The sequence below is a fragment of the Hemitrygon akajei genome, unplaced genomic scaffold, assembly GCF_048418815.1.
Source record: "Hemitrygon akajei unplaced genomic scaffold, sHemAka1.3 Scf000135, whole genome shotgun sequence".
In the NCBI taxonomy this organism is placed as follows: Eukaryota; Metazoa; Chordata; class Chondrichthyes; order Myliobatiformes; family Dasyatidae; genus Hemitrygon; species Hemitrygon akajei.
The window spans coordinates 137,027-209,115 of NW_027332021.1; the positions used below are offsets into that span (position 1 = coordinate 137,027).

The window sequence follows — 72,089 nt, forward strand, 5'->3', positions numbered from 1 at the left end:
TTATCTAAAATTGTGACAGATTACCGGGTTCACATTGGGGAGAATGTTTCAATAAGCTGCATGCTGGATATTTGTCCATCACCGTTGCTGAATGCAATTTCGACAGAGACTGTCGGTGCTGAACTCTGCAATTATTGTTGTGATTCACCACACCCAGTTCTTCACCCTGGTCACTGGCATGGGAGGAGTTCCTTCTGCTGCATATTCACCTTTCCTGGGACTGGTGTTTAATATTCTGGATCTGAGACAAATACATCAGTTCTACTTTGCACTTTGTCTCCAGTACTTAGTGAATTTATAACACAGCTAGTGTACGGTAGAGAGTCAACTCGGGCCAGCTGGACCCTGCCAGCGATTCAGTTCCATGACAGTACTTTTAAATCCTCCCCTGTACCCCTCTCGATCTCTCTGTGGTGATGGGTTCCAAACAGTCATGACTCTGTGGGTGCAGAGGTTTCCCCCGAATTTTCTGCAGATTGAAGAAGTCGAGCTTCTTGCAGTTCTGCCTGAGATGTTCTTCACCCTGCTAATCTCTGGGCTGTGTTTATCCTGTAATATTATATCCATTTAGTTATTGTGGGTTGTCCTATCTGATATAATGTATTGATTATCATATAATTTGTAAGATTTTGACTCTAAAACTGGATCAGGCTTGAATTTATGGTGCCTTTATGAAGTGAGGGAGTGCATGAGTTTGTATTTTAAAGCAAAATTTTGATGAATGATATTTGTCACTTGATTGTACTTTTGTAAGTAATCAGATTGAGTTAAACTGCTGCAGGATCCTGGAATGTGATGGATTGTGTCGGGTTTCTCTTGGCATTTTCTGCACTTACTGCCTTGTTTGTTTGTATTTCATGTATTTTCGATGTTTTTCCCTTCTGTTAACCACCTTGTCCTGCATTTCTGCAAGGAACCCCTCTGCTTCTGGGAAGAGGTCTCCAACTCTCAGTCAGGTGCTCGATGTTTCCTTGTCACCATCTCGTCTGCTCAGATCATTGGGATGTCTTCCATTGAGGGTCATACTCATTCAACTGGTTAATGTTTTCTTCCAGAGTGATGATTTATTTTTCTGAGTTGGCCTCTCATTTAAGTTTTCTAGTCTGTATTGCTTATCACGATTGCAAATACACACATGGATTGCTGAATCCTGTTCATTTTTGGTGAAAATGTATCCTAAGAACTTTTACCTGACTGTTGTGTGGTTGTTTTTCATGTGTGTTAATCCACTTCCTCCTCCTGTCCAAGGTAGTGTTAATCAAAGTGGGTCTGAGTTTAAATAGACTTTCTAAAGTTGTCATTTCAGTTCTTATTTATCTTTGTAAATTTTACTGATTGAAATGGTACCAAGGTATTTTTATATAACAAAAGTCAGTGTCGGTATTGATGAAAGTGTTTATTGCCTTTGTCATATTTGTTAATTATTCAGCTCTGTTTGGCAGGTTGTTTTAAGCCTTGAACTAAATTCTGTCAAGGGCTTTCCCTATTTCGCACTACTTGCTTGTTGATATTCCACATATGTGGGTATCAAGAGTCTCGATAAAGGGTCTTGGTCCGAAATGTCAATTCCTATCCATAGATGCTACCTGACATGCTGAGCCCCACCAACACTTTGTGTGTAGTTCTCTAGATTTCTAGCATCTGCAGGTCCTCTTGTTTCCCAGATACATATATATTTCCTGAAAGATCAAACTGGTAGTGCGGTTGTGTGGCTCTGTTGGTAAAATATTAACTAAAATCATTAGAATGAGGTGGCATAGGGTTGGAAGGTGCAGAATCTGTGGGTAGAATTACAGAACTGCAAATGTAAAAAAAAATCCCTGATGGGAATTGTATAGAGACCTCCGAACAGTAGTAAGTATGTGGTCCACAAATTACAATGGGAGATAGAAAATGCGTGCCAAAAGGGCAATGTTACAATAGTCATGGGGGGTTGTCATGCAGGTGATTAGGAAAATTAGGATGGTGTTGGTTTCAAGAGGAGGAATTCCTAGAATGCCTACAAGATGCTTTTTTGGAGCAGCTCATTGTTGAGCCCTCTTGGGGATCAGCTATTCTGGATTGGGTGTTGTCATGAACCGGAATTAATTAGGTCACTTAAGTTCAAAGAACCCTTCGGGACAAGTGACCTAAATATGATCAAATTCACCCCGACATTAGAGAAGGAGAAGCTAAAGTCAGATGTGGAATACAGAGAATTAGAGAGGCATGAGAGAAACATTGGTCAAAATTGATTTAAAAAGAACACGGGCAGGGTTGAAAACAGAGCAGCAATGGCTGGAATTTCTGGAAGTAATTTGGAAGGCACAGGATATATACAGTTGCATGCAAAAGTTTGGGCACCCCTGGTCAAAATTTCTGTTACTGTGAATAGCTAAGCGAGTAAAAGATGACCTGATTTACAAAAGGCATCAAGTTAAAGATGGCACATTTCGTTAATCGATTAAGCAAGATTTATTTATTTCCATCTTTTACAGTTTCAAAACAACAAAAAAGGAAAAGGTCCTGAAGCAAAGGTTTGGGTGCCCTGCATGGTCAGTACTTAGTAACACCCCCTTTGGCAAGTATCACTGCTTGTAAATGCTTTTTGTAACCAGCTGAGAGTCTTTCAATTCTTGTTTGAGTAAATTGCTGTGTTCAGTCATTAGTAGCAAAGCACAGACTGGAAATTACAGATCAGAATATTATTGGAGTCACAGAGCCCAGTAGCCGTTCCAGTCAATGCCGACCTGTTTTTGTTGTTACTGCCTATTTCCAACTGTTAATGATTGCTGAACAGATTTGATGGAAATGGGGTGAAGAGGTAACCATTCCCCCTCTCTTGAGAACTATGAACTATGCTGCTACTGAGAGAGAGAGATGAAGCACATAGGCAGGAACATCTGCTACAGATAAGAGAGAGAGACGACCGATTTATGTATTATGGCTTCTTCACTGATGGAAAGGTAAAAAATCTTTCACTGCAAGGATGTTACTTCGCTCGTTAACATTCTTAAGGAGACAGCAGGAGCGGCCTGATTTGATGGACATGGTCATTTTGAGTTGATGGATGGTTGATACCCCGTCAATAGCGATAAAAGACAGGTGTGGGGAGACACCCCTCAGATACACCAATGGACACTCTCCGAGTGTTGTGCACCCACAGGAAGGTGGACCGAATCAGGAGATCGGTCAATAAAGCTCACAATGTGACGGCAGGGCTGGTGGGAACTTGTGTGTGTTTCCACTCATGCTAGAGTGACGAGTCCACCACAGAAGAACGGTCTAGCTGAGGACGGAAGGGTCATAACCGAATGACCACAACGGTACGATGAGATCAGAAAGCAACAGAAGGTTTGCTGGCTGCAGCTGCTCAATCTCTTGCTCGCTCTCTCTCTCTCTCTCTCTCTCTCTCCCTCTCCCTCTCCCTCTCCCCTCTCCCTCTCCCTCTCCCTCCCCCTCCCCCTCCCCCTCTCCCTCTCTCTCCCTCTCCAACAACTTACAATACAACAACTGCAACTACCCCAGCACACGTGAACTGAACTCTATATTCCCTTATGACAATTCATTTACCCCTAGACATTGATAGAGTTTGTTTATTATTGTTGATTATTATTCCTACACTTCTATGTTTGTAATTGCTAATCTGTTTTATATGTATATTTGCATTTTTGATATTGTACTGCGTAGTTTACTAATAAACACCTTTAGTTTTCGGTACCACCAGTCTCCAACGGATTCTTCTATTTCTGCTGGTCTGTAAACCCAGTTACGGGGTATGTAACACAGCTACCTGCTCCAGAGCCTCCATACACCTCCCTTCCATATCCTCACCCAAATTCCTCTTCAGTGTCTAAATCAAACCCACATCCTCCACTTCTGCTGGCAGCTCATTCAACACTTTCATCAGCCTCTGAGTGAACAATTCCCCTTCAGATTCCCCGAAAATAACTAACTTTCACCCTGAACTTGTGTCCAATGTCAGGGTGAGAGGGAGGCCGGGGCAGAGAGGGAAGACATTATGGGGAGGGTGTGTTCGAATGTGGAGAGGGAAACAGAGCGGAGAATTTATACTTAATATCTTTCAAAAAAAGTAATTGTTTGAACTTACTGGCTGTAAACCTACTATCCATGCCCCGTACATTCTCAACCAAATTATTGATCTAGATGACAAGTAGCAATGTTCAAAGTTTGAAGTAAATTTTATTATCAGAGTACATATCTGTCACCACATGCACGCCTAAGATTCTTTTTCCTACAGGAACACTTAGCAAATCTATAGAATAGTAACAAGATCAATGACAGATCAAGTGGAGCATAGAATTCAGCAAACTGTGCAAATGCAAATATAATTAAATATCAATGAATAATGAAAGCAATAGCTGTAACCCTGGGGAACCTCACTAGGCCCGGGCCTCGAGTCCAATAAACAGCCTCCCACCATCACTCTCTGCTTCCTACCATCAAGACAACTGTGCATCCAGTTAGCCAGCTCTCCCTGGATCTCGTGTGATCTAACTTTCCACAGCAACTTACCATGCCGAACCTTATCAAAGGCCTCACTGATGCCCATATCGGCCCCGATCCTGGGACAGAGGTGTCACCGATCAGAGGGCATAGATTTAAGCAGAGGATGAAGAGGTTTGGACGGATCTGAGGAAGAGACTTTTCACTCAGAGAGTAGCTGAAATCTGGAACACACTGCCCGAGGTGGTGGTGGAGGCAGGTCCCTTCACAACATTTACGAAGTGGATGAGCATTGAAAATGCCGAGATACAGTCGGCTATGAACTAAGTGCTGATAATTGGGAGCAGTGCAGACAGTGAGTGGACGGTCAGAACAGGTATGGCCGGCCAAAGGCCTGTTTCCGTGCTGTGTGATCCACCACTCCGGACATGCTAAATTAACAAATGGTGGCACTGTAAGACATTGATTTCAAAACTCCACACACCTCTCAAACCTGAAATAAACCAGACTGATCCCCTTTGTCATCACTGGGAATATCTGTTTCTGTCAACATACAAATTGGTCACTTCTGCTAAACAACTGGCAATTGATGAAGTTCCTGTGCCTTCTTCCATTAATTAATACGGGAACTAACCCTCTCACTGTGACAGAATCAGTGACTAAATCTGGCACCAAACACTGTGCTTTCATTCCTGCACATTGTAACTTGACCCATCTTACTGAGGGTATTATGGAGACACAACTCCTGCCCTCTGCACACGTGATCACATCTCCCCTGCTTCTGACATTTCAAATACCCTCAGAATGGTTTTCTGATTCACTCTGAAGGTTATGGTACATTCAGCCCATCGTCAGACCTGACAAACCATGTCTTCCCACAGCTGGTCCCACCTGTTGGTGTGTCCTCTTACCTTCACCTCCGGAGAAGCTGCATCTCCACACAAACTCCTCACTGGAGGAGACTGCTCATCACCCTGAGACAGGAAACCACATCAGTGTCGCTCTCCTGATACCAGGTCTGACCTGCTCACTTCCAGGATCCTCCAGGCCCAGTCTCCTCCTCAGTCACTGGTCTATTAGACAGCCCCTGTACCCTTCACCCCTGACCATGCTTCCCCAGTTATATCGCTCTCTTTCTTCAGCCCTTTCTGAACATGTTCCTTTGCACAGAGAGTGCTGGAGCCTGGAATGTGTGCTTGGCTGGCGGCTGAGGCAGATAGGTACTAGACTCTTCAGAGACCCTTAGACAGGCACATGAATGTGAAGAGAATGGAGGGATATGGACATTATGTAGACGGAAGAGATTCATTTGGTTGACCACTTGGTTACTGATTTAATTAGTACAGCACAATATTGTGGGCTGAAAGGCCATTACCTGGACTGTTCTATAACATTGTTCAGTCTACAATGTTTCAATGTGATTTTCAGTGTGTTGCTTTACCGTAACAAAATCTCAGTCATTACCAGCAAAGCTCTGTCCCTTTCGAACCCACACCCACCACTTCCTCAGGCAGCTCATTCCGCATTCTCAACGGTTTTTCTGCAGGTTCCTGTAAAATATTTCACCTTTAAGCTATGACATCTAGGGTATGAGGGAGAAGATGGGGTGGAGAATGAAGGTGGGTGGGAAGAGGGGAAGGTGCCGGACAATAGCTGTGGGGAGGAGACAGAGGGGATAGTTTATACTTACTATCTTTCAAAAAAAGTAACTGTTTGAACTTGCTGGAAACTTACTAACCATACCCTGTACATTCTCAACCAAATTATTGACATAAATGACAAGTAGTGTTACCTTGGGGAACGTCACTGGGTTCAGGCCTCAAGTCGAATAAAGAGCCTCCCACCATCTGCTTCCTGCCATCAGGACAACTGGAACCCACATCACTGTCGCTCTCCTGTTACCGTGACTGACCTGCTCACCTCCGGGTGTCCTCCTGGCTCACTCTCCTCCTCAACAAGCCTCTTTTTTTCAGTCACGGTCTGTGAGATAACAAAAAAAAACAACTAAAATGATCTATTAGACAACTCCTGTACCTCTTCATCCCCGACCATGCTTCTCCAGTAAAAACTCCTCTCCTCAGTACCTTCTCTGTTCCCTTTGTCAACTGCAGATATGCCACCAGATCTGAACCCACTGTCAAGATATTTATATTTCACAAGAGTCTGTACAAACTCATGTCCTTCTCTGAGGCAGAGGTCGCTGACTCCCTCTCCGCATCCCCAATCAACACTCACAGCCCTTGACGGTGACAGCTGTTCCCAGACTCTGGGGCTCTGTAACAAACAGCAAGATTAGTCAGTAATTGATATGAAGAGAGACATTTTGATTCCTGAAAGGACATGCAAAGTATCTGATCCAATGGACCAGATCCTCCCTGGCTTACAACAATTTGCCGCGAGACCCATCTTACTCGAGTCACGCTGTGTTTGATCCCCCCCCCCCCACCTCCCAATGATCCCCAGCCTCCCTCAGAATTCCCCCCTCCAGTCTTCAGCCCCACACCCACATGTCCACATAACCTCGCTCTGCTCACAGACAGATCCCCTTCATCCCAAACCCCCTCCCAGCCTGGGAACTACAACTAACTGGTCCATAGACAAGAGAAAATCTGCATGTGCTAGAAATCCAAGCAACACACACAAAATGCCAGAGGAATGCAGCAGGCCGGGCAATCTATTGAAAAGAGTACTGTCAATGTTTACAGAGCAACTTCCACCCTGCCTCAAATTTACCTGGTCCATTTCTGACACCTCCCTCCCCTTTCTTGATCACACTGTCTCTGTCTCCGGAGACAGCTTATCTACCGCTGCCTATAACAAACTCACAGACTCTCACATCTACCTAGACTATAGCGCTTCCAGCCCTGTTACTTATACAAACACCAAACCCTTCTCTCAATTCCACATTTCTGCTGCATTTGCTCTCAGGATGATGTTTTTCATTCTAGTATGAAAGAGATGTCCTCCTTTTTCAAAGAAAGGGGTCCAGTGGAAAGGTTCCATTTCACGCATGTCTGCTCTCACCCTGCCTCCTGCCACGCTACCAGGAACACTTGTCCTCACCTACTACCCCAGCAGCCTCTGTGTCCAGCACATAAATCTCAGAAACTCCCGCCACCTCCAATGGGATCCCACCACCAAGCACCTTTCCCTCCCCCCTACCTTCTGCTTTCCACAGGTATCGCTGCCTAAGTAACTCCCTTGTTCATTCGTCCCTTCCCCACTGATCTCCCTCCTGACATTTATCCTTGCATGACGAACAAGTGCTACACCTGCCCCTAAACATCTCCCTCAGTACAATTCAGGGCCTCAAACCGTCCTTCCAGGTGAGGCAACACTTCACCTGTGAATCTGTTGGGGTCATATACTGTGTCTGGTGGTCCCAGTGTGTCCTCCTGTATATCAGTGAGACATGATGTAGATTGGAAGACTGCTTTGCTGAGCCCCTACGCTTCGTCCGCCAGAATGAGCGGGATCTCCCAGTGGCCACCCATTTTAATTCCACTTCCTATTCCGATATGTCCATCCATGGCCTCCTCCACTGTCATGATGAGGCCACACTTCGGTTGGAGGAACAACATCTTATATTGCGTTAGAGTAGCCTCCAACCTAATGGCATGAACATTGATTTCTCAAAGTTAACGTAATGCCCCCCACCCCACCCCCGTCACCATCTCCCATCCCCTTTTCCCTCTCTCACCTTGCCCATCGCCTCCCTCTGGTGCTCCTTCCCCCTTTCTTCCATGGCCTTCTGTCTCTTTCACAAATCAACTTCCCGGCTCTTTAATTCATCCCTCCGCCTTCAGGTTTAACCTGTCGTCTTTTGTTTCTCTCTCCCCCCACACACACCTTCTAAATCTACTCCTTTTTTCCCCCCCAAGTCCTGCCGAAGGGTTTCGGCCGGAAATGTCGACAGTACTATTTTCCAGAGATGCTACCTGGTCCGCTGAGTTCCTCCAGCATTTTGAGTGTGCAACTAATCACACAGCCCGGACTCCGGTATAAAGCTAAAACCGTGCTGTCAAAGGCTCCAGCCATCCGACAGATCTCGGTCCCGGCCCTTTTCCACTGCACCAACCCGAAATTAATCCCTTCCTCACAGCCTTCCGAACAGAAGAATCGGCGTCAGTACTGCGCCTGTGGGTCACCAACACTGCAGCACCACCACTGGAGGTCTGAGTGCCCCAGAGCGCCACCAATGCTGGGAGGATCCCGCGGCGCCACCAGCGGTCGGAGGCCTATGGATCAACGCAAGGGTGCGGCCGTCTGCCTTTTTAACTGGGACACCCTCGACCTCCATATCAATAGACAATAGACAGTAGGTGCAGGAGTAGGCCATTCGGCCCTTCTAGCCAGTACCGCCATTCACTGTGATTATTGCTGATCATACACAATCAGTACCCCATTCCTGCCCTCTCCCCATATCCCTCGACCCCGCTATCTATAAGAGCTCTATCTAACTCTCTCTTAAATTCATCCAGAGACCTGGCCTCCACTGCCTTCTGGGCCAGAGCATTCCACATATCCACCACTCGCTGGGTGAAAAAGTTTTTCCGCATCTCTGTTCTAAATGGCCTACACCTTATTCTTAAACTGTGGCCTCTAGTTCTGGACTCACCCATCAGCGGGATCTTGCTTCCTGCCTCTAGCGTGTCCAATCCCTTAATAATCTTATATGTGTCAATCAGATCCCCTCTCATCCTTCTAAATTCCAGTGTATACAAGCCCAGTCGCTCCAATCTTTCAACATATGACAGTCCCGCCATTCCGGGAATTAACCTTGTGAACCTACGCTGCACTCCCTCAATAGCAAGAATGTCCTTCCTCAAATTTGGAGACCAAAACTGCACACCATACTCCAGGTGGGGTCTCTCCAGGGCCCTTTACAGCTGCAGAAGGACCTATTTACTCCTATACTCAATTCCTCTTGTTATAAAGGCCAGCATGCCATTAGCTTTATCAAGCTAATATCAAGATGAGCCGATTGCATGTGCGAACTTTGATGGCCCACAAACATAATTCCTCTGATCAATCAGCTGTCTGAATGATTCACTGACTTTTAGAGTAACAGGTGCCAATAGTAGTACATATGTCAGGGCATTTAGTTTACCAGGAGACAAAGACTCCAGGGACTAGAGGTCTTCTGTGCACCCCGCGGCAATTCTGGTTTATATTATTAAAACCGTTGTTTATCAAACTACAACTCAACAAGAAAGTTCACTGACAGAATCCACCCCAAATCAGATCACACTTCGAAAGTCCTCTCCGAGAACATCTGTGGTTCTGTGACCACTCGAGGTAAACACCACACCACCCACAACACGGCAGAAACGAGCACACAGCAGGGGACTTTACATCACACAATGGATTCAGCGATGAAACACGGGTTTAATTTCTGGCCCGACTGAAATCAGAGGAAGCTTCCACGAAGGTGTTTCAAATACAAGAGCTCCCACACTCATGACATCACACTGTCGCTCCCACGCGCCTGACATCACTAAAGGCATACCTGAATCTGACGTCGGGTGACACGTCTCACGCACGCGCTACTCAGCTCAGTCGGTTTACCGACTGAACCGCCCTCAATGTCAATAATCGACGCTATTCTCTAGTTGCGTAGGGATGTCAATCACTAGTTACAGCCAATAGCGGAGGCCGACCAGCCGAGAGGGCATTACCCCCGCTGACCCCCTATCCTTCTCCTGCTCCGAACTCGCTTCAAAATCGAACAAATCCCAAAGTAAATGTCCCGCCGTCTGATTTATTTCCTCCGAGGTATATTGGGGGCGTTTGTGAGGCGTCTCCTGCGGCCGGAGTCTGATGTATCGCTGAGAGTTAGGAGGAAACCTCTCGGCCCATCGGCTTGATGCCGGCTCGGCAGCGAGGGATGCCGACAGCTGAAGGAGGGAGGGGGAGATTTCATTGAAAGGATAAAGATGGTGTGAGAAATACTGACCTGCAAGTAGGGCCAATGTTCTAGGGAAAGTGGGGATACGAGGTTGTTGGGTGGTATGAATGGACCGGCCGAATATTGCTAATGACGCAGAATTGTATTATTTATGTTCTGTCTGTTATCTCAAATCTCAATGTACTTGCCCGTGTTCCCGCTGCAAGTCACTGATTCTTTGTACCTGTACATAATTGTGCACTTGCAATAAATTTAACAGGACCTGAAAAAACTCAGTTATCTGAGATGATCTAAAATTTGCACAATTCAGTTCAGCTTCCCTTCAGAAGGTACAAACCAGCAACCAGACTGTCTAATATTTCCATACGATTAAACTGCCTCATCGGTTTATCAGTCTTTTAATTTTTCACTGCTTACTTAAGTTAATTAAATTCAGTTTTTCATCTATGTATTACGTTGTACTGCTGCAGTAAAGACGACACATTTCTTGACATTTGCCGGTGATATTTACACTGATTCTGATGATGTCATGGTAGACCTGCCCACTGGTCACGTGATCTTTAGCGCAACTGCGTTTGCTTCCGAAGCCCCGCCCCCAACAGAAGCAGCAACAATCACTTTGCGCATGCTCAGTCTTGGGATGATCTGGCTTTCTTTTTCGCTCTGTGTTGAAGCAGGTCCGCTGGGTCGCGACTGCGAGACGGCCCTCGCCCCTGTGGGGCGGGGAGCCGGGAAAGAATGACTGTCTGCGGGACAAGACATCAATTTCCAATCGGCGAGTATTGACATCAACACGAATGCTGCGAGCAAGCAGAAACTGATTCGAAAGGCTGGCGCTGTTAAAGGAGTCAGACTGGACACGATTCGGCTCTAGAATGAATCAAACTATAGCCGGGGAAGTGATAACTGCTAATTGTTAGACAGCTTGAGGTAACTTAATTTTATTCGGTTTTACTTCTCTTTCCATCTTTGTAAATCTGTAATGCCCCTGCGACACGCTAATGTCCTTTCGGATCAATGAAGTATACAATCTTTCTAACTTGAGGCCGATCCCGGGCGGAGAGGTCTGATGTCGGGCAGTATAACCCGTTAACATCCTCGAACTGCGGCTGCGCCCGACTTCCTGGACAGAACCTGCCCGGGTCGATCCGGGTTGTCAGACGTTCACACCGAACCGCCTGAGATGAGCCGCCGTTCAGTCACTGCTGCGCTGCTCCCAGGAGCGGGATACCGGGACTACACCCATCCGCTGAGTTATACCTGGGGAACATTACCTCCCTCACCCGGCCCGGTAGCGGATCCAAACTTCGCCTGGCTGCATCATATTTAGAGGCAATTAAAATGAGGCATCGGTTTATTAATCTTCTATTTAAATTTTGCACTGCTTATTTAACTTCTTAAAATTCAGTTGTGCATCTATTATTAAGTGTTACGTTCTGTTGCGCAGTAAAGACAACAGATATCATGACATTTGCCGTTGAGATTAAACCTGAATCTGATGATGCCAGCCTCCTGTCACGTGATCTAGTTTATCGCAGTGCTGCAGCAGCTGCGGGTTTGTTTCCGCGGACCCACCCTTCACTCCCGCAAGTCATTTTGCGCATGCTCATTTCTGAGATGGGCGGTGTTTCCGTTCTGCGTTGAACTGAGCCGATGTTGGCGGATTTACCTGTGCATTTTAAAAAAGTGTACACTTCAGTTAAGCCTCCCTCCAGAACTTCCAAAGCAGCAATCAGGCTGGATAATATTTCCACACAGTTAAAATGGACAATCGGTTTATTATTGTCATGTACAGAGGTCCATCCATACAGACGGATGACGTACAATCCATACAGATCAGCACAGTACATTGAGGTGATATAAGGTAAAATATTTGTACTTGGGCTATAATCCTGGGTTCGGGAATCTGGGATGATGGAACTGGCAGTATTTTGGGTTCGGCCCAGGTTGGTGCTTCTCCAGAAAAAAACTGAGTGTTTCTCCTTTCTCAGTTAAGCAGAAATATTGGGTGGCTGGAAGCTGGTGGTGGCAGCTCACTCACTGTCCAGAGGGAAACACAGGGAGGATGTGCTTGGATTTCAGGGTCAGTAAGTGGCAGGATCCGCTGTGTGACCCTGAGACATTTGGTCCTGGCATATCAGGCAGATTTTCAGGTAAAGTGGACCGGGAATCAAGCTGTCCAAGTTTGTGGTGTTCAGCAAGTACTTCTATTCTGAGCTCAGATTCTTGTTTGTGGTGTTCCTTTGGAAGCAATCACTGCCAATCTGAGGTGAAAATGAGTTCCCATTCCATCCCTCAGAGTGAGAGGCTCTGATTAAATGGACTGTTCCGTGTTTGTAACAGTAGAAATGGATCCAGGGGTTCAGTGTTCAATCTGTATTTGGAAATTCCCCCTCACTGTCACTTGTCCATCAGTCAGTGGAAATCGAATAGAAACTCAAGGTGCAGGAGATCTGCACTAAAAATGGAAAACGTTTTATGTCATTCTGATGAAAGTTTGTGAACTGAATAGTTAACTTTGTTCCTGTCCCACAGCTGCTCCTTCCCTCTGAATGATTCTCGTAATCCCAGTTTCTTTTTTATTAGATTCAGCCTGGAATGGTTTGTCTCCTGGAAATGGACCTGTGCACAGGCACTCGTTTTGTGATAGGTAGTGGAACAGTAATTTAAAGTAAAACTGGATAGGTATATAGACAGGAAAAAGAATGGAGGGTTATGGGCTGAGTGCGGGCCAGTGGGACTAGGTGAGTGTAAGCGATGGCACGGACTAGAAGGGCTGAGATGGCCTGTTTCTGTGCTGTAATTGTTATATGATTATATAGTAAAGGAACCACAGCTTTTCTTGGTAAATTATGCTGATGCCTATTTGCCTGTTATTCTTTTCCTCCTGACTTTGAAACTTATTAATAACACAGTACTCCAATGGATTTCATAATTTCAGGATCCCCAAACCCATTTGTACATGGTAATAACATATCTCACTGAGGATAGATGCAACACTGACTCCCCGGTGCATCATATGTCCATGTAGTGGAGAGCTGCTATCAATATTCACAAAAATAATCGGTGCTCTACTAACAGCCACGATACTCAGCAATGAGGCTGCCTTCCATTGGGTTCAACAAGCAGGAACATCAAGATGTTCTGATTAAAGAAATTTTGATTTGAGTGAATGCTGTGTATGCCTCAGTCAGTCCTGATCGGCATCTCCAACACCATCACACTGAGCATGGGGGCTCCCCAGGGATGTGTGCTGACCCATGACTGTGCTGCAACACACAGCTCGAACCAGATCGTCAAGTTCGCCGATGACACGATTGTGGTGGGTCTCATCAGCAAGAATGACGAGTCAGCTTACAGAGAGGAGCAGCAGTGGCTAACGGATTGGTGCAGAGCCAACAACCTGTCTCTGAATGTGGATAAAAGAGATGGTTGTTGACTTCAGGAGGGCACGGAGCGACCACTCCCCACTGAACATCAACGGCTCCTTGGTAGAGATCATAAAGAGCACCAAATTTTTTGGTATTCACCTGATGGAGAATCTCTCCTGGTCCCTCAACACCAGCTCCATAGCAAAGAAAGCCCAGCAGTTGGGCAAGGGCCTATGCTCAGTGGAGTTCAGAGGGATGGTGGTGGGGTGCAAACCTACCGAATTCTGAAAACCTGGACACAATGAACATGGAGATGATATTTCAATTAGTTAGAGGGTCTGGGATCTGAGAGAACAGCCTCAGGTTAAATAAACTTCCCTTTATAACTGAGATGAGGAGAATATATTCAGCTAACGGGTGGTTAATCTGTGGAATTTGTTGCCACTGAGGGTGGTGGAGGCTGTTGTTGAGTGTTTTTATGCAGAGGTTAATTTCTTACTGCTCAGTACCATCAAGATTACAGGAGGAAGGCAGGGATATGGCTTTGGGGGTTGGGGGAATCAGCATGATTGAATGGGGGATCAGACTCAATGGACTGAATTACATAATTCTGATTTTGAGTTTTCTGTCCCACCATGTCTGATCGATGACTATTTCATATCCCATGTCACTTTGTGAAGTGCAAGGGACAATTAAAGATTTGTTCACTGAGATCATTACATTTTTCTTCAATGTTTAAATTCCAGTGAGTTTTGTTTTTCTGAACATTGAACAGAGATATTTTGTTCTCCTTTGCGCTGTTAACATGCTTCATTATCTCTGGTTAAAGTTAGATCTGTGGTACCGAGATTTGTTAGAAGAAAAGCCCTCAACTGAAAGCAAACCATGACTGAAGACGAGGGAACAGCAACACGTGAACCAGCCCGAGGACTGAGAGAACCAACTGGAGAGAGCCCTCCTGAATCAGAGTTGCCATTGATTCAGTCAGCAGGAAGTTCGGTGAGTCTCATTCACTCAAACACTAATCCGTTAGACATTACATATCTGTACAAAGGAAAGTAGGAAACAGTTTGAGTGAGGCTGAATGTGCCCTCAGCCCAGTTGTGCTTCTACCAGACCCAGTGCAATCACGCCAGGTCTGGTAATGTGTTGTTGACAGTCCAGCTCAGCTCTTTAAAGCCACTTACATTCCCTCAGAGTTTTTGATCATTTTAAGACCTTGCATCTTCTGCAGTAGCTTTTATTCATTTCTGCTGTATCCTTGCTTGGCCAGGTTATGTTGTGATCATCTCAAAGAGTGTAGATAATTTTTAAATGCTTCCTGCTGTAGTGATTGCGGAAATGTGGAATTACCATGAACCACAGCAACACGTCATTGATTCCTTTGGCTATTGCAAGCTGCAATGATACACTTGTGTGCAGGTATATCAGCGTGCAAGCCTCTGCTGAGAACAAACCTGTTTGAAACAAAATGTCCCAGCAATGCATTTCCTTCAGCCCTAACTAGCAACTGGCAACTAATAATTTATATTTACATATGCCAGGTATCTTCACGTACTTTTTCTACTAATTAAATTGTCAGAACCTCTGAAACAGCAATTAACAGAAATTGGAATTTGGAGGAAGTTATGATCCCTTTTGACCCTGTACCAAAGTGATAAGTTCTACCTGTACTTGAGATGAACAAGTGTCCTTGCAAGCCAGTCCTCTGGAGCTGCCAGTGTCACTTTACACACTGTTGGTAGGGAATGCGAACCAGAGTGTTTGGTCAGATGATGGAGCAGTTGATATAAAGGCAGATGCAATGTTCAGTGGAAGTGTGGATGGATAGGCTGTTGACAGGGCATCTTGTGGTCAGTTGGATGGGTTGGAATATGTTTACATCAACACAATAAGTATTCAGAATAAGAGTAACTTAGAACATGGTTCAGTACATGGATGGTACATGTTATCACCATTAGACAGACTTGACTGATACAAGGACAGGGTTGCCTCTTTGATGTTCCAGGGTTTAGTTGTTTCAAAATGCATATGAAGGGATGGCATCACAGCTACAGAAACAGAGGGACCATCTACAGATTTAGTGTATGTGAAAGTTCAGAGACAGGAAGGGACCAATCACTCTGGGAGTATTCCCAAATGCCACGGGGACATTGGGGAGCAGAAATGTTCCCAGGTTTTGGAAAACTACAGGTATAACAGGGTTGGTATCATTGGTGATTTCAACATCTCTGAAGTTGATTCCCACTTCCTCAATCCAAAATGATTCAATGGTGCAGAAGGTGTTACATACATCCAGTTAGTATTCTTGACATAGTATATGGATGAGCCAAATGGAGGGGATGCCATACTGCATCTAGTTTTAGGCATGAAGCTGGTTAGGCATCAGGCCTCTTGTTGGAGACCTTTCTAGAGACAGTAACCACAACACCTTCTGGTTTTTTTTTTAAAATCTTGGTCATGGACAAGGACAGAAGCAGATAATATGGGAAACTAATTAATGAGTGAATGGATAATTTCAGTGATATTAGTCAGGAACTTGAGAGCACAGATTGGGAAACGGATTTTCTCAGGGAAATGTACAACAGAAATGGGGAGGTTGTTTCAGGACCTCTTGTAAGGGGCTCTAGATTGAATTGTCCCACTGGTAGGGAAAGACTGGTTGGTTAAACCAGCCATGGTTCACAAAATATGTGGAACATTTAGACAAGAGGAACAAAGAAGGATTATTTAGGTTTAGGAAGCAACATTCAGATTTGAGAATTGAAGGTAGCTGGGAAGGAGATCAACAAACAACTCTGAGATAGAAGAAAAGTTGGGAGAGGAACAGCAGGATGAATAGAGTAGGGGTAGGACTACTCAGGAACAAGGAAGACAATATGCCTAATAATTTACAAGAGAGAGGAACTTTGAAAGTGAGGTTAAGATAGGAGCATGTCAATGCAAAGGAAGAGATGTTGTTGGAACTTCTGACAAACTTTGTAGATTTCCAAGGATGCTGTTTGGATTGGAGAGCTCATCTTGTAAGAAAAAGTTGAATGACTGAGGATGAGGTGAATTGACAGGAATAGATAGACTTGACAGACAGCATCTTTTCACAGAGCACCAGTGGCTAATACCAGAGAACATCAGTTTAAGATGAGTGGAGAAAAGTGTAGAAGAGATGCCTAAGGTAATTTTTTTATTCCACTGTATGTGTCAGGAACTCGCACAGTGTGTGCCACGATGCCACTACTGGGAGCTGTGGAGGTGTATACAACAGGGATATTTAAAAGACTTTTGAATTGGCAAAGTGGCATTAGCAAAATGGACAGTTGTGTGTTGTGCGGGAGAGAAGATTTAGACTGATTGCACAGTCAGTTCGTACAGGTGAGCACAACTTCTGGTTCTGTGCTGTAATGTTCTCTGTTCTTTGGTTAAAACTTTCCTGTACATGAAAGCTACCATATATTCTTCAAATATTAACCATTGCTTGCAGTCTCCCAATGTTTGAAATTCATTTCATGATTCAAATTGTTTTGTTTATTTGTGAGATGCAATTCACAATTTCAATTAGCATCTGTCCTACACAAAAGATAATGTTTAAAATTAAGCACTAGGAGAACAGGGTGTTTTAGTGCACTGTCAGTCACCAGTCAGGATATTGAGTACAGAGGTTGGGATATCAAGGAAAGTTGCATTTTGGTGAGGTAGTACTAGGAGACCTACATGCAGATTTCATTGTTCTGTTATAGAGAAGTTGTGGTGGGTTCAAGAGGCCTTTTACAAGTATAATTCTGGGAATGAAAGGATTATCATATGAGGAATATGTCACAGAGTTTAAAGAAGATCTGTGATGATGTTGTCAAGACTAAGTGCCTGATTTACAAGGTGAAGGGAGCCATGCTGGGTATTTACTCCTTGGAATGTAGGAAAATAAGACCATAAGACATAGAAGCACAGTTAGGCCATTTGGCCCATTGAGCCTGCTCCACCATTCAATCATCATTCAATCTCTTTTTCCTCTCTGTAACCCCATTTCCCTGTCTTCTCCCTGTAACATTTGATGCCATGTCCAATCAAGAACCTATGAAGCTCTGTCTTAAATCCACCACATGACCTGGCCTCCACAGCTGCCGATAGTAACAAATTCCATAAATTCACCACCCTCTAGCTAATGAGATTTCTCCACATCTCTGTTTTGAATGGACGTCCCTCTATCCTCAAGCTGTGCCCTCTTTTCCTAGACTCTCTCACCATGGGAAACTTCCTTTCCACGTCTACTGTGTCCAGGCCTTTCAACATTTGAAAGGTTTCAATAAAAATCCCCCTGTCCCTTACTATTCTGAATTCCAATGAGTACAGACACAGAGCCATTAAGATTTCCTCGTATGATAACCCTTTCATTCCCAGAATCATTCTTGTGAACCACCTCTCACCCTCTCCAATGCTAGCACATCATTTCTTAGATAACAAAGCCAAACTTGTTCACAATGCTCAAGGTGAGACCTCACCAGTGCCTTATAAAGCCTCAGCATCACATCCAGTCACTGCCTCCTACCAACCTTCCAATGCTCTAACCATGTTAGAATCATTCCTGTAACAACACGGGCTCTTAACTTGGTAAGCAGCCTCATGTATGGCACCTTGTCAAAGGCCTTCTGAAAGTCCAAATATGTATCATCCCTTTATTTATGCTACATGTAATCTCCTCAAAGAATTCCGACAGTTTGTCAGGCAGGATTTACCCTGAAGGAAACCATGCTAACTTCATGCTCACCTGTCCTGTGTCACCAAATGTTGCATCACCTTGTCCTTAATTGACTCCAACATTTTACCAGAGACATCAGTCTAAATGGTCTATAATTTCTTTTCTGCTGCTTTTGTCGTTTCCTAAAGAGTCGAGTGACATTTGCAATTTTCCTGTCCTCTGCCACCATGCCAGAGTCCAATGTTTTCTGAAAGATCATTACTAATGCCTCCACAATCTCTACTGCCACCTCTTCAGAACCCTAGGATGCAGTTCATCTGGTGCAGGTGCCTTATGTAAACTTGGGGCTTTCATCTTTTCTGCACTGCTTCTCCCTTGTAATAGTAACTGCACTGACTTCTTTTCCTTCACATGCTGCAGAATCTGGCACACTACTGGTGTCTTCTATGGTGAAGACTGAATCAAAACACTCACTTAGTTCATCTGCTATCAACTTGTTCCTCATTTATTATTTCTCCAGCTTCATTTTCTTATATCCACACTCATCTCTTTTTTTTTACATACCTGGAAAAAGCATTTAGTATCCCCTTTGATATTGTTTGCAACCTTGCTTTCGTATTTCATCTTTCCCCCTCTCATTATTCCTTTAGTCGCTTTCTGTAGGGTTTAAAAAATTTTCCCAGTCCTCTGTCTTCCCGCTAATCTTTGCTTTGCTCTGTGCCCTCTCTTTTGCTTCATCTTAGTTTTGACTTCCCTTGTCAGCCACAATTGCACTATTTTCCCATTTGAGTCATTATATATATCCTGCAGCTTCCTTATTTTTACCAGAAGCCCACACCATTGCTGCTCTGTTGTCATCCTCGCCAGCAACTGCTCCCAATTTGTTTTGGCCAGCTTCTCTCTCATACCACTGTAATTTCCTTTACTCCACTGAAATACTGCTATATCAGACTTTTCTTATTCCCTATCAAGTTTCAAGTTGACCTCTATCATATTTTGATCACCAGCTCCAACGGGCTCTTTTACCTTAAGCTCCCTAATCACCTCCGGTTCATTACATAACACCAAAAATGAACAACAACTTTACAGAAATGTTTAAATGTATGAGAGGCAGATGTCAACAGACTTTTCATGAAGTCAGGACAGAACAAAACCAGGAAAATAGATGAGATGTGAAGGAAAGTTTTGAAAGGTGCATGGGCAACTACATTTTCATGCAGAGGTTGGAGTTTATGTGGAATGTGCTGCTGGAGGAAGTGAATGAGGCGTATTTAACAGTATAGTTTAAGAAATAGTTGGAATACGTAGGTGGAACTGAAGTGGCCTGGAGGGGTATGGGAGCATCACAGAAATTTGGATGATCTTGGTGGGCACAGTGGACAGCCTGGTCTTGTTGAGCTGAAGGGTTTCGCTCTCCATGCACTATTGCTCTGTGACTCTATCAGCAGGATCTGCCGGATGTTGCTGGACAGGTGTACAGACAGGGAGTGGAAGTTTGGAAGTTGATGCTAACAGGGAATGCTTGGTTCCCCAAGCTAACTGCTGCTCAGATACAGGGAATGGAGATACTGTCATATTTGCAGATTAATCAAACTCTCTGACTCATTGTCTGCTTGTTTTGTGTAACTCAGAGCAGCACCAGCAGGTGGGCCTTTCCTGCACCGGGATCAGAAGATGACAATGAACCATCATCAGTCAAAATCAGTATGGATACAGGTATGATCACTGAGATCTTTATAATTCAACTTCTGTCCTGTTGGTGCACAATAGTTCTGATGTAGAAACGTACATAGTTGTGAACTGGGCACAGAAAAGTTTCATCAGATCCCACTGGTACAGTGCCCTTGAGTAATGGGTCAATCCAACAATTCCAGCACAGGGACTTGACACCAATAATAGTCGAATCGCAAAGGTCGCGTGCAAAGCTTCTGCTGAGTGAAAGGAGCAGGAGCTCCTGAATCACTGAAACAGACAGGAATGTGACAGTGCTCTTGTGACTGATGTAACAGTCCAGGGAATAGTCAGGGTCTGGTTCTAAACAAGCCTCGATGTGTAAGATACCAACTACTTTCATCTGTAAATGTAAGTGCCAGTTGATTTGGAGCATTTCTAGTGTTTCTGAGATTGAGAGAAAACAAAACATTTCAGCTTTTTGGAAGGTCAGCTGTCAATTTCCAACTAGTCTTCTGGGCTTCTGTTCAATGGAGATGTGGGGAGAAGCCCAGAAACCTGGATGAAAATCGAGAGCTGACCTTCCAAAACCAGAACTGGGCTTCTGTTCAATGGAGATGTTCCTGTCGCTGATCGGAGAACATTGCCAGTGGTGCGAATGGCCTGGGAGCAGGGGACAGCTTATTGTAGAAGACATTGCATGTTTTAATGCACCATAGCTGGATCCTGGACTTCCTGTTAGATTGTTGACAGGTGGTAAGTGTTGGCTCCCTCACCACTGTCTGACTGATGCTCAACACAGGAGCCCTTCAAGCTGTGTACTGTCCCCTCCTTTATACCCATGACTGTCTCCACCCACCGTTCTAATTTGCTAATTAAATTTGCCAATGATACCACATCGATTGGTCTAATCTCAAACAATAACAAAGTGGCCTACACGGTGGTGTCAGGAAGACAACTTCTCTCTCAATGTCGCAAAAACAATGGAGCTGGATGTGAATTACAGGAGGAATGGAGACAGGCTAATCCCCAATGACATCAGTGGATCTGGGATTCAGAGGGGAAATATTTTCAAATTCCTCTGCATCCACATCACCGAGGACCTCATGTGCTTTGTACACACACGCTGTGTGGAGAAAAAGGCACAACAGCACCTCTTTCACCTTAGACAGTTCAAGAAGTTTGGTATAGCTCCCCCCCCCAATCCTAAAATCTTTCTACAAGGGCATAATTGAGAGCATCCTGACAACCTGTATCACTGCCTGGTTTGGGAACTGTACCTCACTTAATCGTAGGATCCTGCAGAGAGTGGGACAGCCCAGCACATCAGTAGTTGTGAACTTCCCGTGTTTCAGGACATTTACAATAAAAGATTTGAAAAAAGGACCCGAAGGATCATTGGGGACCCAGTCACCCAACCACAATCTGCTCCAGGTACTACTATCCAGGAAACGGTTCCACAGCGTAAGAGTCAGGACCAACAGGCTCCGGGACAGCTTCTTCCACCAGGCCATCAGACTGATTAACTCACGCTGATTTGAGTGTATTTCTATGTTACATTGTCTGTTCTATTTATTATAAATTACTATGATTGCACATTTAGACAGAGACATAACTTATTTTCACTCCTCATATATTTGAATCTAGTCCAAAAACATCCTTCCTGCAGCACTGTTACCAGAACTGAACACACTATTCCAGCTGGCCCCACCCACAGTTTATAAAATTGTCACAAGACCTCTCTGCACATGTATGCACAATTAATGACCGCACACATGTTAACTGTTGTCTCCAAGACAGATATGGCATGGGAACGATGTCATTATGATGGAAACAGTACATATTCCTGATGATATTACCAGGAGAAGAGGGCTTGAGCTGGAAGGAGAGGCTGGGACTTTCTCCCTGCAGCCTGGAATCTTTTTTCGTTGATTCTATTGTACATATTTGTTCTCCTATGAAAATATATACCAATAAATGGGCATTGATGGTAAATTTACTTTGAACTTTGACAATAGTGGTGGAATAACATTCGCAGGTCCATTGTGAACCTTTGTGGTCCTTTGTGAGGAGGATGAAATAGATTTATGTATGTTTTGCCATCATTCTGGCCACTGCAGCTACTGGATTTTCCCCCGGGTTTCCCTATTGAGCTGATCTGCTAGCAGTATTTAAATTGTCTGGAACTCTGAAAGGAAACCCAGTACAATCAGTGACCAAATGTCTCTGTCTTCTGTAGGCGTTGCGATTGTGTTCAACCGTGTGATTCCATGTGGAAACTAATTCATGCTGACCCATTCTGGGCTTGTCCCATTTTCCTTCAATTTTCTCCACATTTCCCTCCTGAACTAGTTCAATCCATTTCCCAACATTGTGATTTTATTTGTGTTTACACCCTCCTCTGGCTGCATGTAATTTGTACTCACTACCATCCATGTGGAAAAATGCTCCTTCAGTCAATTTTATATCTCAGCGGTAAAGTCTTACTTTCCCCTTCTCTGGGAAAAAGACTGTGACTGTCAACCTTCTCTATGCCCCTGATTATTTTACAAACAGGTGTAAGGTCACACTTCAACCTTCCATGCTCCAGTCATTGTGTTCTACACACTTTCCTAGAACTGCACACAAAACTCTGAGTGAGGCTTTGTCAAAGACCTGTACATGACGAATGTGATCCAGGGGTCCAGGCAGCATAGGTCACAAAGTTATAGGTCTCACTTGGTCATGATGTAATGGTCAGTCTGTGACCCAGGAGACTGGACAGTGTATGACTCTGCCGAAGGGGAGTGTGTGATCGTGGACCAGACAGTATGTAATCTGATGGCTGGTCCGTGTGCGACACAGGGAGATTTTCCTTGTGGAAGATGATCCCAGTGAATTTTCCTGGTATCACCTGCAGTTGGTCCATTAAGTTCCCCTAGTCATCAGTATGTTTAACTGCTGCGTAGCCCAGGGGTAGGTAACCTTAAGCACAAATGATTTTCTAGCATGCGTTATTCATTAATTTGATGCCAAACATAACAAGATGTATTTAAATGGATGATTCCCATACTTCAAGTTTTTTATGGCATTTATCTGGCCCACCGTCCGCTCATTAGTACACGATCTGGCCCACAGAGGCAAAAAGGTTGCCAACCCCTGCCGTAGCCAGTGATCAACTAGTACGTCTATCCTGTTCTTTTTCTGGGGGTCGATATGTCCGGCTTATCAGTATTGTCACTGGCAATAAGTATGGTTTACACTCACAGCACAGTCCCGCTCCAAATCTGGTCAGTCAGAGTCTCGGCTCCATTGTGAATCCTTGTTCTGCTCAGCTCCAAATCACTCCAGTATAATTCATCATTTATTTCAGGTTGGAGATTAAATTGGGCAGGGAGAGCACTCAGGAGATTTTTTCCATGCTGCAGATGGAGGGAAGATGTTCGGAACACGGGAAACAAGCTACCAAAGCGGGGACAGATTTCTCTCGATGTCCCAGTGGAATACAGTCCAGCCACAGAGGAAGTGGAGCAAAGTCAGCCCAGAGACAGTGGCATCAGAGACTCTGATCCAGACCCTGGAACCAGCACATGTGAGGTGACTGCCTGTCTGCTCGGAAGCTCAATAAACAAGGAATTGTCAAGTCCTCAAACAGGAACAGGTGAATGAAATATGAGGGTGATGCGTTTGCAGAATGAGGCAGGTAGGATGGAGAATGTGAGGCCTTGTTGGGGTGTGGCCAGAGAGGAGAGGGGAATTGTGTGGGTGTTGTACATGTGAGGTAGAGGGGCACCCGTTAACCCAATAGTTCCTGCTATGAGGATTTCCAGGATGTGTGTTAGAGGAATTGCAGCTGTTCAGATGAAAATAATATTTTCAGGGTATGAAATCAGGGAAATACAGTCACCTGTATAGAGAGAGTATCTCTGGGAAGTGAGTATCATTGACTGCCCCAGCATTACATTGCCCATCCTAAATTGAACTGGGTGAGTGGGTCATGTTGGAGATTGGGACAAAATCCGAGTTTGTGACTGAAGGCAGATGAACACTGAAGTTGGAGACATGATGAGTTTGCTGCGTGCTGTGAGATTGATGGAGATGAGGGATATTTGAGCTGGTGTCTGCTTTATCCTTTTTATATCTGCAGCTACAGAATCTACAATCTCTGATCTCTTGGATCAGTGGGATGAATATCAACTGTACCAAGTGACAAAGTTCTACAGGGATAGACTGAAACAAGCGATTGAAGAGAGGGTTGAAAGACTCGGTTGGATGTTGACAAAGGAGGGACATTTCAGTAGGGAAGAAAATGAGGTGAGTGTATTTGGTGTTTTTTTTCACAGAAATGCTGATATCAGAGGGAATAGTGATCAGATTTAATCTCCATGGTCTAGGAGATCTACATGGAAATGGAGATTTGATCTTTGACTTGTCTCTGGCAGATCTGGTTTCAGCTGTCAAATTCAGTTAAGGCAGGGAGCACTGGGAACTGCATGTTCAGTGTCACCTTTTCCTCTCACACCTGCTGTGTTTATAGGTGTGGTATAAGAGCAGCGGCTGCATATCTCGACTGCTGAACAGGCATTCCGTCTAAAACTAATTTTGCATTCTATCAGGACCATCAGCCAAATTCATGTGAGTTCATTAATCCAGGATGAATATTAAACTTGTGGATTGTAAATCGGCCCACAGGCTTCACTGCAGTCACTGTGGGAGTGAAAACCTCGGAACCACACCCGTTCTGGTCTCCATCTGAATTCTTAAAGAAATGAGTGGCTGATCTTTCATCGAGTCACAGAAAAGTAAATCATCAAAAGAGGCCCTTAACCTGTGCCACACCATCTAAACTGCCTACTCCCATCACCCTGCACCTGGACCATAGCCCTCCGCACCCCATCATCCATGCATCTCTCCAAACTTCTGTTAGCTGTTGAAATCGAGCTTGCTTCCACCACTTGCTCTAGTAACTCCTAATGCTCTCACAACGATCCAAGACCCCTCATGTTCCCCATAAACCTTTCACCTTTCACACTTAATTGATTGTTACCACCTGGCCTCAGTGGAAAAAGCCTGCTTGCATTTACCCTATTTATACCCCTTATAATTTTGTATACTTCTGTTCAATCTCCTATTAATCTTCTATGTGCCAGGAATGAATTCCTAACCGATTCAATCTTTCCTTATCACTCAGGTGCTCCAGTCCCAGCAACATCTTGTTAAATTTTCACTATACTTGCTCAACCTTATTTACATCTTTCCGGAAGGCAGGTGACCAGAATTGCAGACAATATTCTAAATTTGCCCTCAGCAATATCTCATTCAAGTTCAACATCTCATGTCCTGTACACAGTATTTACATTTCTGCAAGTTAATATGCCAAAAACGTTCTTTTGATCCTGTCTACCTGTGCTGCCACTTGCAATGAATTATGGAGATACATTCCCAACTCCCTTTATCTACTGTGCTCCTCACTGCCCCACCATTGACCAACCCTTGACCTGCAGTTGATGGTCCTACTGAAGTGCAACATCTCACATATGTCTGCATTAAATTCCATCTGCCATTTTTCCAGTTGCTCCAGATCCTGTTGCAAGCCATGATGACCTTCCTCACTGCCCACTACACTCCCAATCTTGGTGTTATGCACATGCTTGCTGATCTAGTTAACCACAATATCATCCAGGTCATTGAATCAACAACAATGGACCCAACACCGATCCCTGTTGCACCCCACTAGTCACAGGTCTTCAGTCAGAAAGACAATCATCTCAACCACTCTCTCACTTATCCTACAAATCTAATGTCCAATCGAGTTTACTTTAATGCTGAGCGACTGAAATTCTTGTGCAACCTTTTATGCGGGACCTCGGACAACATCCATTTCCAAGCCATCATCAACTTTCCTGGTAACTTCCTCGACAAACTCTATAAGTTTGGTTAAACAAGAGCAGAGAAAAGGGCAAAATGAAAAAGAAAAATCTGTTGAATTGCTGAATATCTAATGATAGAGACACAGGAACACATTAAATCATGTTGCTATCTACGGTCCTCATAAACTGTGATGATCATGCCCTAGATGTGACCTGTTCAGCCATGACTGACATTAGAAAATTATTGTTACACTCAGAGTGAGTCCGTTCTCCCTGGGACTCATTGGTGCTGTCTGCAACATGTCAGACAGGCATTATCCGAAGGCCTCTGCTCAGGCAAGAGGAATAAACTGTAAACACATATGTACGTTCATCTATAAATTCTTCATCTGAAGACGATAGTGTTACTAGTATGGAACTTAAACCTTTAAATCCGATTCTCTACTGTAACTCCTCAGACCTGGTTGTAGTGAACCTTGGATTCTTTTGCAGTGTAGTAGACCATCAGGAAATTATGCTGATTTGTTCCATAACTATTGTCCACGATTCGCACTGGGAACTTTTCATGGCAACCAATCATTCTAACCCCAGGACATCACTGAGATATTTCTCACAGCAATGTCCAAAGCCCATCCACCTTCAGTTGCATCCTTGTTGGACCTTCATTACAAGACTGTTCAATGTTTAATTCACAACTTTATACTTGGTTGTGTGGAGGAGCAGAGGGATCTGGGTGAACATGTCCACAGATCCCTGAAGTTGCCTCACAGGTAGATAGGGTAGTTAAGAAAACCTACGGAGTGTTAGCTTTTCATAAGTCGAGGGATAGAGTTTAAGAGACATGGCGTAATGATGCAGCTCTATAAAACTCTGGTCACACTTGGAGTACTGTGTCCAGTTCTGGTCGCCTCACTATAGGAAGGATGTGGAAGCATTGGAAAGGGTACAGAGGAGATTTACCAGGATGCTGCCTGGTTTAGAGAGTGTGCATTATGATTAGAGATTAAGGGAGCTAGTGCTTTACTCTCTGGAGAGAAGGAGGATGAGAGGAGACATGATAGAGGTATACAAGATACTAAGACCACTGCTCAATACAAGAGGACATGGCTTTAAGGTAAGGGGAGGGAAGTTCAAATGGGACATTAGCGGAAGCTTTTTTTATCGGAGTGTGGTTGGTGCATAGAATTCACTGCCTGAGTCAGTGGTGGAGGCAGATACACTAGTGAAATTTAAGAGACTACTAGACAGATATATGGAGGAATTTAAGGTGGAGGGTTATATGGGAGGCAGGGTTTAAGGATTGGCACAACATTGTGGGCCAAATGGCCTGTACTATGCTGTATTGTTCTTTGTTCTTTGTATAATACCTCTGCTGATCAGGAAGTCCATTCCTGCATTCAGGAAGTGAACAGCATTTTACAGCAGTAACTACCTGAATCATTAGACAGCCGCACTGACATTTCTGAACATTCTGTTGTCTGTACACATCAATTATAAAACCGTAACACACAGGAGCTGAAATGGGCTCATCAGTTCTGATCTGCCATTCCATAATGGCTGATTTAATATCTCTCTGAACCCCATTCTCCTTCCATCTCCCCATAAACTTTGCCGACCTGCCTATGCAAGAACCTACCAACCTCTGCTTTAAATATCGCCAACGTCTTGCTCTCCACAGCTGTCTGTGTTGATGAAATCTATAGAATCACTACCCTCCAGCTACAAAAAATCCTCATCATCTGTTCTAAATGGATGTCCCATTATTCTGAGGCTGAACCCTCTGGATCTAGACTCCCTACAAAAGTTTACATCCTCTCCACATCCAGTTGATCTTTGCCATTCAACATCCATCGGTTTCAGTGAGATCCCCCCTCATCCAAACTCCAGCAAATACAAGTGCAGAGTTACCCACCACTCTTCACGAATTCAACTTTTCAATCCAGGAATCATTCTCTTGATCCTCCTCTAGACTTTCTCCAATGGTGTCACATGTTTTTTCAGAAAAGGGGACTAAAACTGCTCACAATATGCAAGTGTGGTCTGGCTAATGGCTCAGTATTACATCCTTGTTCTTCAATGCTTCCAGTCCCTTTGCACATCTTTGTACCATCTGCAATCTTGACCATAAAACCATAAATTTCATTGTCAGAATTATTAACATGTAATGCAAAAAAATAAACTGTCCCTAAACCCACCCTGCAGTCACCGGCATCCAACAAGAAAATGCCCTCTTTGTTCCCACACTTTGCCTCCTACCAGTCAACCAAAAGTCTATATGGAGCAGTGGTTCCCAACGTGGGGCGTACGCCCCACAGGGGGATAATTTGATTTTTAAGGGGGGCAATTCGAGAATGAGTTATTAACAGTGAATTTTTTCTAGTAAGTCTGTGTGAGTATGAGTGTGTGTGCGAGTTAATACATATGTGTATGTACAGTATGCATACATAAAAATTGAAATCCCCCCTGGTTATTTTAACATTGTCCTTTTACATGTTTTTTCCTATCTCTAAATCCTAGATACTATTTGGAGGCCAGTATATTATTTTCTTCAGGACCATTTTACCTTTCAATTTTCTTAACTTTACCCACAAGGCTTCTACATGGTACAATCCAATGTCACCATTTTGCAAATATTCTCTTTCACCTACTTCCGGCCTATCCTTTGATACAATATGTATCCTTGCATGCAAGCACCCAACTATGATCCTCTTTTGTCACAATTCAGTGATGTCCGCCATCTCTCCTGCCTTCCGTTCTGGTTGTTACACCTTGTTGATCTAATGTTGCACATTGATGGATCAAGGAAATTAATTACGTTGCAGCTACTGCAGACTGTTACTAAAGCCTTATTCTTGCACAATATTGAATTAGAATTTCCTTCATTTGCTGTTTCTCTGTTAATGATAGAAGCCTGAGGTTTACTGAGAGGATGAGGCGGCAGCCCAGTGACTGCACCTGTTCTGAAGTTACCAGGACAATGAACACATTTTGCTCCACAGTCGCCATGTCTTTCAGTCTGTTACACAATAAACTCCTTGTTTCCCTTTTATAGAAAATCACTGAGCTGACAGAGAAGGGAAACCGGACAGAGAGTTCCACACTCTTCCTCAGGTTGGTGAACGGGAAAGGCTCGCGGACCCGGAAGGCGATGTGGGAATCCTTTGTGATATGGAGGACTGAGTTACCGAAGTTGGACAGAATACTGAGGGAAATACAGGAGCAAGGTACGTTAAAGCCACACACTGGACACAGTCACATTGAAATAAATTTTTAGTTACATTAGCTCTGTTTTCATGAAAGTTTTTTTTGATTTAAGCAGGCCCTGATCTGCATGAATGCATAAATATTCCCCAAGGGTTATTGGAGTTACCCACTCAACTGACAGGTGAGTGATGAAATTTACGGTTCAAACCACATCTCAAATGTTAGACTCTGGCTTAGCAGAACCTGGGAATCAAAATTAATCAGAATCAGGTTGAATATCACCGGGAACTGGAACAGCAGCTCGGTGACCTTTGGTTTGTTTGGGAAAGTGAAGAGGAGATATGAGCTTGGACCCCAAGATCTCTCTGCTCGTTAACACTGTTAATGCTCTTGCCTATAAAGGTACACTATCAATTTACATTTGAAGTTGCAATTCTTTACATTTGGCCAGGTTAAATAACAGATGATTTTTCTGCACCCATGCCTGCATCCAATATATATTCTACTATTTCTTTTGCTAGTCTTCTGCTCTCTCAGCAATACTACTAATTGTTGTATCAGCTGCAAACTTACTGACTTTCCCATCAACCTTTTTATTTCGGGTAATTTATAAATAAAAATATGTATATACATGGTAAATCCCTGTGTGGATCACTGTAGAACATCATTGTTCAAAGTATTCCTGTCAGAATATGTCTCATTACCACCTGTCTTCTATGAGGAAGGCAATAATGAATCCAAAAGGCCAATTCAACACAGTTCATGAGCATGTGAACTTCTGTGTGAGATTCCCATGTGGTACCTTATCGAATTCCCTACTAAAAGTTAGCAAGATGCTACTTCCCCTACACAAATCCTTGCTGCTTAATCCTCTCCCACCTCAAACATTCTCTCTCCTCCAACTCCCATTGGGCAGAAGATGCAAAAGCCTGAATGTACGTCCCGCCAGGATCAAGGACAGATTTAAGTCTGTATATATGACTATTGAATGGTCTCCCACATGGTTAAGATGGGATCTTAATTTAAAAAAAATACAATATTAAGGCAAAACACATCTCTTACCCAAAAGGAGAAATCACAAATGGCCCATCAAAATATCATCCTGTTACTTGTTTACAAACTACATATAAATTGTAACATTATGTATCTCCGACTAATCATCACTCACTTAGATAGTCACAATATACTTACAGAGGAGCTGAAAGGATATGTAAGTGTATACAAAGATGGAAGGAGCAACTGATAATAGATTCTGTTATTCTAAATCAATGCCGGAGGAAAAGCAGAAATCTTTCTTGTTATATTGATGACCACACTCATGGTTATGTCTATTTACAAACAAAAACAAATGGCATTATCAAAATTAACAGAGGAATTTCTCAGATTGACAGTCTAAGCCGACTGTAGTCGTGTCTAACTATAAACCCACTCTCTAGTTTACTCAAACAGATGAAAATATGGTATCAAATCAGCAAAACTCCAAAAAAATTATACTTTGGCACACCGTCTATACATAGAATATTTCAATTTATATACTCCCTCAGTAAATTTAAAGCAAATATTTCAAATAGTGAACTAATTTCAAAAGAATTAAACATCAACATTGGACAAGAAAAGTGCAGAACATTCAACAGATCTTGGGGCGCTATTAAGAAGGGAACTTGTGCACGCAGCTTCGATAGAAATGGTTAAATATTCCCATTTGAGCCTGCTACAGCTGCAATTCTCTGCTACAGTTCAGGACAGCACAGTAACTAACATCGCTTTAAAGCAATTAAAAAATCTATCACTACTCAAAGCCAATGAATCTAGTCCAGCAGAGTCCAGTCAGACATGTGCTTTTAAGACAGTGGAAGAGAGGATGCCATGCTGGATTAAAAGGTCATTTAAGGAGATGAGACTTCAGAATCCCACAGCTGGTTATTCTGGTAGCAAACATAGTCTCTGGTAAATATAATAAAAGATCTCAGAGCAAGATTGCTGTGCCACAGGGACATTCAGATACGTTTGTTTAATGGAGCAACAAAGCTCACCTGACCTGGAACATCTTGCGATCAAGTATTGTCCATTTTATCTGCTTTGAGTGTTTCCAGCCACCATCTTGGTAGCGGTGTATATCCCACCTCTGAACCGTGGCAGACAGGCTCCAGGTGAGCTGAGCGACGTAATCAACAGGCATGATACAGCATTCCTTGATGCCTTGCTCATGATTTCTGGAGATTTTGACAAATTCTCTAAACAATTATCACCAACATCACTTGTGGAACCATAGGAGCCAAGACACTAGAGTACCGTGAAACTATCATCAAGAGTGCTTACTGTGCGATCCCACACACATAATTTGGAAAGTCTGATCACCCAGCTGCACTTCTACTCCCTGAGTATAGACAGACAGAGACTGAAGACAACAGCACCAGTACAGAGGACCAAGAAGATATGGACAAGAGAAGCACATGAGTGCTTATAGGACTGCTTTGAGTCGGTGGGCTGGACTGTACACAGAGATTCATCTTTGAGTCTGAATGATAATGCCACGTTTGCCACTTCATTAAAACCTATGTGGATGACTGTGTGCCTAGGAGAACATACTGTGCATATCCGAATCAAAAGCCTTGGATGAACCAGGAGATCTCTTATGTTCTTATACATAGTCTGCTGTGGGCTAGATCTGTCACACTCAAGTCTGGAGATACAAGACTATGCAAGAGGGACAAACGTGATTTGCAGAGGACAAAAGAGCTGGAATCAAATGTACGGCAACTCCAGTAGGTTTTGTAGACAGTTAATTCCTGTAAAGCAAAACCTGACAGCATGAATGGCAGTGATTCTTCACTCCTAAATGCGCTCAACACCCTTTATGCACGCTTTAAAAGGGAGGCTAAATCTACAACTCTGAGGATTCCTGCAGCACCAGTCACCCTGTGATCTGTCTTGGAGGCCGACGTCAGAAAGTCTTTAAAGAGGGTGAACTGTCACAGAGTGGCAGGTCTAAATCTGTGCCAACCAACTGGCAGAAATGCTCAAAGACGTTTCAATCTCTCATTGCTACAGTCAGAAATTCCCACCTGCTTCAAAAGGGCAAGTGTCCAAGAGCATCTTAGACTGCCTTAATGACTATCATCCAGTAGACCTCAAATCCATGGCGGTGGAGAGCTTTGAGAGATCAGTTATGGCTAGAATAATTTCCCTTCAATGCAAGGACATGGACCCGCTGCAATTTGCCTGTCACCACAATAGGTTGACAGCGGATGTGATTTCATTGTCCCTTCATGTGACTTGGGATCACCTGGACAATACTAATTCTTATGTCAGGCTGCTGTTTAACACAATCATTCCTACACGAGTATGATCAAAAGATCCAAAACCTGGCCCTCTGTACCTCCCACTGCAACTGGATCCTTGTCTTCCTCACCAGAATTCCGCAGTCTGTGTGGATTTGAAACAACATCTCCACCTCACTGGTAATCTAAACTGTTGCTCTTCAAGAATGTGTGCTTTAGCCCACTGCCGTACTCTCTCAAATCAAATGCTATAAATTTGCTGATGACACAATTGTTGGCAGAATTTCAGACGCTAACAAAAAATGCATACAGGAGCATGATGTATTAGCGAGTTGAGTAGTTTCACAGCAGCAACCTTGAACTCAACGTCCGTAAGACCAAAGAATTAATTTTGGATCAGAAAGGGTATAAGAAGGGGACACACACCTGTCCTCATGGAGGGAACAGAAGTGGAGAGGGTGAGCAATTTCAAGTACCTGGGTGTCAACATATCAGTGAGTTGCAAGGAAGGCACGACAGCGGATGGATTTGTTTCGGAGATTGAGGAGATTTGGTATATCACCGGAGACACTTACAGATAATAGACAATAGGTGCAGGAATAGGCCATTCGGCCCTTCTAGCCAGCACTGCCATTCACTGTGATCATGGCTGATCATACACAATCAGTACCCCATATCCCGCCCTCTCCCCATATCCCTTGACCCCGCTATCTATAAGAGCTCTATCTAACTCTCTCTTGAAAGCATCCAGAGACTTGGCCTCCACTGCCTTCTGGGGCAGAGTATTCCGCATATCCACCACTCTCTGTGTGAAAAGGTTTTTCCGCATCTCTGTTCTGAATGGCCTACCCCTTATTCTTAAAATGTGGCCTCTAGTTATGGACTCACCCATCAGCGGGAACATGCTTCCTGCCTCCAGCGTGTCCAATCCCTTTATAATCTTATATGTCTCAATCAGATCCCCTCTCATCCTTCTAAATTCCAGTGTATACAAGCCCAGTCGCTCCAATCTATCAACATATGACAGTCCCGCCATTCCGGGAATTAACCTTGTGATCCTACGCTGCACTCCCTCAATAGCAAGTACGTCCTTCCTCAAATTTGGAGACCAAAACTGCACACAATACTCCAGGTGGGGTCTCACCAGGGCCCTGTACAGCTGCAGAAGGACCTCTTTACTCCTATACTCAATTCCTCTTGTTATAAAGGCCAGCATGCCATCAGCTTTCTTCACTGCCTGCTGTACCTGCATGCTTGCTTTCATTGACTGATGTACAAGAACACCTAGATCTCGTTGTACTTCGCCTTTTCCTAACGACGCCATTTAGATAGTAATCTGCCTTCCTGTTCTTGCCACCAAAGTGAATAACCTCACATTTATCCACATTAAACTGCATCTGCCATACATTTGCCCACTCACCCAACCTGTCCAAGTCACCCTGCATTCTCATAACATCTTCCTGACATTTCACACTGCCACCCAGCTTTGTGTCATCAGCAAATTTGCTAATTGTTACTTTTAATCCCTTCATCTAAATCATTAATGTATATTATAAACAGCTGCAGTCCCAGCACCGAACCTTGCGGTACCCCACTGGTCACAACCTGCCATTCCAAAAGGGACACATTAATCGCTACTCTTTGTTTCCTGTCAGACAGCCAATTTTCAATCCATGTCAGTACTCTGCCCCCAATACCATTTGCCCTGATTTTGCCCACTAATTTCTTATGTGGGACTTTATCAAAAGCTTTCTGGAAATCCAGGTACACTACATCCACTGGCTCTCCCTTGTCCATTTTCATAGTTACATCCTCAAAAAACTCCAGAAGATTAGTCAAGCATGATTTTCCCTTCAAAAATCCATGCTGACTCGGACTGATCCTTCTACTGCTATCCAAATGTGTCGTAATTTCATCTTTTATAATTGACTCCGGCATCTTTCCCACCACTGACGTCAGGCTAAGTGGTCTATAATTCCCTGTTTTCTCTCTCCCTCCTTTCTTGAAAAGTGGGACAACATTAGCCACCCTCCAGTCAGCAGGAACTGTTCCTGAATCTATAGAACATTGGAAAATGATTACCAATGCGTCCACGATTTCTAGAGCCACCTCTTTAAGTACCCTAGGATGCAGACCATCAGGTCCCGGGGACTTATCAGCCTTCAAACTCAACAGTCTATCCAACACCGTTTCTTGCCTAATATAAATTTCCTTCACTTCATCCTTTACCCTAGTTCCTTTGGCCACTATTACATCTGTGAGATTGTTTGTGTCTTCCCTAGTGGACAGATCTGAAGTACTTGTTTAACTCATCTGCCATTTCTTTGTTCCCCATAATAAATTCACCCGTTTCTGTCTTCAATGGCCCAATTTTGGTCTTAACTATTTTTTTTGCTATTCACATACCTAAAGAAGCTTTTACTTTCTTCCTTTATATTCTTGGCTAGTTTACCTTTGTACCTCATTTTTTCTTAGCGTATTGCCTTTTTTGTTATATTCTGTTGCTCTTTAAAAGCTTCCCAGTCCTCTGGTTTTCTGCTCATCTATGCTATGTTATACTTCTCTTTTAGTTTTATACTGGCCTTTACTTCCCTCATCAGCCACAGCCACCCTTTACTCCCCTTGGGATCTTTCTTCCTCTTTGGAATGAACCGATCCTGCACCTTCTGCATTATTCCCAGAAATACATGCCATTGTTGTTCCACTGTCTTCCCTGCTAAGGTATTGTTCCTTTGAACTTTGGCCAGCTCCTCCCTCATAGCTCCATAGTTCCCTTTGTTCAACTGTAATACTGACACATCTGATTTTCCCTTCTCCTTCTCAAATTGTAGGTTAAAACATATCATATTATGGTCACTACCTCCTAACGGTTCCTTTACCTCGAGGTCCCTGATCAAATCCAGTTCATTGCACAACACTAAATCTAGAATTGCCTTCTCCCTGGTAGGCTCCAGTACAAGCTGTTCTAAGAATCCATCTCGGAGGCACTCCACAAACTCCCTTTCTTGGGGTCCAGTACCATTCTGATACTCCCAGTCTACCTGCATGTTGAAATCCCCCATGACAACTGTATCACTACCTTGGTGACATGCCAATTTTAACTCTTCATTCAACTTACACCCTACATCCAGACTGCTGTTTGGGGGCCTGTAGATAACTCCCATTAGGGTCTTTCTACCCTTAGAATTTCTCAGTTCTATCCATACTGACTCTACATCCCCTGATTCTATGTCCCCCCTTGCAAGGGACTGATATCATTCCTCACCAACAGAGTCATCCCACCCCCTCTGCCAGTCAGTCTGTTCTTTGGATAAGATGTATATCCTTGAATATTCATTTCCCAGGCCCTGTCCGCTTGAAGCCATGTCTCTGTTATTCCCACAATATCGTACTTGCCAATTTCCAACTGAGCCTCAAGCTCATCTACTTTATTCCTTATACTTCGTGCAGTCGTATATAATACTTTTAATTTGTTATTCCCCTCTCCTTTCATATCAATTCCTATTTCACTTGGCCATACTGTATGATCTCTTCTTGAGCTTTCTACTCCATTGATTCTGTTGTCCTTTTTAACTTTTCTTATTTTCACTTTCCCTTTAACTCCATCCTTATATTTACAGTTCATCCCCCCCCCCCCCCCTACTTAGTTTAAACACATCTGTGTTGCAGTGGCAAACCTGTCTGCCAGAATGCTGGTCCCCTGCCTATTAAGGTGCAACCCGTCCGTTTTGTACAATTTATCCTTACCCCAAAACAGATCCCAGTGGTCCAATAATGTTAATGCTTGCTTCCTGCACCAGTTCCTCAGCCACACATTCAGATCCATTATCTCCCTGTTCCTGCCCTCTCCAGCATGAAGAACTGGAAGCAAACCAGAGATAACCACCCTGGAAGTCCTGCTTTTCAGCCTTCTTCTGAGTTCTCTGAAGTCCACTGCAGAATGTCCTTCCTCTTCTTCCCGATGTCATTTGTGCCGACTTGCACTACCACTTACGGCTCTTCAACTTCACCCTTGAGGATTCCTTGCAATTGGTCCGTGATGCCCTGGATCCTAGCATCAGGGAGGCAACACACCATCCTTAAATCTCGCCTGTTGCCGCAGAAACCCCTTTCCGTACCTCTCACTATGGAGTCGCCTACTACCACGGCTCTTCCTGATGTCTGACTCCTCGGCTCTGCTTCTGCTTCAGATTTCTGCAGATGTAACGTGGAGAACATTCTAACTGTCTGCATTATCATCTGGTATTGACGGATGGAGGGAGCTGGGGAGCCACTGCCCAAGATCACAATAAGCTGCAGAAAATTGTAAAAGTCAGCTCCATCATGGACCCCATCCTGCCCAGAATTCAGGTCATCCTCAAGGAGTGATGTTTCAAAATGGCAGCATTCAACTTTAAGGCTGTAGTACCTTGCTATATAATGCAAGCCTGATCTTATTTTAGAGTCAGAGACCTACAAATTGTGCTACGACTGATCCATTATTGCAGATAGGACAATCCATAAAAACAACCAGGATGAACAAGCAAGAATAACCTACTTAATAGATATAGACTTTACAATCACTCATAACATAATACACGGGAATCAATTAATGAAAAACACCAGAAATATGCAGAATTAAAAGAGGAAATTGAAAACCTGTGGAATATGATCAGGGTTGACCTTGTCCCCAAAGTAATAGTGATTACTTGTGTATTTCAAAAGTCACTACAAAATAATATGAAACAATTAGTCTGACACAGTAATATTATGTAAATCTCCAGAAAAGCACAATACTAAACACCACTAGACTAGTCCAATAGTTCCCTCCAATTGAGAAATGAATGTGCTTGCCTGTGCCCATATCTCAGGTTTTACCAGTTTGAACTGAGAAAAAATAAAAATGCTAACTTATTTCCAAAGCTCTTTTCATATAGATGATGTGACACAAATTTTATTATAATAAGAAGTGTAAACTAGAAAATAAAAGACAAAATGATGTTAATTATAAACAAGGTTCAATAAGAACGTTTTGAGTTGGTGTTTAGAAGTAACAACAACTTATGCATCCCTTATATAGCACTTGTGAGAGTCTCGGGCTCCTAGTTATACATGTGTGCTGAAAACTTTTGTACAATACTGTAGTAAAAGTATTGAACTCTATAGTATAGGAGCGTAGTTCAGATAAAATATTTGACCTGGGATCTTTGACCCTGTACCTTCCTGTCTACCTGCACAGCATTTTCTCGGCAATTGCAACACTGTTTCCCTGAACTATTCTGTTCTGTTTTTCCTTGTTGGACCTCAGTAGGCTGATGTGATAAATTGATTAATATGGACAGCAAGCAAAAATGTTTTCCATTCTACCGTGGTACACGTGACAATAATACAACACCCTACACACCTGCTGCCAGACTGATCAGTAGCTCTTAGCAAGACTTCACCACCCTCTCCCACAAACACGACATGCATCACTGCAACACGTGGTCTCTCCCATTCACTGAGATTCCCTTCCATCTTTCCAACCTGCTCCATCCCAACAAATTTTAACAACCAGTTTTAATACTTGTCATTCTGATGCGTTATCAATCTGAATCTTCTCTGTGATTCTCTCCATAAATCCTGCCTGACTTTGAGCAGATTTTCCAAAGTGCGCAGTGTCTTGCTCTCCATATTTTCACATCATGTCAACATTAACATCATCTGCTAATGATACAAACAATGCTTTAAAAATACTGAAATTTTATTGTAACGGTAATTGTCCATGGAAGTTCAGGCAGGACTGTAATAGGTCATCAATAGAATGTTCAACAGGTACAAAAGCTGGATGAACTCAGCAGGTTGGGCAGCATCCGTTGAAATGAGCAGTCAATGTTTCGGGCCGAGACCCTTCGTCAGGACTGAGGAAGGAGGGGGCAGGGGCCCTATAAAGAAGGTGGGGGAAGGGTGGAAGGTGCCAGGTGAAAAACCAATCAGAGGAAAGATCAAGGGGTTGGGGAGGAGAAGCAGTGAGGGGGTAGGCTGGAGAGGTGAAGAAGGAATGTAAGGGGAAAGCACTATGGCTAGTAGAAAAAGACAGAATCATGAGAGAGGTGATAGGCAGTTAGGAGAGGAGGCAGAGTGAAAGTGGGATGGTGGAAGGGAGAGAGTGGGAACCAGAATATGAGGATTGGATATTTTCTGGGACATTCATCGCTGTCATTTCAGGAGTCTGTGAGCAGAATTTTACTTTGTCTTATTATCGATGGAAGTATTAAATGAAATCATGTAATCTCAAACACTGATTGTTGAAATGCAGTTAAAAAGTTCTTCATCAGTTGAGCTATTTTGACTATGTTCTCTGTTCCCATGGAAGATGTTCAACAGAAACACAAGGAGACTCTGCGGATACAGACTGAAAAACTGAGAGTGAACACGATCCTGATGAGGGAGAAGGTGAAGGTTTTCCAGCTGGTTGATCGATACGCTGAGCTCACGGTCATTTCTACCATTCGTGATCGGAGACTGGTGGAACATGAGCTGCTGGCAAGAGGCAGAGACCACGATGAGTGGAGAGAGAAACATCTCCGCAAAGAGCTGGAAAAAATCCGGACTGATCAGTTGTTCCAAAGCAGCTTTTCACGTAGTAAATCCAAATCCAAACCAGGGAGTTCAGCAGCAGTGGTCGGAGTCCCGGGGATTGGGAAAACAACAATGGTTCAAAAGATTGTTTATGACTGGGCCACGGGGAAAATATACCAACAATTCCAGTTTGTCTTTATTTTTAAATTCCGGGATTTAAACTCCATTAACTGTAGAATAAACCTGAGGGAACTGATTTTGGATCAGTATCCTTACTTTGGGAATATCCCGGGAGACATCTGGAATAACCCAGAGGGATTGCTGTTTATATTTGATGGTTGGGATGAATTCAAACATGAAATTGATTTTGCTGACAGTCGGAGAGATACAGAACCCAAGCACCAGTGCCCAGATCCCGAGTGGTGGTGTGAAGTGTCTGACATTGTGTACAGTTTAATCCAAGGCAAGCTGCTCCCAGGGTGTTCGGTGCTGGTGACCACCCGTCCCACTGTGTTACATTTATTGGAAAAGTCAGAGATCAGTGTCTGGGCTGAAATCCTGGGATTTGTTGGTGAGGAACGGAAGGAATATTTCATCAGACATCTTGAAGATCAAAAAGTGGCAGCAGCTGTTTTCAAACACGTGGAGGAGAACGAAATCCTGTACACCATGAGCTACAACCCCTCCTACTGCTGGATCCTCACTCTGGCACTGGGCCCCTTCTTCACAAAAAAAGACAGGGACCCACAGCAAGTCCCCAAGACCATCACCCAACTGTATTCCTACTATATTTACAACATCCTGAAAAACCACGGACGTGAGATTGAGAACCCCCGTGATGTGTTACTCAGGTTGGGTCAGATGGCCTTCAGAGGAGTGTCCGATAAGAAAACTGTGTTTACAGATGGAGATTTGATCAACTACAATCTGCAGCCTTCCCAGTTCCTGTCCGGGTTCCTGATGGAGCTTTTGGAGAGAGAAGATTCTGCCCTGAGTGTGGTGTACACATTCCCACACCTCACCATCCAAGAGTTTGTAGCTGCACTTGCACAATTCCTGACTCGATATTGCGGGGATGTCCAGAAGTTGCTCATTGAAACCCATAGTATGACAGCTGGACGATTTGAGGTATTTCTCCGTTTTGTTGCTGGTCTCTCCTCCCCAATGACAGCTCGGGGCTTGGAGGAGTTTCTAGGCCCATTTCCTCATCAAACAACCTGCCGAGTGATTGACTGGTTGAAGGAGGAGGTTAAACGCCAGAGTGGAAACACATGGAGTGAAGCTGGTAAAAGGAGCCTCCTGAACACATTGCACTACCTGTTTGAGGCTCAGAATCGTGGACTGGCTCAGGCAGCACTGGGATCTGTGGAAACACTTCCATTCAATGAATTGCCACTGACCTCGATTGATTGTGGAGTCTTGTCAAATGTCATCGCGCTCTGCGATGTGATAAAACAACTTGACCTGGGGAACTGCCACATTCAGTGTGAAGGAATCCAACGGCTGGGACCCAGGCTGCACAAGTGCCAGCAGTTGGGGTAACTTGACTTATCTCTCACTCTGAACTGTGAAACTGTTCCATTGTCTTATTTCAATGTAAAGGAATTTGGGTAAAAATGTAGTAAATCAGATTGTACAGAATTGTGACAAATGGCCAGGGGATCGGTCAGTAATTCCCCAAAGACGGGATGGTCTGTGGTTCCTTGTGAAGGTATGTTGGAGACTTCATCAGATCAGTGAACAACAACCATTGTTTCTCACTGCCTTTGAAACATCCACTGACAACGTTTCTTCTCACTGTTACTGACACCCAGACCAATACAGACCGCAGCAGGTGTGTCGGAGCTTCACACCACTTCCCAATCAACGACAAGAAAGGTTCAGAGGAGTTTCCCAGTGAGAGGGAGAGAATTACCTCTGAGAGGTTGCCCTCCCCTCCACTGTCCTTCTCCGTGTGTGACTATCTGCATCACTCCACCTGTGTGACTCTGCTCACGACCAAATAACCAGCACCCATGTGGACATCTCATCTCACCTCAGTTCAGACCTGTTCTTCCCATGCAAACTGCTTCCACATCACCTTATCTTGTGGGATGATCTTATCTCAGCACAACGCTCCTGTTGGAACTCTGCACCATACCCATCCCCTGTGTGGTGATCTCTCTTCCTCATGTAGGTATCTGCCCCCTCATTCCCCTTCCTCCTGTCTCTCTCTTCCCCATGCCCTTCCTGGTATGATCTGTCTTCTCATCAGTTTTCCTCTGGTGGGAGTCATCTGCTATTTCCCATGGTCATTTTCCCACCCACAACTCCACATCTCTGAAGAATTTTCGCCCACTCTTCATCCTGCCCTTCCAACCCTCTCACATCAGGAACATGTTTTCTAACAGTCGGGGAATGAGACAGAATATGGGGAGTTTACAGGGTCACACCGACAGATTAAATTACTGACATTCGGTGAATACCCTGGACTGGGCACTGAGGGACATCAACAGTGATGTGAACTCCAATCAGTGGTTTACTGAAGTATTTAATGTTTCCTGAAATATCAGATTGATGAAATTCCCTCAGACCAATGGTTTGTATCAGTTCGTTCATCAATTTGTCTGTTTGTGTTTAGACTTGGGTGGAATCGTCTGGGAGATTTAGGAGTGAAACTAGTGTCTATTGCTCTGAGGAACCAGGAGTGTAAAATACAGAAACTAGAGTAAGTACCAGACTCTGGGAAATTGAGTTTAAACCCAACATTGTTTTGATCAGTAATCTTGTTACCGATAAACACTAGGAAGATGTTCTGTCTCCTGTCTCTCACTGTCCTTCACCCTCCCTGTTTCTCATCTCCAGGATGAGCGATGTTGGTCTCACAGATTCTGGTGCTGAGGATCTCGTCTTGGCTCTCAGTACAAACCGATCACTGACGGAGCTAAACCTGAGTTATAATAAACTGGGAGATTCAGGAGTGAAGCTGGTGTCTGCAGCTCTGAGGAATGCGGAATGTAAAATACAGAAACTGTGGTAAGGTCCAGACTGTGAGAGATTGTGTTTAAAGTCACTGTGTGTCTGACAGTGAATTTTCATGTGATCAACACTGGGGATTTACCATCTCCTATGTCACTATCTTCTTCATCCTCTCTCTCATCTGCAGGCTAAACAATGTTGGTCTCACAGATTCTGGTGTTGAGGATCTCAGCTCCACTCTCAGTAGGAATCGATATCTGACTCAGCTGCACCTGAATGGTAATGAACTGGGAGATTCAGGAGTGAAACTGCTGTCTGTGGCTCTGAGGAACCTGGAGTGTAAAATACAGAAACTGGAGTAAGTATCAGACTGTCGGAGATTGTTTTTTAAAGTCACTGGCTGTCTGTCACTGAACATTAATGTGATCAGTAATTGTGTTACTGATAAACACTGGGGATTTGTACTGTCTCCTGTCTCTCTGTCCCTCATCCTCACTCTCTCTCATCTCTAGGCTGAACAGTGTCGGTCTCACAGATTCTGGTGCTGAGGATCTCATGTCCAGTCTCAGTACAAACCCATCACTGGCGGAGCTGAGCCTGGTATCAAATTCGCTCACAGACCAGTCTGTCCCTGCTCTTCGCCACCTCATACTGACCCTCCCGAGTCTGGAGCGGATCTGGTGAGTGTTTCTGTTGGTGTCAATGTGATAAAATTTTAGCGGATCCATGGGTTTTCTGGTGACATTTGTTTGAATGTTGTTGAGACGTTAATCCCCAGTCCCCTGTTGCCAACTCTGTTGTGTAATCCGATTATTTCCTCTTTATTCTTCCACCTGTTTCAGGCTGGACAGGAATCAGTTCAGCTGGACTGGGAGGAAGGAACTGAGATCTCTGCAGGAACCCAGACCTGGACTGGCAGTGATCCTGTGACCATCCCCGCCTGCAGGATGGGGACATTGTGACCAATTTCCCAGCCTTGTCCCTTAATTGGGCTGATCATGCTGTGATGTCAGAAGCATTCAACAACAACATATTTCCACCTCCTGCTTCCACTGAATGTCCGCGTCCAGCCTGCCTGGGGAATTACACAGACAGGAAGGGTCCGTGGCTCAGCCTTGGGAGAAAATAACTTTGCTCCCTTTGCTGAGGACAGTACATGCCGCAGCCTGGCCAATACATTGATGTTAAATTGACAAATGTCTTTAATGTATCTGTCGCAATTACCACCCTTGGCAGGTCAATAGACAATAGAAAATAGGTGCAGAAGTAGACCATTCGGCCCTTTGAGCCTGCACCGCCATTTTGAGATCATGGCTGATCAACTACTATCAATACCAGGTTCCTGCCTTGTCCCCATATCCCTTGATTCCCTTATCCATAAGATACCTATCTAGCTCCTAATTGAAAGCATCCAGAGAATTGGCCTCCACTACCATCCGAGGCAGTGCAATCCAGACCCCCACAACTCTCTGGGAGAAGAAGTTTTTCCTTAACTCTGTCCTGAATGACCTACTCCTTATTCTCAAACCATGCCCTCCGGTACTGGACTCTTCCAGCATCTGGAAAATATTTCCTGCCTCTATCTTGTCCAATCCCTTAATAATCTTATATGTTTCAATCAGATCCCCTCTCAATCTCCTTAATTCCAGCGTATACAAGCCCAGTATCTCTAACCTCTCTGCGTAAGACAGTCCAGACATCCCAGGAATTAACGTTGTGAATCTACGCTGCACTTCCTCTACTGCCAGGATGTCGTTCCTTAACCCTGGAGACCAAAACTGTACACAATGCTCCAGGTATGGTCTCACCAGGGTTCTGTACAAATGCAAGAGGATTTCCTTCCTCTTTTACTCAATTTCCTTTGTAATAAAGGCCAACATTCGATTAGTCTTCTTCACTGCCTGCTGCACTTGCTCATTCACCTTCAGTGACTGATGAACAAGGACTCCTAGATCTCTTTGTATTTCTCCCTTACCTAACTCTACACCGTTCAGATAATAATCTGCCTTCCTGTTCTTACTCCCAAAGTGGATAGCCTCACACTTATTCACATTAAACTTCATCTGCCAAGTATCTGCCCACTCACCCAGCCTAACCAAGTCACCCTGAATTCTCCTAACATCCTCATCACATGTCACACTGCCACCTAGCTTAGTATCATCAGCAAATTTGCTTTCATCCAAATTGTTGACGTAAATTGTAAACAGCTGTGGTCCCAATACCGAGCCCTGTGGCACCCCACTAGTCACCACCTGCCATTCCGAGAAACACCCATTCACCGCTACCCTTTGCTTTCTATCTGCCAACCAGTTTTCTATCCATGTCAATGTCTTCCCCCCGATGCCCTGAGCTTTGATTTTACCCACCAATCTCCTATGTGGGACCTTATCAAATGCCTTCTGAAAATCGAGATACACTACATTCACTGGATCTCCCCCCTCTAACTTCCTGGTTACATCCTCGAAAAACTCCAACAGATTAGTCAAGCATGATTTACCCTTGGTAAATCCATGCTGGCTCGGCCCAATCCTATCACTGCTATCTAGATATGCCACTATTTCATCCTTAATAATGGACTCTAGCATCTTCCCCACCACCGATGTCAGGCTGATAGGTCAATAGTTCTCTGTTTTCTCCCTCCCTCCTTTCTTAAAAAGTGGGATAACATTAGCCATTCTCCAATCCTCAGGAACTGATCCTGAATCTAAGGAACATTGGAAAATGATTACCAATGCATCCGCAATTTCCAGAGCCACCTCCTTTAGTACCCTAGGATGCAGACCATCTGGACCTAGGGATTTGTCAGCCTTCAGTCCCATCAGTCTTCTCATCACCGTTTCCTTTCTAATGTCAATCTGTTTTATTTCCTCTGTTACCCTATGTCCTTGGCCCATCCATACATTTTGGAGATTGCTTGTGTCTTCCTTAGTGGCTTCCTGCCGTCAACCACTCTCTGTTAAAATAAAATACCTCCCCTAAATCATCTTCCAATCTCTGTAAAATTACGTGCCTACCTTAACATCACTTACAAGTTTCCAATGAATCTGCCTTTACCACCTTCCCAGACAACACAGTCCAGGCACATGCCACTGTTCGTATAATAAGGAAAAAAAACACCTCATATCTCTTTGGAATTACCCACATCTCACCTTAAATAGAGATACCATCTGTTACTTGACATTTCACCCCTGCGAGAAAGCTCCTGCCTCTCTTATATATCTATTTCTTTCATAATATTATAATTGTCTCTCAGATCTACTCTCAGCATTCTCCACTCCACAGAAAACCACCCCAGTTTTTCCAAGCTCCTCTTATCTGTTACAGTATGACTCCGGCAACAATGAATATAGAACTGAGACAGGTATTTTATAAACAAATAAATAATTTATTTAACTCTATTCGACCAAAAATGAAAAGAAAACAAACCACTAACTTAACCAGAAGATAATTGCGGTACAGCTACTCAAACAGTTCTTAGTGATTAATGCAAATTCAGTTCTTAAAGTGATAAATGCAAATGCAGTTCTTAAAGTGGTAAATGCGAAAGTCCAAATCATTTATACAGTCAATGAGGAGAGACTTTCCTGAAGTAATGAATTCCTTGACAACGTGACGTTACTGCTGAGCTCAGCCGAAATATGCCTTGACCGAAAGATTCACGATGAAGGAAATAAAAATGGCTTGAAGGAGCTGACATTTTCCTTGGCAAATAACACTTCCCCGACCCTTTCTGCACTTACTGCAGGGGTTATCTCAGATGCTGGTTACCATTTTCTGAATGAACATCCAATAAGGTAGATCCTGTATTAAACCGCCACCGACACCAACTTCACTCTATCCTTCGGCTTCCCGTACTTCGGTAAAATCTTCACTCTCCAATACTTAGACATTAAAAATAAATCAAAGATACATCAACCATAACTAGCCATGATTTTCAAAACTGCCGGCACAACGATAATGTACCTTACAGTAGAAATTCAAACTCCACTTTAAAACGAAACTGTGTCATGAAACCAAATACGCAGCATAACAGAGTAACTAACAACTTAAGCAACATCTCACCACAAAACTCCTTCATCACAGCAGGCTTTCCAGTTTGAGACCTGTTGAGAACATGTCATCACGTGATCTCACACTGGCGGGAAACTACATCAACCCACCATCACAAGACCATTACAACGTGCTCACCAGATACTCAATTACATCATGGTCATAAGACAGTCACAAGATACCCACGGAGTATGTAACACCTCCCTCCAGAAAGAAATTTTTGGTCTGTCAAGAGCAAATTTTTAACAACTAACTAATTACAAAAAAAATACAAATGTATAAAATCTACAACATACACAATATACACAGTATTATCAAACAGCACCTTACAAATTACTATACAGTAGGAGTGTTACAAATGTTAAATATCACACCATTAAAAAAATCACATTGTACATTCAACATCTAGATAGACAGACAGCAATCACATTATCTTTGCCTTTAATATGAATTATCAAAATATTATACTCCTGTAATATCAGACTCCAATTTAGTAACCTTCTATTCTTGTTTTTTCATCTTACTCAGAAACACTAACGGATTATGATTGGTGTAAACTTTAAGTGGTTTTTGAGTTGTACCAACATACACATCAAACCTGTAGAGCCAGAACCAGACATAATAATTCCTTTTCTAGAGTTGAATAGTTTCTTTGAAGCTCATTAAATTTCTTAGAAAAATAAGCTACTGGATGTTCAACCTCATCACCCTCATTTATTTGAAGTAACGCTGCTCCTGCAGCCACATCGCTAGCATCTACAGCTAATGAAAATGTTTCTTCAAAGTCATGTGTTCTGAGCACAGGTTGATAACATATCATAGTTTTCAATTTCTCAAATGACTCTGGACAAAGCACTGTCCAAACGAACTTTTCATTTTTCTTCAAGAGGTTAGTTAATGGAAGGGCAATATCAGAAAAACTTTTACAGAATTGTGGGTAATATCCTACCATTCCCAAGAATCTTCAGAATTTTTTTTTACCAGTTTCAGCGGGGACCTCTGAAATTGCCTGAACGGGAGCTAACATACCTTGACCCTCAAAATAACCAAGGGAAGTAACAGTGGCATGACCAACTTAACTTTTAGCTAAGTTCACAGTTAAGTTAGCTTTTGAACGCCTTTCAAATTGTTTCTCCACCGCAGTAACATGTGCTTCCTAAGTATCATTCCCTGTAACAAAATCGTGAATATAGGCATCTGTATCTTTTAACACATGAATCATCCCAAATGATTTTAACAGCATTAATCATCCACTGGAAAGTACTTCGGGCATTATTCATCCCAAATGGAGGAACATTATATTTATATAACCCAGATGGGGTTACAAATGAAGAAATCTCTCATCCACTCTAGGGATTGAATATTCTTCTCTTTTCGATACAGCATTAACATTTCTGTAGTCAGTACAAAACTGAATACTACCATCTGATTTGGGCACCATAAAACAAGCTGAGCTCCAATTTGAATTGAAAGATCTAATAATATTATTCTCTATAACATATAGTTAATTTCCTTCTCAGCAGGTTCAAATTTTTCCATGTCAATCCGATATGGATGTTGCTTTATGGGTTTGGCATCTCTAACATCTACACCATGTGAAGCTACTGTGGCTCTTTTAGGAATGTCTGGAAATAAATTCCTATACTTAAAAATTAATTGCTTCATCTGCTGCTTCTGCTCTGGCTTTAAATGAGCTAATTTATCATAAATATTTTCCAGAATTGTTGAGTTTAGTAATTTGGCAGAAACAGTGTTGGGCTCAGAATGAGTTTCAGATGAATCATCTATTAAGTTCCTACTGAGTTCAGACTCATTAGTAACCACAACAGTCATAGTAGCAGACTGTTTCTCATAATACGGTTTTATCATATTTATATGACATTGCTGGGTTGGCCTTCTTCAATCTGGTATCTTTATCACATAACCCACATTATTCACTTTAGACATAATTTCATAAGGATGACTCAATTTAGCTTGTAAAGGGCTTGTTTACACCGGGAAAAGAACGTACACCTTATATCCAGGCTTAAATGACCTCATCCTAGCTTCCTTATCGTACCAGGTTTTCATTTTCTCCTGAGCCAATTTTAAATTTTCCCTAGCTAAGCTACAAGCTTTATGGAATCTATCCTTAAATTTTTAAAAATAATCCAACAAATTAGTGTATACCTCTTTATTGATCCACTGTTCTGTTAATAAGGCCAAAGGTCCTCTAACTTTATGCCCAAACACAAGCTCAAATGGACTAAAACGTAACGAATCCTGTACTGACTCCCGTACTGCAAATAGAAGTAAGTATATGCCCTCATCCCAATCATCTTCATTTTCTACACAATACGTCCTAATCATAGTATTGAGGGTAGAAAGAAACCTCTCCAATGCTCCTTGCTATTCTGGATGTTATGCAGATGAGGTAATCTGCTTAGCTTCCAGCTTATAAATGATCTGTTGAAACAATCCAGGCATAATTACTACATTGATCAGATTGTATTTCCTTAGGCAACCCAAAATAAGTTAAGAATTTTATAAGAGCTTTTGTTACAGTTCTCTTCACCCCTTGAAGACCACACAAGGGCACACTATGAGCTAAAGTTAAAATCTCATTCCGATAAACTTTAGGAACAACCTTCCAAGCATCACTTGCAGCAATTGTAGGTAATCTCCACTCCCTCATTAATACTCCTTTCTCAAAATAATAACCCCCTAGTGGCACCTTCCCAATTTTATTATCCAGAAGAGCTTGTACCTTTAATTTAATAATCTCAGGGTCTCTACTCTGCTCTGCTATCACCTCCATCTGAGACAGAGACAAAACTTCATGGTCAGACTTTCTCCAAGAATCTTGATCAAACAATGAAGGTAAGAAAGTTTCTGACACATCCTCAAAATTCGAATCTCGAGTTGAACTGTCATGGGTAACAACCTCATCCTGCACATCAAGATTTTTACCCATAGCTCGAGTTACAGCACAGGAGGAATCAGTGTTAGAATCCATCCATGGTTCCTCTGACTTTATTGTCAAATGCGCTTCAGAAAAAACTTGTCCATTGCTAAGTCATTCCCTAACAATAGAGAAACATCATTCGCGGTTAAGCTGGGTTGTAGTCGTATTTTAACAAGTCCTGTAACTAACCCCGAACTTAAATTTAATCTATGCAATGTACAGGCATAAGGGCACTCCCAACACCTCGTATATAATTTAGCTCACCAGTGTCAGACTCATCATTAAACTTTAACACACTGTCTAACATTAGTGATTGAGAAGCTCCAGTATCCCTAAGGATTTCGATTGGCACCGGAGTGGAACCCTCGTTCAAGGATACAGATCCTTCAGTTAGAAAATCATCATATCCTCCTCTTAACTTGGTCACTCTGACAATGTTTCAGAATGTTACACAGAAGCATTTCGTACTGCTTCCTTCTTCAATCGGAAACAGTTAGCTATTACGTGACCAGGTTTCTTACAATAATTACATATTACTATTTCCTTCACGAGGAAATCTGCAGATACTGGAAATTCAAGCAACACACACAAAATGCTGGTGGAACGCACGCAGCAGATCAGGCAGCATCTATAGGGAGAAGCGCTGTCGACGTTTAGGGCCGAGACCCTTCGTCAGGACTAACTGAAAGGAAAGATAGTAAGAGACTTGAAAGAAGGAGGGGCAGGGGAAAATGCAAAATGATAGGAGAAGACCGGAGGGAGTGAAGCGGAGAGCCGGAAAGGTGATTGGTAAAAGGGCTATAGATCTAGAGAAGGGAACGTATCATGGGACGGAAGGCCTAAGGAGAAAGAAAGGGGGAGGGGAGCACCAGAGGGAGATGGAGAACAGGCAGAGTGATGGGCAGAAAGAGAGAGAAAAAAAGGAGAGAAAAAAGCTAAATATATCAGGGATGGGGTAAGAAGGGGAGGAGGGGCATTAACGGAAGTTAGAGAAGTCAATGTTCGTGCCATCTGGTTGAAGACAACCCAGACGGTATATAAGGTGTTGTTCCTCCAACCTGAGTGTGGCTTCATCTTGACAGTAGAGGAGGCCATGGATAGATATATCAGAATGGGAATGGGACGTGGAATTAAAATGTGTGGCCACTGGGAGATCCTGCTTTCTCTGGCGGACCGAGCGCAGGTGTTCAGCGAAACGATCTCCCAGTCTGCATCGGGTCTCACCAATATATAAAAGGCCACACCGGGAGCACCGGACGCAGTATACCACACCAGCCAACTCACAGGTGAAGTGTCGCCTCACCTGGAAGGACTGTCTTGGGCCCTGAATGGTGGTGAGTTAGTGTAAGGGCAGGTGTAGCACTTGTTCCACTTGCAACGATAAGTGCCAGGCGGGAGATCGGTGGGAAGGGATAGGGTGATGAATGGACAAGGGAGTCCCATACGGAGCGATCCCTGCGGAAAGCAGAAAGGGGGAAGGGAAAGATGTGTTTGGTAGTGGGATCCCGTTAGAGGTGGCAGAAGTAATGGAGGATTATACGTTGGACCCGGAGGCTGGTGGTGTGGTAGGTGAGGACAAGGGGAACCCTATCCCGAGTGCGGTGTTGGGCGGATGGGATTAGGGCAGACGTGGGAGAGACGCGTTTGAGAGCAGACTTGATGGGAAGGGAAGCCCCTTTGTATAAAAAAGGAAAACATCTTCGTCCTGGAATAAAAAAGGAGGACATCTCCTTCGTCCTGCTGAGCTCGTTGACTTCATTAACTTTGCCTCCAACTTTCACCCTGTCCTCAAATTTACCTGGTCCATTTCTGACACCTCCCTCCCTTTTCTTGATCTTTCTGTCTCCACCTCTGGAAACGGCTTATCTACTGATATCTACTATAAGCCTACAGACTCTCACAGTTAACTGGACTAATCCTCTTCCCACCCTGTCTCTTGCAAAAATGCTATCCCCATCTCACCTTAAATAGGGATACCATCTGTTACTTGAAATTTCACCCCTGTAAAATATATCCGGCCTCTCCGATTTCTCTACTTCTCTCACAATATTATAATCATCTATCAGATCTACTCTTAGCCTCTTCCACTCCATAGAAAACCACCCCATTTTACTCAAACACCCGTTATCGTCCTCTAATCCAGGCATCATCCTGGTTTCCATCTTCAGTATCATCTACAAAGCCTGGGCATCCTTCCTGTGATGGGCCACCAGAGTGAAACAAATTGCTCCAGGTGCAGCCTCACTGTCTTGTGAAGCTCTCCATGCTAGTTTCTTTCTAGTAACACCATGAGCTCTCGTCTTGTTAAGCAAACTCATGCACAAGCAACTTGTCAAATGCCTTCTGAAAATCTATGTAAACAATATCCACTGACTCTCCTTTGGCTATACTGGCTGTTATTTCCTCAAAAAAAAAAATGGCAACATATCTGTGGGGCAAGATTTCTCATGAATTACACCATGCAGACTTTGGCCTATTTTATCAAGTCTTCAGAAGCTTCATCTTCCAACATTTTCCTCACCGTGAAGTTAGGGTAACTGTTAGATAATTTGCTGTTTTTGCTTCGTTCTCCCCCCACCCCTTCTTAAGTAATGCAGTGACATCTGCAGTTTTCCAGCCCTCAGGAATCTTTTCAGATTTCAGTGACTCCCAAAGGACACTCCCAATGCCTCTACAATCTCTTCACCTACACTTTTCAGAGATCTGAGGTTTTGAGCATCCATCCAAATGACTTGCCTACCTTCAGATATTCCAGCCTGCCCAGCACCTTCTCATCAGCCGTAGTAAACAATGATTTCTGTCTCCTGACATTCTTCAATTTCTAGAGTACTGCTGGTGACTTCCACAGTGAGGACTGGTGTCCGATACCTTTCGGGATCGTGTGCCTTTTGCTTCTACTCCCCCCACTCACCTCCCCCGTGCATCACATCCACAATCACTTCTCTTGTGTTCTTTATATCACTGAAAAAAAAACAACAAATACTGAGACTTTTGTGGGTGAAGACGTCCTCCCTGCTGAGGAGCGAGCAGGGAGGAGCATGGGAAAGGGGGGCGATGTAACACAAGTCCCATCTCATTGGATCTTGTCTCAAACTTGGAATATCTGGACAGCAAATATTCATTCAGCAGGATGCACTTTTTTGATTACACCTCAACATTTAATACCATCACCCCCTGAAAATTAATCCATAAGCTTAAAGTGCCTTCCTTGTGCAATTGGAGAGAGATTTGAGAGATTGGGACTGAGAGAAACCGGTCAGTATATGGATATGTCCCCGAGAAACCAGAACTGAAAGATGCTGGTCAGCATACAGATATTCCCATTAGAAGGATGAACAGACGCTGGCCATTGTGCTGAAACAGCTTAAATCACACACAGAGACACTCAGGCCATTAGAGGATCAACCTCAGAGAAAGAGGGAGACTGAGAGATACCAGTGCACGGATATCCCCAGAGACAGGGACTAAAGACAATTGTCAATGTACTGATATCCACTGAGCGATGAGAACTGACAAGCACTGATCCCCCAGAAAGATAGTGACTGAGCGACACTTGTCAATACACAGATCACCCTGCAAGGAAGGGTGGGGAGAGAGGAAGGGGCAGAGAGATAGAGAGATGGAGGCACACTGTTTAGTGTACAGGAGAGAATGGGATGACACTGTTTAATGTATAGATACCCCCCTGAGAGAGACAGAGACTGAGAATTAGTCGTCAGTGCATAGATATCCACATGAGAGAGAAAGATTGTATCGAAAGAGAGAGAGAGAGAGAGAGAGAGAGATAGAGAGAGAGAGAGAGAGAGAGAGAGAGAGAGAGAGAGAGAGAGAGAGAGAGAGATATGAACATCCTCTGAAAGAGAGGTACTGCGAGACACTGATCAACGTACAGATACCCCGTGACTGAGAGTAAAATGCTGTGAGACACCAGTCAGTGTATGGGTATACTCTGAGCGAGAAGGGAAGGGTTGAAAGACAATGCTCAACGCGCAGATATTGGCTGAAAAAGAGTGAAACATTGAGACAGCGGTCAGTATATAGCCATACCCTCAAAGAGAGACCGGGAAACGCTGGTCAAAGTACAGATATCCATCTGAGAGAGGCACTGAGAGAGCTTGTCTATGTACAGATATCCCCAAAGAGAAAAATGGCCCTGAGATCACCAGTCAATGTATTGATATACCTGAGAGAGCTTGTCTATGTACAGATATCCCCAAAGAGAAAAATGGCCCTGAGATCACCAGTCAATGTATTGATATACCTGAGAGAGGCACTGAGAGGGCTTGTCTATGTACAGATATCCCCAAAGAGAAAAATGGCCCTGAGATCACCAGTCAATGTATTGATATACCTGAGAGAGGCACTGAGAGGGCTTGTCTATGTACAGATATCCCCAAAGAGAAAAATGGCCCTGAGATCACCAGTCAATGTATTGATATACCTGAGAGAGGCACTGAGAGGGCTTGTCTATGTACAGATATCCCCAAAGAGAAAAATGGCCCTGAGATCACCAGTCAATGTATTGATATACCTGAGAGAGGCACTGAGAGGGCTTGTCTATGTACAGATATCCCCAAAGAGAAAAATGGCCCTGAGATCACCAGTCAATGTATTGATATACCTGAGAGAGGCGCTGAGAGAAAATGGCAGTTTATGAATATACTAAAGGGAGGGAGACGGTTTGAGAGACACCAGTCAGTGTACAAATATCCCTCTGAGATAGAGTTGAGAGGCAGCCTCCATGTATACTATGGAGAGAGAGAAAGAGACACAATTCAGCGTATTGATATCCCACTGAGAGAGGACTAAGAGATCTTCTCAAAACAGAGAGAGGATGAGAGACAGGTCAGTATACAGATCTCCTACTGTGAGAGAGGAACCGAGAAACAGCAGTCAGTGTAGAGATCTTCCCTTGAGTGAGAGGGACTGAGGGACACTGGTCATTTTATACCGATCCCCCCCCTGAGAGAAAGAGAGGGAATAAAAGACACGGGTCAGTGTGCAGCTATCCCACGAGACAGAGAGAATCTGGTCAGTGTATGGGTATATCCTTTGGAAAGAGAATGCGTTTGAGAGACACAGTCAGTGCAGAGATATCCCTCAGAGGGAGAAAGGCTGATAGTCAATGGTTAGTGTAAGAATAGACCTGAGAAAAAGAGACTGAGAAACATTGTCAATGTAAAGATATTCCCACGAGAGAGCGAGAGGGACTGAGAGACTGCAGCCATTGTAGAGAACTAACCCTGCTTTTAAGGGACTTAGAAACAGTGTACTGATATCCCCCAAAGGAGAGTACAGTGTACTGTTACGAAGGATGAACAACCTTGATGGGTAGAAGGGTACAGAGTTGCCCATATCTTCCCCCCAACTTGGGAGAATCACAAACTGTTACTGTTACCACGCTGCTCATGAGAGAGGTAGAGAGATTAAGAGGAAAACAAGTTGGAACATCTGCTGCTGAAAAGAGGGAGGAGAGGAGCCATTAATTTACTGTTATGTCTTTTGGAGAGGGCTGTTTACTTGGTACTATTCTGTTCATTAAAATTCCTCAGTGGACAGCCGGAGTTGGCTGGTTTGACGGACTAAGCCATTCAAAACTGATTGACATCTGAGACCCCGTGAGTAGGGATAAAAGTGAGGTCTGGGGAGACACCCCTCAGACACACCAAGAGACGCATCAAGAGACACACTAGTGAGCACTGCTTAAGTGTTGGAACCCACGAGAAGGTGTGTGGCATCGGAGACCGAACGAAGGATCGATCAATTTTAACTCACAGTGTTTATAGGGAGGCCGGTGGGGGCTTGTGTGTGTGTCCACCCTTGCCTGGGTGACGAGTCCACCATAGAAGAACGGTCTAGCTAAAGGACGAAGGGGTCATACCTGAATGGCCACAACACATCGACAGATCAAAAACATAAAGGAAGGTTTGACTGACTGTAGCTGTCACTGTTTGCTCGCCCTTCTCTCTCTCTCTCTCTCTCTCTCTCTCTCTCTCTCTCTCTCTCTCTCTCTCTCTCTCTCTCTCTCTCTCTCTCTCTCTCTCTCCCTCCCTCCCTCCCTCCAACGGTTACAACAAAAGAACCAACAGCTACCTCTGCCTACATGAACTGAACTGAACTTTATACTTTCCCATCATAATTCATAATCCCCCAGACAACGATAGAGCTTGTTTATTATTGATTATTATTATACCCACACTTTTAGGTTTAGTATTGCTAACGTGTATTATCTGTATATTTACATTGTTGATATCGATTTGTATATTTTACTAATAAACACTGTTTTGAAAATCGTACCAGACTCCAACGGATATATCTATCTTTGCTGGTAAGACACCCAGTTACGGGGTACGTAAAAGTAAAGATGTACAGATTTCACACAGGAACAGAGAGACCATAAGATATAGGAGCAGAATTAGGCCTATTAGAATTAGAGAGAGAGAAGAGTAAGGAAAGCGAGGGGAGAGGGAGAGATACTCTGTTTAGTTAGAATCTCTGAGCACAAGAAGAAAGAAATTAAATAAGTGGAGAGGACTTGGGAGGTAATTTTTGAGCAGGTGATATTGGTGATTAATGTTGGCAGATTTATGTAACACTTACCCAACAGGCTGGTATATGTCTAGGGGAAAAGGAGATCCAGCCACTCACCAACCCCACCTCCCGTACACGCAAGTGCTGTGAGAATCAAGTTTATGCCGCACGTACACACATAATATCAAACTCACAGCAGATACCGTTAGGGAATACACTTTAAAGATTTTACTAAAACTAAAAGAGCACTATGCAATGCAGTATATATGGAGGAAAAGAAAATAAAGTAAAAGGCGCCAAATTATCTGAGTTCAGTCAGTTTAGTGCACATCGTCGGAGCTTCGCCATCGAACCATTCGACCCCTCGTCGCTTTCCTCCGACCTCTACGTCTTCGCACCTAGGACCACCCCGGTTCTCAACCAAGCAGCGCAGCGCACGTCCACCTTCCTCGGCGTCTCCTTCCCGCCTTCCCTCAAAAGACAGCGAAACCCCCCAAGCTCCCAGCCTCACAAGACAAAATAACATTCCCCATTGGTTAACAAATGAATAGAATCCCCATATCAGCAAGACCAAAGCTAAACAACTGCGAGAAAAAAAAAAACACTTATCAGACATAAAAGCATTCCTACTCTAGCAAACCAAAGAAGCCATTTTGACTACATACACAGTACATTGAAATTAAGGATAAGAGAATGGCATGGTGGTATAGCAGTTAACATAACGCTTCACAATGCCAGTTTTAAGATTGGGGTTCAATTCCAGCCACTGTCTGAAAGGAGCTTCTGGATGCCCAGTTTCCTCCCACATTCCAAAGATGTTCAGACAGGGTTATTGCGTTCTGCATATGCTGTGTTGTCAACAAAAGCATAGGAACATTAGTGAATTTGCAGAGCACATCTCCAACTCAAACAATACATTTCACCGTACATTTCGATGTACATGTGTCAGATACGACGGCTGTCTTCATTGTGTTTTTTAAAGAGTGGGACAGCAGAGAGATCTCAGTGGAAATAAGGGAAGAGAAAATGCACACCCTCTCCCAGTCCTCACTTCCTCTCTCACCTCAGCCTTGTACCAACAGTGGGACAGCAGAGATATCTTTGTGGGGTATAAGGCCACTGAAAATACACATCCTGTCTGAGTCCCAACTCCCTCTATCACGTAAGCCTTGTTTCTCACTATTACCCAATGCTCCCCTGTCGCTTCTGACTATATTTTGTCTCTGCCTCTGACACAAGGAGTCTAGCATTCACAGTCTACTAGCTTCCTGTAACACACCGCATGTCAGTAACGAGCACATTTGAGCAGTGGACACTAACGATTTGAACCTTAATGTGCAGCGAGTGTTGGAGAGCATCCACGTGATGGACCAAAAAGAGATCAGAAATGGATCACTTCTGGTAGGAAGCAGAGAGTGATGTTGTACCTCTTTTCCAGACTGAAGGTTTGGGACTGGTGCTGTGCCCCATTGTTATTTGTCATCTGTGTCAATAACGGATGGCAACGCACAAGGGATAGCTTGTAAGTTTACTGGTAACACTAAAATAAGTGTCGTGAAAGACAGTGAAGATGGTATCAGGATTTACAGAGAGATCTTGATCAGCTCCGTATGAGAACTAATGAATGGCAAATGAAGGTCAATTCAGACAGGTATAAGGTTTTGCAATTTGGCAACAATAGAGAATAGGATTTTCAGCAGGCTGACGGTATGATAGATAAGACGTAGAGTCATAGAAAAGTACAGAACAGAGAAGGCCCTTTGGCCCATTCAGTCCGCGGCGAACCACTTAAACTGCCGACTTCAATCGACCTGCACTGGGACCATAGCCTTCCATACCCATACCATCCATATACTAATTCAACTTCTCTTAAACATTGAAGTATAATTCATATGCACCACTTGTGCTCCACACTCACAAAACCTTTTGAGTGAAGAAGGTTCCCCTCATGTTCCCTTAAACGTTTCACCATTCATCCTGAGCCCATGACCTCAATTGTAATCCCACCCAGCCTCAGTGGAAAAAGCCTGCTTGCATTTAGCCTATTTATACCTCTCATAATTTTGTATACCTGTGTCAAATTTTCTCTCGATTTTATATGTTCCAAGGAATAAAGTCCTAACCTAGTCAATCTTTCCATCTAACTCTGGTCCTTCAGACCCAGCAACAGCCCTGTAACTTGTCGCCGTACTCTTTCAACCTTACTTACATCTCTCCTACAGGTGAGTAGATCAAAGTTGCACACAACACTACAAGTTAGGCTTCACCAATAGCTGACGCAAATTCAACATAACATCCCATCTCCTGTAACCCAGACTTTGACTATTGAAGGCCAATACGCCCTTGTATTCCCAGATCACTTTGTTCTACCAGAATCCTCACCGCCCTATTGTTCACAGTGCACAACCTACCCTGGTGAGAGACTTCAGGGTTATGTACCTTCTGTCTGGCAGTATATGGGAAAAGATGGCATGGTCTTGATGTTTGATGATAGGTGTTGCCTTCTTGACGTAGCACCACATGTTGAAACTAGTGACAGTGGGGAGGGGTGTGTCTGTAATCTATTGGTCTGAGTCGTTCACTCTCCGCAGCTCCTCACATTCCCGAACGGTCGTGCAGACGTGTACAACTTAAACGAGCAACTGTTGTGCATGAAAATCCCAGGACATGAGCAGTATCTGAGATGCTCAAACTGCCCCATCTGGCACCAACAATCATTCCATGCTCATACTCATTTTGAACCTTCTTCCCCATTCTGATGTTTGGTCTGAACAAGTGAACCTCTTAACCATGTCTGCAGGCATTTTTGCATTGAGCTGCTGCCACATGATTTGCTGATTAGATATTTGCATTAACAAGCAGATATACAGGTTTATCTAATAAAGTGGTCAATGAGCATGTGAGAAACAGGACACTATGAATGTATTGTTTGGACAACATTATAAATGTGAGGAATACAATGTACTGTTGTATATTTTTATGAATAAAATTTACATTTTAAACGTTAGAAAAATCTAAATGGAGAGAATTTGAGATGAACAGATTGCAGAGGGATTGAGTTCTTTCGAATAAAACACTATAAAGTGAACATGAAGCTTCAGCAAGCATTCAGGCAGATAAAGGGCATTTTGTTATCATTGTGAGGGGTTAGAGCTCCAAAGGCATCTTCGACAGGCGATGATCAGAAATACGGCAGCGATCACTAAGTATCACCATCACCCAGGACACGCCCTTTTCTCATTGCTACCGTCAAGGGGGAGTTAACGGAGCTTGAACCCCCACATTCAACGATTCAGAAACAGTTTCTTACCCTCCGCCATCAAATTTCTGAATAGGAAATAAGCTCATATGTACGCCCACATAATTTCCCTCCCTTTATGAACAACGTATACATTGAAAAATACGTATTTCATATTAATATATATTTTTCAATGTAATTTATAGCTTTATAACTTTGTACTTTCTGTCTTAGTACCATAAGACAACAAATATTTCGATATGTGCCAGTGATATTAAACCTGATTCTGACATCCCCACTGTCAAACACACGACCCTCCCTCCCGGGACCCTCGGTAATCAGACCCTCCGAACTCATCCACCTTCCCCGCCCCCCCCCATCACCTCCACAGTCACGCCCAGCCACAGCTCCATTCTCAGATGTTGCTGATTACGCCTCCGAGACCCTCGTCCTCTCTTCACCCCAATACTTTCTCTCTCTAAACAATTATCACCCCCTCCGACAGCAACATCACCTCCAACGGCATCCACACCACGCCCCTCCCTGGCCCCTCATCGAATGTCCCCTCTCCACACGCTGATTCTTAATATCACTGTTCTCTGATTCTCACACCTCCCATTCCAGATGTCACTGTCTCTCTGCAAGATACCGTTATGGGCTTGGTGCTTCGCTCCGAGTAGATTGACAGCCCTTCGAAAGGATGGAGGTGGTTAAGAGGGGGGATGTTCTGGGTATGGCGTCTGCCCGGTCATAGCTGGTAAGTCTGGCATTACCCCACGGACAGGTTATCTTCCTGCGCTCTGACTACCCGAGCCATCAATTCAGATCTGTCTACCCTCACGGCATGTGATACCAATATGGTGGGAGAGACCCTTTGGGCTATAGACTCATGTTAGTAATGTCCACTGCTCGCATGCTCCCTGACGGTGTACGGCTCCAATTCCACACACCCCTCCCCCCACCCCAGGCGGCGTCACTATCAGCTGACAGTTTTCCACAGAGTGGCTCAGTGTTGGAAGGGAAGAGGGGTGAGCTGTTAGTGTGGGTGTGTCAGCATGCTGTTTTCACTGCCCTAGGAGCTGGCTACTCCTGGTGGGGCTGAACGTACCTTCCCAATGAACAGATGGAATTAACAGCAGCAAGCTTTTGTCAAGAGATGCAGACCAAGTTAATGCAAACAGCGTTGGCTTTATTGATTCATACAGTTAAGTTGGGAAATGGTTATACCGCCGCGGGACAGATGTCAGAAAGGCAGTGTGGTCAGTAGTGAGCTCCGAGAAGGAGACGCCACGTGCCGTGAACAACGAAATATTAGAACCCTTGATATCATCAGAGTACACGAGAGTGTTTACAGTTACATCAACACAGGAGGTGGATCATGTCAAACATCCGCCGGCTGTTCTGCCCAGTATGTACACCGCTCTGGCCCCGAAAACCCGTGCGGTCCGACAAAAGTGGCCCGTGTCTCTTGACTTTCCGCCGTGCACTCGCATAAGAGACACAGACATCCACTCGAACCTCAAACGTCAGTCTGGGAATCCTCGCAGTTTTGGACGTGTTCTCTATTGTACTGTTACACCGGAAATGAAAGAGATCCTAGGAAACGTCCAATCTGTCTGGTAATCGTGACAAATCGAACCAGGCCGATAAGGTAATATCATTTCTGGGCCACATCGCATTACAAAGGTCAGATAGTCCTGTGTCAGCCGAAGGACCACAGTTGCCAACGTCCCGGAACTGGGCTCCGAATACAGCCACTCTGCGGCCCCTGTGAGAGTAGGTGATGATCCAACACGGGTTGGTCACGGTTATTCGATGTCTGGCATTACCCCACGGGTGAACAGGCCAGTGCTGAGATTACTGAGTGGCGGTGTTGGGAGTGAATTAACAGTGGAGAGCATGTAGAAAGCGGCGTTTAACAGGAAGCAAGCGGAGGATCCAAAGCGTCCTCGTTGGCCTCACGGGGCCGGGCAGTCGAATCCGCCGGTGGCAACGAGCCATATCTCCTGACTGAAAGATATTACAGAGAGTTGAGGGAAACGTTCCTGAGTGTGGAAGAGCAGTCCCTTTACTGAAAGTATTGTTCTATTCATCATTAAACCGGACCCCCTCCAAAAAAAAAAAACAAACAAAAAACTCAATCGGCAGAGTTTAAAAGGGCGAGTATAGTGATTAGGCGTTCAAATCTAGAAATCCTGCAGGTGAAGTGTAAACAACATGATGAACAGTTGTAAGGTGACCTCCCAACTCTGGGTGCCAATGATTTTACAGCTGCAGGGCAACGGGTCAGACATCTTCACCATCTCTCTGTCTGTGTTTCCAATCCCACCGATCCATCTACATTTATCCAGAGGGATCCATCATATGTGCAAGTTCTTTCTCGCTTTAACTCCCCAAGTGCACCACACTCTACTTTCCTGAGTTAGTCTTTGACCCACTTCTCCAGTTGACTCATTTCCCGATGTAACCTCAGAAAATCTTCTCCACCATCGACCACAACGGCATTATCAGTGTCAACTGCAAACTCATAGATCATTCTATCTACAGGTCTCTTTTCTGTCATCCCTCTACCATCTCCCACTTTGTGCCCCTTTTTAGAAAAGGATGTCGGCAAAATATGGGCAACTACAGGCCAGTTAGCTAAACACCTGTTGTTTGGAAAATGTTTTAAGCTGTCATTACGGAAGAAATAGCGAAACATTTAGAAAGGAGGTGTTCCATTAGACAGACGCAGCATTGATTCAGAAAGGGCAGGTTCTGTTTGACAAACGTATTGGAGCTCTTTGAGGACATAATAAACACAAAGGCCTTTTACACCAATGTATGGAACAGACGGATGACTCCGTAGGACCGATCAGGAATAACAGAGGAAATATGCGGCTGAGGTCGGGCCAGATAGGCAAGGTGGATGAACTCAGCAGGTGGGACAGCATCCTTGGAAAAGAGCAGTCAACGTTTCGGGCCAAGACCCTTCGTCAGGACTGAAGGAGGGTGCAGGGGCACTATAATTAAAGTGGGGGAGGTTGTGAAGGAGAAGACTGGTAGGTGCTAGGTGAAAAAAAACTATCAGCGGAAAGATCAAGGGGTGGGGGAGGGGAAGTAGGGAGGGGATAGGCAGGAAAGGCGAAGAAGACTTTTATAAGTACCTATATACATCAACCTCCCACTCTAGTGAGGAAGAAATTGTTAGCTTTTTGAGGCCATTAGGATTACCTAAGATGACGAAAGAACAACAACAATACCGCGATTCCGCTCTCACATTGGAAGAAATTATATCAGTGATTAAGATCTTACTGACTGGGAAAGCCCCTGGCCCAGATGTATTTACAGCGGAATTTTTAAATGCTATGCGGTGGAGCTAGCTACTGCTGAATATGTACAATAAGTCTACAGATTGGGAAAAGTTAACCCCTACTTCAGCACAAAAACTAATTAGATTCATTTTCAAAGAGGGTAAATATCCGTGTGAATGTAAGAATTATACCAATTTCCCTAATCCCAATAGCTGCACAAACGTATCAACGATCCTTGCAAACCGTTTAGACACACTAATAACACTGTTGATACATAATGATCAGTTGGGATTTTTCAGGGGCCGCAGCTCACCTGATAGGCGTCTTGTGAGCATTATGTGGTCGGTGGCTGATAATCAGTCACCTACAGCCGCTATCTCACTCGATGCTGTAAAAGCATTTGATCGAGTGGAATAGGGCTATCTGTTTAAGATTCTTCAATTATTTGGATTTGGACCCATCTTTTTAAAATGCATTAGACAGTTAATCAATAACCCTGATGCAGTGGTTCAAACTTGTGGTTACAATTCACCTTACTTTTTTCTTAGAAGGGGTACTAGACAGGGTTCCTCACTTTCCCCAATGCTGTTCTGCCCAGCTTTGGAGCCCCTGGCAGCAGCTATCGGAGAGAATGAGAACTTTATAGGGATATCTGAGGGAGGACAGGTTCATAAACCGATGCTTTATGCGGATGATGTTTTATTATTTGTGTTGGACCCTAGTCGATCGGTGCCACGTCTTTTTAACATTATAAAGTCTTACTCTGGATCTCAGGTTATAAGGTTAATTGGACAAAATCGGAAGTACTACCGTTGACTGCATATTGCCCTGCACCTGCTTTTTACCCAGGCCAATTTCACTGGCCAGTGAAGGGTATACGATAGTTAGGTATTAATTTACCTACTTAATTGAAAGATTTAGTAAAGGTAAATTTTGATCCATTATTGCAGAGTATTTCCTGTGATGTAGACAGATGGTCATCATTGTAACATCAATGTCGGGAGAAGTAAATGCCTTGAAGATTAATTCTCTGTTCCAATCGTTACCAGTTTAAATCCCATTAACATACCTCAAGAAAATTGATAAAAATAATTAAGGTTTTTATTTGGAATGGTAAACGCCCACGCTTAAAGTTTAACATATTACAATTGCCAGTTGAAAGTGCTTAGGTTTGCCAAAGTTAATTTACTATTAAGTTAAGTTAATTTAAATGCCTTTGCCTTTAAGCACTTAGCACATTGGTCTCTCCTGCCGGAAAGAACGCCTCTTGTGTCGTACTGAGTGTTCTGGTCTTCCTCCCATCCCTCCATTACAATGTTTGTCTATCAAGTTACATCCTGAGGCAAGGTCTCACTCAATTATATCATATATGCATTTGTTCTGGGACAAGCTAGCCAGATTATTCAAATTTAATCCACATTTGAATGAAGCCTCGAGTGTCTGGATGAATCCAAAGTTGTGTATTGATAAGTCCCCTTTCTACTGGAGGGAATGGCAAGGGAAAGGTATAAATGAATTGGGAGACCTTTACCATGGTGACAGTTTAAAATTTTTAATCAATTAATCCACCAGTACGGTATCACTAGGTCACAATTTTGGAGATATCTTCATCTGCATCATTTGCTACATGAAACTTTTGGTTCTACTCAGCAACTCCCACAAGTTGCAACGGTACTCTCTACTGTACTGGCTGCACATGGTAAAGGTGACGAAGCCTCAACTTATTATTCAGCTTTAACACAAATCTCCGGGGACAAATTTATGTTGTGTCTTAAAAGAGCATGGGAAAAAGACCTGAGTGTAGCTTTTCTGACAAAGGAGTGGGACAATATTTGCATAAATGTCAAAACAATGTCTTTTGGCCTTATTCAGTTTAAGATTCTACACCGTTTTTGTTGTACTTCAGCAAGGTTACATAGATTAGGATTGCAAAAATACCCCTGAATGCTGGCGCAGTGAAGCGGATAACGTGGGCATAGTACATGAGCTCTGGTCCTGTCCTAGAATTCAAGAATTTCGGATTATGATACATAAGTATATAGGTGAAATTTCGGGAAGTCAACTCCCTTTCTGCCCCAGACATTTTGTCTTGGAAGACACACTTGGGTTATTTGGGGATAAACACTCTCAAAATTGGATCCAGACAAGTATAATGGTAGGAAGACAGATTATACTTAGAGGTTGGATGAACTTGAGGGGACCATCAGTTCAGGAGTGGGCCACAGAAATAGCTAAAGTAGCAGCTTTTGAACGCGGGTCTTACAAACAGTTTGATAGATTGGACATTTATACACAAAAATTGGTGCAAATGTTTAGCTTTCCTCGGGGGGGGGGGGAGTAGTGGTGAATGTGTGATGAATCATATTGCTGAATGGCAATGTTTTATGTTATTAAAGGACAAAACAGTTATTCGGTTATTATATTGATATTTATTTCTGCCAAGTTTGTTTTTTTATTTTATGGATAATTTTATGCTTTGTAAACTATGATTTCATAATTTCAACACCGACTGAAGGGTTCGCGGAAAAAAATTGTAAAAGGATTTAATAAAATTAAAATCATATAAAATAGAAACTGCATGAGGTATTGGCCTCAATCGTCGAGGGACTGAGTTCAAAACCGCGAGGTATACTGCACTCAATTAAACTTGGGATATTGTGCTCAATTCCGGTCGCCTGATTACAGAAAGTATGTAAGGGCTTTCGAAGCAGAACAGCAGAGATTTACCAGTATGCTGCCCAGACTAGAGGGTATTCATATGAGGATAGGTTTTGCGAGCTATATTTTCTGTTCCTGGCCGACCGTCAGCATGAGCACCCACCTGATACTGCAGCATCTCTGATTCATTAACTGACCCGATCACAGTCACAACATTCCCCTGCACTTACCCTTCCTCAAACTGCCGCAACACAACCAGTTTCCTAATCGGGGTTTTGGAAAGAAAATAAAGATTAGAGACAGCACATCATCCTGTTAACTGTGACCAACTCTTCCCTTATCACTGCCACCCGACGCCTGATCCCTTCCAAAGATGCTCAGCGGCAGCGCCGGGATACCAGCCCACCTTCCCTCTGGGCACATTGACCCCTGAGGAGTCAACATCAAGTTCAACAATCCCACCAAATTCCTTCCCTCTATTGATGCCGAAACCGGAGAGTTCTCTGGAACACTGACCGAGCTTCTCTCTCGGGACAAACAGTGTAGCCTTTCACACGGTTTCACCCCTCAGAGGAGCAGTGTTATAAGCGAGCCTTCTATCTGACAGCGCCAGAGCCTTCCCACCATTCCGTAGGCACGGACACCCATCCGATACTGCAGCGGCTCTGGTTCATTTACCATCCCGCTCGCACATTCAACATCCATTTACATGCTGTAGGACATTCTTTTGTCCAAAACTACAGACCTGTTTCAAGGATGAGAAGAAGGCATAAAATTTGCGAGAGACTCTCAGTTCAACAATACACGTATTTTAGAAGAACGAGCTGGATAACCACAGACCGTTGAACGGTCTGGATAGAGTTGCTGGAGAGAGGACGTTTCCTATGGGGGATTGGGGAATTTGAGCAGAGTGTATAGACTCAGAGATAACGAAGTATCCCTTTCGCTAGAGGATGCTGAATCTGAGGAATTCATTGCCAGGGGTGTGGAGGCCACGTTCGTGATTTTATTTAAGGGGGAGTTTGATCAGCTTTTGATTCGAAAAGGTGACAAAGTACAGGGATTAAACAGGTGAAAGCAGGTGAGCGGGATAACAAATGAGGCAAGATAACATGATGGAGAGTCTCGACGGCCCGAATGTTTCAATATTTCTCCATCTCATGGTCTTATCGAAAATCGCCCGTGCACCGCTAACTGTCGATGAGATTTTTGAGTCATTATTGAGGATGAAACTTTGGAGTATCTTGCAGTACGTGATAAAACAGTCTCAATCCAGCAGTGTTTTGTACAGGGGAGATCTTGACTAAGAAATCTGTCAGGAAAATCTGAAAAGCTTCCCAATTTATTGCAAGGCTCTGTAATCAAACAGCATTCGGGCATTCACTTTCAGAGTCGAGGACAGCCGTTCAAACGGTCCCTTTCCTTTGGAAGAACGGCGTGAGGAGAGGAGCTTCAACACAGGAAAATTTCCACCCCTCTGTCAGCGCGAGCACCCCAATGATACATTGCCTCTGATTTATTTATCGCCTCGCTCACAGAGACAATGTTCCCCATGCACTTACTCGCTAATTCCTAGCCTTTTGCCGCTAATTGCTTTTTTGGCGCCAGAATCTGAAGAAGCCTCAGTGGTGTGCAGCGAGGTGAACCCGGAGACGTGGTTCACTGCTCGCTCAGCAGGACGTACACAATGCCGCCTTGCACAGCACGGGGATTCACGGTGCCTTCATGCGAGGTGTTGACTTTAGATGGGACAGTGATAATGGTCTGAATCTGACAGTGCATGAAGTGACTTTGCAGGAAGGTGGGACAAAGATGCTGACAAACTGTTTCTGGGCATCCAAAACGGGACACTACATGCTGGCTCTGCTTTACGCTCTCCGTTGGCACAGAAGACCAGCACTTACATTCAGATCTTTAGACGGAGAGTAGGATGGGGAGAGGGCAGATTGGTTGGTGGCTAACCTGGATGAAATCTCGTGATTCTATTTCCAATGTTGTATCTATATGGGGTTAAGACGTTTGCTATTGGTGACGTGGTGAGACTGATGGTTTCACCGTCGGAGTAAATGTTCCTCACACCATGGGAAGTGCGGTTGTCCTGTGTGGAGATATCCTGCGGTCATTGGATATTGGGAAACTGTGGGTTCGGATGAGGAATCTGTGCACATGATATGTTTGCTCCGGAAACATGGCGACACCTGTGGGCTGTCCCGAGCACATTCTAGGAAAGTTTTGATTCGGCTGCCGGGTAATCTTTCTTCAAGAAAACACATATGAGAGAAAACTCTAAGCCCGTTGACCACTCGTAGCACAAAAGACCCAACTGAACGCGTCGCTGTATGACCTACCTCAAGCAGGAATACGTGAAGAAGTTGGAATTGTTGACAGGGACATTCTGCTCAGTGAGCGTGCGGTTGAAATCACCTACGTCGGTTAAGAGAAACCGACGGATTTTCCTGGCGAACACATCCATCCTTGGTAAACGAGTTATAAACACCTGAAAGATGCAAACGCCGTAAAATGGGAACAGGGAAATTCCAACTCACCAACCCCCTCTCTCGGCCCTGTTCTTCCATTCAGTCAGGTGTCAAGTCACATCTGAGATCCACTCGCCGCCCAGCTACCGGACCCGCGATACTTTCCCCTGCAGCCCTTACAGTTCTTCTCCCTTCAGTATACCGGAACATGAACAACCCGTTAGAAACACACCCACCATGACTCACTGCATCTACCTCAGGTTCAGATTCAGATACACTGATTTATCATAAACCTCCTCGCCTTCTTTCAGACCGGCCTGTCGTTTCCTCAAAGAATACCTGCATATTTGTCAGGAATGATTTCCCGTTAAGGTAAGTAAGCTACATTCGTCCATTTGTACCGTGTGCGTTTAAGAACCCCGAATCTGTTCCTTCATAATGGACACCAAAGGCGTCTTGAGGTGCCGAATTCCACACCTTCCTGGAGAATATAATCTAATTTATGCTGATAGAACTTAATCTCAAACACCTGGACAATTCCTGTTTTTCCTCCTGGGCAACTATTAGTGACTGATTTCAGCAGATGATAAAGAAGTAAACAACAGACAATGCTACAGGGCTCCTTCCTGAACACCTGCCCCCTTAGAGATTAGGGGGCGGTGGGGTCAGATACAATACAACGTGTTATCAGCTTTCAGCTGGTACTCACTCGTGGGTCGGTTGCTGTTGGAGGATTGTCCCAGAGCTCTTCGGGAAGCATATAGTGGATTGTCAGCACTCTACGCCAAATTATTGAAGCGAGAGCATGTCCAGTGTATTTGATCATCATACCTAAGGGTGTTGTAGAATATTATAATACTTCATGCATTTCTTTGGTAACAGTAATATACTTAAGCGTTAGTTTCAATATCAAACCCTAATTTCCACGATGTTGTGACGACTGTTATGACCCAGCAACAATGAATATAGAATTGAGATAGGTTTTTTTTTTGTAACAAGTAAAACATTTATTAAACACTGCTAAAAAAAACAGAAAAGTAAACAAACGACTAACTTAACCGGAAGGCGGCTGTGATACAGCAGCGCGAGCAGTTCTTAAAGCGAGAAATGCGAACTCATTATTTTAAGTAGTATTGCAAAAGGTCCAAAATCATTTACCCGGTCAGTTAAGGAGAGACTTTTCCTTGAAGTCATTAAAATCCTCTTTCGCGACGTTACTGCTGATCCCAGCCGGTTTGCTTTCCCGAGAGGTTTACGATGTAAGAAATAAAACGGCTTAATTGAACTGACATTTTCTTTGGCGAAACTCTGCATCCAACTATTTCTGCATTCAGAAATGCAGGAGTTATCACGGACGCAGGATACTGACTCCTTGTACGAAAATTTAATAAGGTCAAACCTTCTTTACAGCCGACATCAACTTTCCTAGATTCTTCAAGCTTCCCAAACTTCGAAAAAATCTTCACTCTCTGTCTGGACCTTATTGGCAGTATTGTAGCAAAACTGCCGGCAACATCCTTTGAGACTTAAGCCAGAAAGTAAAACTCAACTTTAAAACAAAACTACGTCATAACTTTGAAAATGCAGCAGAACGGAGTCACTGGCGAATTTATCCAGGAACTGCCCCGCGTCACAGGGAGGGGTTCACCTTTTATACCCTGTTGAAAAAAACTATCACATGACCACTTACTGGAAGGAAAATTACGTCACTCCACCATCACAAGAGCATTACATCATGCCCAGCAGAGCCTCAACTACATCATGGTCATGTGACAGTCACAAGAAACCCACAGGTATGCAATTCCACCCTCCAAAAAAATGGTCTGCCATGAACAAAATTTTAACAATTAACCATTTACAGAAGACAAATATATAAAACTTACAACGTACACATTGTACATAGTATTTTCATACAGCATCTGACAACTTACTATACAGTAGGATTGATACAAATGTTAAAATATCACTCCATTAAAAAATTCCTTTGTAGATTCAACATCGAGATAGGCAATCAGCAATGACATCATCTTTACCTTTAATATGAGTTATCTAAATATTGTACTCTTGTAACATCAAGCTCCAATTTAATAATCTTCTAACAACACACACAAAATGCTGGTGGAACACAGCAGGCCAGGCAGCATCTAGGGAGAAGCGCTGTCGAATTTTCGGGCAGAGACCCTTCGTCAGGGCTAACTGAAAGGAAAGATAGTAAGAGATTTGAAAGTAGTGGGGGAGGGGTAAATGCGAAATGATAGGAGAAGACCGGAGGGGGTGGGATGAAGCTAAGAGCTGGAAAGGTGATTGGCGAAAGTGATACAGAGCTGGAGAAGGGAAGGGTTCATGGGACGGGAGGCCTCAGTAGATAGATAGATAGATAGATAGATACTTTATTCATCCCAATGGGGAAATTCCAACTTTTTTCCAATGTCCCATACACTTGTTGTAGCAAAACTAATTACATACAATACTTAACTCAATAAAAAAAATGATGTGCATCTAAATCACTATCTCAAAAGCATTAATAATAGCTTTTAAAAAGTTCTTAAGTCCTGGCGGTAGAATTGTAAAGCCTAATGGCATTGGGGAGTATTGACCTCTTCATCCTGTCTGAGGAGCATTGCATCGATAGTAACCTGTCGCTGAAACTGCTTCTCTGTCTCTGGATGGTGCTATGTAGAGGATGTTCAGAGTTATCCATAATTGACCGTAGCCTACTCAGCGCCCTTCGCTCAGCTACCGATGTTAAACTCTCCAGTACTTTGCCCACGACAGAGCCCGCCTTCCTTACCAGCTTATTAAGACGTGAGGCGTCCCTCTTCTTAATGCTTCCTCCCCAACACGCCACCACAATGAAGAGGGCGCTCTCCACAACTGACCTATAGAACATCTTCAGCATCTCACCACAGACATTGAATGACGCCAACCTTCTTAGGAAGTACAGTCGCCTCTGTGCCTTCCTGCACAAGGCATCTGTGTTGGCAGTCCAGTCTAGCTTCTCGTCTAACTATACTCCCAGATACTTGTAGGTCTTAACCTGCTCCACACATTCTCCATTAATGATCAGTAGAAAGTAGAAAGCCCTGGGAAGAAACACCAGGGGGAGATGGAGAACAGGCAACCAATTAGATATGTCAGGGATGGGGTAAGAAAGGGAGTAGGGGCATTAACGGAAATTAGAGAAGTCAATGTTCATGCCATCAGGTTGGAGGCTACCCAGCCGGTATATAATGTCTTGTTCCTCCAACCTGAGTTTGGATTGATTTTGACCATATAGGAGGCCATGGATAGACATATCAGAATGGGAATGGCAGGTGGAATCAAAATGTATGGCCACTGGGAGATCCTGCTTTCTCTGGCGGACCGAGCGTAGGTGTTCAGCGAAACGGTCTCCCAGTCTGCGTCTGATCTCACCAATATATAAAAGGCCACACTGGGAGCACCGGACGCAGTATAGCACAACAGCCGACTCACAGGTGAAGTGTCGTCTCACCTGGAAGGATTGTCTGGGGCCCTGAATGGTGGTGAGGGAGGAAGTGTAAGGGCAGGTGTAGCAGTTGTTCCGTTTACAAGGATAAGTGCCAGGAGGAAGATCGGTGGGAAGGGATGGGGGGGGGGGGAGAGTGGGCAAGGAAGTCGCGTAGGGAGCGATCCCTGCGAAAAGCAGAAGGGGGGGGGGATGTGCTTGGTAGTGGGATCCCGTTGGAGGTGGCGGACGTTACGGAGATTTATACGTTGGACCTGGTGGCTGGTGGGGTGGTAGGTAAGGACAAGGGCAACCCTATCCCGTGTGGGGTAGCGGGTGGACGGGGTGAGGGCAGATGTGCGGGAAATGGGAGGGTTGAGTTTGAGAGCAGGGTTGATGGTGGACGAAGTGAAACCCCTTTGTTTAAAAAGGGAAGACATCTCTTCGTCCTGGAATGAAAAGCCTCATCCTGAGAGCAGATGCGCCAGAGACGGTGGTATTGTGAGAAGGGGATAGCATTTTTGCAAGAGACAGGTTGGGAAGCGGAATAGCCCAGGAAGCGGTGAGAGTCTGTAGGCTTATAGTAGCTATCAGTAGTTAGTCCGTCTCCAGAGATGGAGACAAAAAGATCAAGAAAGGGGAGGGAGGTGTCGGAAATGGACCAGGTAAATTCGAGGGCGGGGTGAAAGTTGGAGGCAAAGTTAATTAAGTCGACGAGCTCAGCATGCGTGCAGGAGGCAGCGCCAATGCAGTCGTCGGTGTAGCGAAGGAAAAGAGGGGGATGGATACCGGTATAGACTTGGAACATGGACTGTTCCACAAAGCCAACAAAAAGGCAGGCATAACTGGGACCCATGCAGGTCACTTTCGCCAATGTATCACATGTTTCACTTTCGGCAATCACCTTTCCATCTCTTAGCTTCATCCCACCCCCTCCGGGCTTCTCCTGTCATTTCGCATTTCCCCCTCCCCTCACTACTTTCAAATCTCTTACTATCTTTCCTTTCGGTTTGTCCTGACGAAGGGTCTCAGCCCGAAACGTCGACTGCACTTCTCCCTATAGATGCTGCCTGGCCTGCTGTGTTCCACCAGCAGTTTGTATGTGCTGTTTGAATTTACAGCATCTGCAGATTTCCTCGTGTTTGTTAATAATCTTCTATTTTTGTTTTTCATCTTACTCAGAAACGCTAACGGATTATGATCGGTGTAGACTGTAAGTGGTTTTTGAGTTGTACCAAAATACACCTCAAGATGTTCTAAGACTAAAACAAGAGATAACAATTCTTTGTCTATTGTCGAATAGTTTCTTTGATGCTCATTAAATTTCTTAGAAAAGTAAGCTACAGGATGATCAACCTCATCACCCTCATTCCTTTGCATTAATACTGCTCCTGCAGCCTCATCGCTAACATCTACAGCTAATGAAAAAGGTTTTTAAAAGTCAGTTGACTTGAGCACAGGTTGATGACATATTATAGTTCTCAAATGTTTCAAATGCTTCTTGACAATGCACT

General features: G+C 43.9%; 1 protein-coding gene across 6 annotated transcripts; it reads left to right on the forward strand.

Moving 5' to 3' along the window:
* Positions 1–11,004: 11,004 nt before the first annotated feature.
* LOC140723781 (NACHT, LRR and PYD domains-containing protein 3-like) lies at positions 11,005–46,117 on the forward strand. 6 transcript variants are annotated; one of them, XM_073038312.1, is made up of 13 exons: positions 11,005–11,284; positions 14,555–14,724; positions 20,047–20,131; positions 23,439–23,726; positions 24,213–24,379; positions 28,988–29,159; positions 29,255–29,320; positions 38,755–40,498; positions 41,581–41,667; positions 41,805–41,975; positions 42,106–42,276; positions 42,431–42,598; positions 42,761–46,117. In XM_073038312.1, exons 2-13 carry the CDS (start codon positions 14,611–14,613, stop codon positions 42,846–42,848), a joined length of 3,321 nt encoding a protein of 1,106 aa, XP_072894413.1. In that variant the 5' UTR covers positions 11,005–11,284; positions 14,555–14,610; the 3' UTR covers positions 42,849–46,117. The 6 variants fall into 6 exon arrangements, with proteins under 6 accessions (XP_072894413.1, XP_072894415.1, XP_072894414.1 ...); XM_073038313.1 differs by lacking the exon at positions 11,005–11,284 and adding an exon at positions 12,107–12,218; XM_073038315.1 differs by lacking the exon at positions 11,005–11,284 and adding an exon at positions 16,928–17,094 and having other exon boundaries at positions 14,643–14,724.
* Positions 46,118–72,089: the final 25,972 nt, after the last annotated feature.

What these genes read in the sequence shown, in the direction of transcription:
- LOC140723781 (XM_073038312.1), top strand. Translation starts at nt 14,611, where the DNA reads ATGACTGAAGACGAGGGAACAGCAACACGTGAACCAGCCCGAGGACTG. An exon ending in CACAAGTGCCAGCAGTTGGG is followed by an intron (nt 40,499 to 41,580) that starts GTAACTTGACTT and finishes GTTTGTGTTTAG; the next exon opens with ACTTGGGTGGAATCGTCTGG. An exon ending in TGTAAAATACAGAAACTGTG is followed by an intron (nt 41,976 to 42,105) that starts GTAAGGTCCAGA and finishes TCTCATCTGCAG; the next exon opens with GCTAAACAATGTTGGTCTCA.